Here is a 71,119-nt window from a genome sequence, read left to right as displayed (position 1 = left end):
CTGTCAGATGTGAATCCTTTAGCCAGGTATATTTTGAAGATATAATCTCCACGAGCCAGCAGTGCTGCCTGCAGTCTGACAGTGGTGACAGCAGCTCCTTGGGACTCCGTTGTGCTGTCACCCTGTACCTGCTCCCCCTCCTCAGAGCTCCCTGCAGCCACAGCCCCCCCAGCCTGGTGCTGTGCCTAGTGATGGGGTTTGATTTCTCCATGTTCTCCTCCAGCCCAGAGAAATTGTATCTTCTTAGCCACATCTCTTGGCAGTGTTAATCTGCATTATTAAAAATTTGATTTACTACTGCTTGAAGTTTCCATTCAGAAGCTTTTTCTCAGGCTGTAGATCTGTTTCCTTGCTGTGTTTCAGCATTTCAACTCTACAGCATGGTGTGTCTGGCTTAGGTCTGCTGGCAGGAGACTGCAGGGCCATGCACTCACATCTGAGGCAGATTTGGTCCTAATCCAACTCTCCTTGCTTGGCTCTTGCTTCCCCAAAGAGCAGCAGTGTGGTGCCCGTGCTGGCTCAGCTGGTGCAGTCAGGGGCTGATGGCTGGGCGCTGGGAGCTCAGATTAGGACATCTGCACATGTTTGAAGATGCCCTGGTAGAGAGTCCAGGAAAGGAGCTCTGGGCCTGCAGGACGTGCTGCTGTGGGCTCTGGGGCAGATGTGCAGGGCTAGTACAAAACCTGTGGAGGATGTGCAGTCTTCTGAGGAGCACCTGCAGCCCCTGGCCTGGGCAACATAGAGCAGCTCTGACAGCAAGGGTCTGACTTGACAATCATCAAGGTGTTTACCTAATGCAGCAGTTCCACAGCTTCAGTGGAATTCACAAAATCTGCCTCAGCATATTCACTGAATCATTGTAGCAGGAAGCTGAACCCCCTTGGAGACCAGGAGCACAGCCCTTCCCTTCACAATAATAATTGTGTTTCCAGAGCATCTCTCCTGCCACACTGCAGGGGCCCGGCTGAGGTGGTGGCAAAGGTAAAAGTGTTGGGTAAAAAAAAAGGTAAAACTGCTCTCCTACCACATCCCAGCACTGCTGAGACCAGCAGGTCATGGCAGGACAAGTCCAGGGCTTTTTGCTGGGGGTCAGCATGTGACAGTGCTCCCTTCCCAGGGATGTTCTGTCACTGGCTCTGCTGTCACTGCACTCAGCAGAAGCACCGTGCAGCTCCCAGACAACGATTTGACTTGTGCTGAAACACAAAAAAAGCCCAAAGGAGGAAAGCTTAGTGGGCAAAGAGGGATGTGGGTGATTTTGCATTTTTGATTTTGCATTTTAAAACACAAACTGTTTGAAACTGAATTCTGGTACCTGTCTATGCAAATGGCTGCAGGAGCTGTTTCCTTAGACTGAATTTTGCCTTGAATAATATCAAACAAATAATGCAAGAAGTTTGAAGAAAACATTTTCCAAAAAGCAGCATTTGTCAAGCATGCTGTCCCCTCCAGTGCTGCCTCCTGTGCAGGGTGGCCATGACCCACGAGTGGCAGCAGCTCTGCTCCTGTGCAGGCAGCGGGTGACTGGCTTCAGGTCCCAATCTCTGTGCTCCAACACTCCTGTCCCTGGGGTGGCACTGTGGGTGACACAGCTGTGTCTCACTGGGGTGGCTTCTCCTCTGGGCTGACCCCCGAGTGCCTGGGCTGGGCAGTGGGGGCTCCCCAAGCTCTCCAGCCCCTGGCCTGGCAGTGAGCCGCTGCCTCCTGCACCTCATCCATGGCAGTCCCCGCCCGGCATCTTCTCCCTAGGGGTTTCACACCTCCCTTGCACGTGTTAAAGAGGTTTCACTATCAAACAGGTGTAGATACTCTGAAAAACTAGATACTGATGCAAGGGTTGAGCCACTTTATTGGCTTGTTCATGTATTAGCAGCTGTGGCTCCCTTCCTGGTGCTTGTACTCTGAATAGATTTTTATTGCTTAATTCTCTGTAAGTGAAGTGCTAGCAAATTGTAAAATCCTATTGCTTAACATGTAGCATTAAGTATTGAACTAGCAAAGAATCAATTACAGGTTTGGTCACTGATTAGCTTGACTTTTTATGGAATTTAACGTCAAGTCTCATTATAATTCTGCTCTTTAATTCAGGAAATAAAGCACATGTGGGGAGCTAATAGCTGAGAGCAGCTCTGCTCCAGCTCTCCTGCAGGGGGGATGCTCAGTGCTGTGCCGCAGGGAGGTTTCATCTGCTCCCCACCTCTCCATCAGGGTCCCCAAATCCCGCAGGAGGTACAACTGAGACCCAGTCTGTTTCTCTGCCCTCCTTTCCTCACCCCTGGAAGTTCCAGGGGCTAGCTGGTGGGCAGGGGCAGGTGCATCTTCGTGTGTCTCCTTTCCACTCGCTCCCCTTGCCATTCCCGGCAGGCTGGGGCTACAGAGCTCCTGAGCCGCTCCCCACTCGGGCAGCACCCCAGCACAGCAGGAGCAGCTGCCTGCTGGCCTTTGCACCCAGGCTTGGCCTGTGTCCTTCCTGCCGAGCCCTGTGCACAGAGTCGGGGACATTTGGCACCTGAAGCACTGACAAGCTCTCTGAGCCTCCTGTCTGGAGAAGAGGCAGGATAGGAAGCCGGGAGCTGCAGGTGGTTTGCAGGCAAGGGCCACATGGCAAAGGACTCTGGCCTCATTTGGGTCACTGGGTCCATCCAGGAGCTTTAAAAACTTCTGGCTTCTGGTAAAATATCAGTGTAATGACCCTGGGCAAGTGAACTATGAGGAGGATTCTGAGCCCAAGTTAAACTCCAGCAAAAAATGTTAAATCAATTGTAATCGGTGTGTGGTCTCTCCTGAAACACCTCCAAGGGAGGGAGGTGCAGGGGAAGCCGTGCTGTGCTCTGGGGGTGAGATGTCAGTATTGGATGAGCCAGGCTGGCTGTGGGGTCATCTCCATCTTCTGGGGCAGAGGGTGAAGGTGGGGAGAGCTCGGAACATCCCTCCTGCTTCTCCTTCCCGGCTGGCAGCAGCGTGTCCTGCCCGTGGCTCCGTGGCAGTGCCAGGCTCTGGACAGGCCCTGGCAAGGGCTGTGGGCTGTGGCAGGTGACGGAGGCTTTGCACTAACCTGGGGCTCCCCAGGGGCTCCTGGGGGTCCTGTGGAGTTAAGCCCTCCCTGCTCTGGGGGCTCTGGTCCTCCACAGCCTCCTGCCTCCCCTCACCAGTGGCTGCCTTTGCTGATGGACAGCTGCAATTGGATTTCCAAATTACACCGTCTCAGATTAGATTCAATATCCCTTTTCTCAGATCAGACAACCCCTTAATTCCTTTTCTTTCGATTGCGTGGGGACCCTCCGTGCAGCTCAGACCCTTCAGCAGAAAATCTTTGCTGCACTGAGGCTGTCGTGTGCTATTGCAATAAACTGGAGACACAGAGCTCCAGCACAAACAGCAAGAGAGCAGCAAGTTTTCCTTTCCAGCACTGAGATTTCTGGAGGCTCCTTCTTGTCTGGCTGAGCTTATCCTCCTTCCAGGAGCAGCTCTGCTGGCATACTAATTTATAGTGTGCTTGAGCAGTCTCCCTGCATCCTGAGCAAGGAGGGTTTGGGAAATTAAAGTTTGTAGAAAATGCATCAAAAATCTGATGTCCTCAAGCAAGACAGCTGTTTTTCCAGCCACCAAAAGGGAGGCTGTGCCTTACTGCAGCAGCTGGGGGCCAGTGGGGGTCAGAGGACAGGCTGGGGCAAGGGACATGGTGCTGGTGTCCTGGTGAGGAACAGGAGGCTGGGTGGGTGCCCGGTGTCTGTGGGCACTGGGGGCACAGTGCTGCCCAGCAGCTGTGCTCCATCTGGCCTGTGCTGGGCTGGGCACGTTCCTGGTGCTGGCAAATGATAAATAACAATAATGATTATGGAAGCGCTATGCATGTGCCCCATGGGCTCTGCAAAAAAACCTTCTGCATCAAAATCCAACTGCAACGTTTTCCCCCTTGTCTAATTCGCAATATATGCCCATAAAAACAATAATTTACTTGTACACGGGCAATTCCCGAGGTATTTAGTGAAGATTGGTAGCTGCTGACTGTATCCTATGCTAGCAGAGTAGACCCAGTGGGATTTCTGGGACTTTGTGCAAGTGCCGAAGTGTCTTGGGGGTATATATTAAAAAAATCATTAAATTACATTATATTGTCTACTTGGGATTAAGCTCTGGGCTGGGTCTGACCCCCAGTCATGTCTCCTAACTTGCTCTCCATGTCCCTGGGCTCTGAGCCTGGCTCATCTCCTGTTGTTCAGGACGGGCACTGAAAACAAATGCTGCTCCCCATTTCCAGTTTTGACTTTCATATCATGGCTCTTCAACGTACTGAAATCTGTGTGGTGTTTAAAATTCAGCTATGTTTGTCAGAATTCAATTACCCCTGAAGATTACACAAAGATTATCAAAGTTGTAAACAGCAGAATATGCTCAGAGATCAATGAAGCGCAACAAAGACCATATTTAACAGGAGAAATAAAAGTAGGAGCATGCTGGCAAACCCTGGCAGTAGAGCATAATGTCGCATCATCACACTGAAGGTTGGGAAGTAATTGAAATCTACGTTAAAGCACAATATATTCCTGTGCAGATTTGCAGGCACAGAACCCAGTTCCAGTTCTAATATCTGACAATTCATTTGGTTTAATCAGACCCGGGCTCCCAATAGCTGCCAGTGCCGAGCAGGGCAGCAGACCCCTCTGCAGGGTCTGCCCACAGCATCCCTGCTCCCCCTGCTCTGCCCCTCTCCTGGCAGCCTGCAGGCAGCAGAGGCCCTTCACTGAGGGAACAGGAGGATTAGGGGTCAGGATGATTGTCCTCAGTACAAATGAACCACCTTGTGGATTGGTAGGAAGCTGTTTTCTGTGGCTGTGTCCACGGGCAGCACTGGGGCAGGCACTGTGGTCAGGGATCGCCTCTGCGTGCGGGCACGGCTGATCCTGGTGCCAGCTGAGTGCCCTGCCCTGGGGTCATGCCCTGCCCTGGGGTCATGCCCTGCCCTGGGGTCATGCCCTGCCCTGGGGTCATGCCCTGCCCTGGGGTCATGCCCTGCCCTGGGGTCATGCCCTGCCCTGGGATGGTGCCCTGCCCTGGCAGAGGAGCTGCTGCCTGAAGAGCTTGAGATGGCTGAGAAACAGCAGGAGTGCCCAGGGGTGCTGGGTCCCTGCCTGCCCTGTCCCGGAGCGTGGCCATCCCTGCTGTACAGGAGGTGTCTGTCTGTCCCGTGGGATGCTGTGTCCATCGACTGGGTGGGTCCTCTTCCCCATCAGCACCCTTCCTTGTGCCCCAGTGCCCACAGAGCCCTGGCAGATCCCCCTGGGCAGCCGCAGCTCCAGCATATTTGTGCTTTCCATTGTCATTCTGGAGGCAGCAGCCAGCTGATTTTTCTTCTCTGTAATATATTGCCACTATAATACCAAGTGTAGCAGAACAATGAACTCTAGAGGATGGAGGTACCTTCCTCCTGTTTTGCAAACTAAACATAATTTTTATTTGTGCTCATGTTTCTGGATGGTGCAGGGAGAGTGGGGAGGAGGAACCATCTGGGGCCCTGCCCTGCTCCCACACTCCCCGTGGCCCCCGCAGCACTGGGATGCAAGGAAGGAGATTGCCTTTTGTCAAGTACTGTGAGGTTTCAGAAGAAATCCTAAACCCCAGATTAATTACTGCTATCTGGTCCCACTGGGGCTGGTCCACCTGCTGCAGCCAAAATGGGCTGAAATTCTCATTCTTCTTCTGCCTTCCTTTCTCACTATCTCTCTTTTTTCTTTTCTTTTCTTTTTTTTTTTTTCTATTTACTTCTGGTTTAATCTGCATATTATCATCAGTGCAAAGACCTCTGAAATAACATCTGACAAATGACGCCTATTAAAAAAACCCTCTGCACTGTCCTCTTTCACCGCCTTCCAATTTGGACTAGCACTATAACTATGCATCAATAGACAAGCAATATTATGTTAAGAACATGATAAAATACCAGCAGCTTCATAATGGCAGCAGCCAAATGGTAATTTCTGCTTCAGAAATTGGTCATTTATTTTGCTGGTCTGTTCTTACGTTCAAATTAGATGAAGTTTAATATACTGTAAAATTGAATGTATTCTATCCTTTTCAACAAATATGGCATGTATGAAATGATTTATGGGTCTTGCAAACCTTAAAATGTTAAATAATCTCCTTTTTCCTGTGCCTTAACTCAGTGATGCCAAATAGTTTAAGTACAGAGAAGCAAAACTTTATTAGCTCCTATCCTGATCATCACTTTATTTCGCTGCATTTACAGAGATAGGAACAGTATTTAACATATTAGACCAAGTTTAGAAGCAGCCATATTAATTGGTACATTAATTTTACCCTATTAACTGTAGTTGGTAGGAAAGCGATTCTTCCCAATAAATGCTGTAATTTGTGTTTTAAATGTTTATTAAAGTCACAATGCCCAAATGAGGGTGCTCGTCCCGGGAGCGGGGGGGTCTGCAGTGCCTCCCTCGCTCCAGATGAGCCCCAGGAGAACACAGCTGGAGGGGCTGGGGGTCTGCAGTGCCCCTCTCGCTCCAGATGAGCCCCAGGAGAACACAGCTGGAGGGGCTGGGGGTCTGCAGTGCCCCTCTCGCTCCAGATGAGCCCCAGGAGAGCACAGCTGGAGGGGCTGGGGGTCTGCAGTGCCCCTCTCGCTCCAGATGAGCTCCAGGAGAGCACAGCTGGAGGGGCTGGGGGTCTGCAGTGCCCCTCTCGCTCCAGATGAGCTCCAGGAGAGCACAGCTGGAGGGGCTGGGGGTCTGCAGTGCCCCTCTCGCTCCAGATGAGCTCCAGGAGAGCACAGCTGGAGGGGCTGGGGGTCTGCAGTGCCCCTCTCGCTCCAGATGAGCTCCAGGAGAGCACAGCTGGAGGGGCTGGGGGTCTGCAGTGCCCCCGCTCCGTGCCGGAGCTGGCAGCAGGGTCCGCCCGTCCCCGCGGGCCAGAGCGGGCTGTGACCCCTGGGGACACGCAGAGCCCAGATCAGCACTCTGGATGCTTTTGATGAAGATTACTGACAACGTGCAAGCCCCACCTTGATTTGAAAGTAGGTATTTCAATCCGTTCAATTCAGGTTTTTTGGTCTGGTATAGCAGTAGCCTGGGGTATATTCAGGTCCCACAAGGCCGGGGGGAGCAGCTCCTCTGAGCAGGAGGAGGTCGGTTCGGTGGGGGCTGCCCTGCCCCACGGTGTCTCCCTTCCCCAGGCGGATCACACATTATCCCCTCTCCGAAGGTCTGGCCCCAGATCCTGGGAAATCCCTGGGGGGACTGCCTTGGCTGTGGGGCGAGCTGATGGGTGACAGAGAATCAGCCGAGAAGCAGAACGGGGGTGACTTCCTCCCGGCTTGCAGTTATTTCAAACAAATTGACTCCTTGCCCTTCGGCTTTCCTCTGTCTCCCGATCAGCAGCTTGTCCCTGAGGATAAGCCTCAGAGCAGCACAATCTCCTGCAGTCCCCTGGAGCTGCAGCCCTCCGCACAGGATAAGTGAGAAGCCTTTTATTCTGTTTATTTGCTCTATATAATTTTTTCTGCTCTTCCTGACCCTTCTGGGAAGCGTTCCACCCTTCAGGCTCTCTGCTGGGTGCAAGAATTACCGAGCTTAGGCTATATTTGCATTTCATATCCTAGTTAAACCAACATCATCAAGGTCAGGACGCTGCTGAGCTGGAGTAGGCTACCAGAGAGCAGCCCCTGCTCAGCCCCTGCTCCGCGCTCCTCTGGCTCCCTCCTGGCCAAGGGAAGGGGCTCCTGCTGCAGGCCCTGCCCGCCAGCCCCGCAGGGAGCAGGGGCTGCTTCCCTGGGGAGATGATTCTCATCTGTGTCCTCATTGTGAAAAATCTTCCTCTCGTGTCCAGACAGACTCACCCTGGGAGGAGCCGGTACCTATTTCCCCTTGGCTTTTCCATGTGACTCCCTGTACAAAGGTGTCTTTTGGGTTATGTCCCATTTGAGGGGCACAGCCTTGCTACCCCCAGCACAGGGATGCTGATGTGCATCTCCATGTATGCCTGTGTTCTACAAACAGCCTGTAACAGGCAGCAGCTGCAGAGAGCACATAGCTGTGCTATAATGATTTTTACATCCGTGAACACTCTCTGGTTTTCCTTTCATTAAGGAACATTTCTTACAAAAACGTAGCTGGATTTCTGATGTGAAAAAACAATTCTGCTCAAGACTGAGAGCTGTTTAGAATAAACGCCAGACACTGTGTGATGGAGACATTGCATGGAGACTTAATGCTGGTCACATCCCTTCTCTGCCAGTAAGTCAAGGATGTGTCTTTGCTATTGTATTTGGTGACTCATCTTTCAAATAATCATCTCTGGAAGAATTCTGTGCCAAGATGAAAAAATGCCTGGGTCCCGGTAGCATGTGTGTGTTTCTGTGAGCACAGCCCAGGAGGGAGCTCTGCTCATCCTCCTCTCGGGGACCAGGGCGGTGGGACACGGGCTGGCACGGTCCCCTCGCCGGGGCAGCACGTGCCCTGGGCAGAGGACAGGAGGTGAGGGTGAGAGTTTTGGCAGGAGTGGCACTGCCTCACACAGGTCCCGTTTATTGTGCTTTGGCTGAAGAACACAGTCAGTCAAGCCTCCCTCGGCCACCGTCACACCCACGGCATGGGGCACTCTGCCCCACACCTGCCCATGTCCACCTGCCCTGGGGCCGGAGCCCCAGGCACCTGAGCTTCTTACCAGCACCTGGAGGTTTTCCTCACCCTCAGAAAAATATGTAGATTAGGTGAGTAAGTGAAGTGCTGTATGCTAATGCATTCAACAGAGCCACTGTTCCGTAACATCCAACCTACACACAGAGGATGTGCTGGAAGTGGCTTCCCTGGAAAACATTTCCTTGCTGCTTAACAAAAAGTTACATGAACTCATTAAACATAAAACAAGATGGTGAATAGCAGAGAAACTGTAGGTGCTGTGTGGACTGAGTCCCAGCAGCTGTGCCCACGGAGAGAGCCAGATTCCTTGGTGGCATGGGGAAGGCTGCAGCAGCCGGTGTGTGCCTGGTGATGGTGAAATGTGGCAACAGCATTTCATTTGTAGCCCATGATGTGAATGGTCCCCAGCCTGGCCTGACCGGGCTGCCAGGCCATGAGCACCGTCTGCAATCAGGCTGCACTGCACTGGGCCAGCAGCCACGCAGAGGTGCCCACCTTCCGTCTCCACAGCTAACCTGCCATGAGAAGGGACAGCTCAGCCTGTTCACCCCCTGGTGCAGGAGGAAGAGTCTGCTCTGCCTCAGGGTTTGGGGCACCATGGTCACCTGTGTGTGCAGCCCCCTCAGGAATGCCTGACTGTGCACGGCCTGGGCTGCAGCTCACATTGCTGTGAGCTCTTCTTTTCTGTGCTTAAAATAATAACTGGATGCTGCGGTTTTGGTAGGACCAAGAGCCGGTTGGCTGGTCTGAGAGTTCTGCTGCTGCAAAGAGAGCAAAACAGATGGACAAGCCAGTGGCACATGCCATTCCCTCTGAGTTACATGGAAAGACATTTTCTGTATTAGAATGGAGTTAAAACTCACAGTTCTCAGGGCATTAGAAGATTTCTAGCATATGTTCTGGGAGCACTGCCTTGGGTTTGTTTGGGTTTTTTCCTTTCTGAGAGTAATTCATACCATTAATCTTACAAATCAACTTTTCCACATAAGTTGTTGTATCTGGAAGGAAAACACCAGACTTATGATTTTATTATTAAATATTCCTAGAAAAAATATTAGTTAAACTGGTTTTCTGTATTACAGAAATGGCCCTGGACCAAACGGATGAGCCCAGTGCTTGCTGCCGTGCCTGCTCTCCCACTTGGGAGCTGCAGTTCTGCAGGAGCTGTGAAGCCCCTCTCAGCAGGACTTTCCTCTGCTGTGAACTCTGGCAGATTGTGTGAACTGGAAAATGGTCCAATTGCAGCCTCTTTGCACAGTCACTAATGGAGTGTCTGGGAAGCCTGGTTCATGTCAGGCAGGGCTGTGCTGGTACCAGTGCTTAGGACTAGCACGATTGTGTCAGGGGGTGCTGTGGTCTTTTAAGACAAAACAAACTTCTGAGCAGTGAACCTTTGCTAGGCAGTAAAAATCTTGGGACAAACAGGTCAGCCCACAGGGCAGTCAAAACCATCAGCACTTGGGCAAAGCACTGTAAATCACTTGCCCTGCTCCATGGAGATCATCTGCTGTGAGCAGCTCATGTCATTGGCCAGGTCTGGAGTCTTGTTAGTCCAGCAGCATCCACCGTGCCTCCGAAACATGGGGCAGGGGGAACAGACAGCCAGTGTTGAAAAATTAGATGAAATTAGCTTGAATTAACTGTGATGAGACATTTCTTCACATGTAAATTTGGGACACTGAGGAAATTAAGAACTTCTCCATCCTCTACCACAGCCCCAGGCAGGGAGAGGTTTCTGATGCAGGCACAGCATCCAGCCCTCCAGCTTCACATAACGTGTGAATGTAAAGATTAACTGGAAAAACCTGAATTTGACAAAGAACTTGCTCTCAGCTGCTTATTCTCTGAGAAAAAATCCTTCAAGAGGTGTGTGAGGTCACCCCCATGACCTGCCTATTCCTCGCTCTTTTCATTAACTGCAATTTATCCTGCAGTAGCTTGCTTAGATCAAGGCAAAACCCTGCTATTAGCTTTCCCTTGTTGAACTAGGGCTGAAACCCAGCCAGGTCTACCTGCTCATCACTGCTGGGTGCTGCAGAGGGTTCCTTGGGAGAGGGATGGATGTCAGTCCCTGGGGTAGGACACTTGAGCACCTGCTGACCTGCCAGAGCTGAGCTGGCAGTGACCACAGAGGTTGGGAGAGCATGGCTCAGCTGTGCTCCCAGGTGCACTTACGGCTTCCCAGGTTCTCCTGTTCCCTGGAAGTGTCTCTGCCTTTGCCACTGCCAACCTTTGTTTTGTCTCTGCTACCGAGGGGCTTTGGGCCTGGTGGCTCTGCAGTACCTGGTGCTCAGGTCCCTAGCTGCAGCACCAGCCCCTGCCACATGCTGGCCCCACAGCCTCTCCACAAAAGCTTTGAAGGATGCTTACACTATTAATGAGGTATATTTATACCTGTTTATCTCTGTCAGTTGGGTGGAAAATTGCCAGATGTACCGTTTGCCTTCCTTACACAGCCACGTCCTGCATCATCTGGATGAGTGCGCTAAGCGGTGTTGGTGCCAGGGAAAACCTCATTGCTCCTTCGTGGGCTGGGTGTTTGTGGGATCTGCCTTGGCGACTACAGAGAGCAACACCCTGGAGGCAGGTCTCCATATGAGACACATCTCTTTCCCACACTGCTCTGGATTTAGCCTGGGAGGAAAAGGAGCGCTGGAGACGGGAGCTCCTCGCTGAGGTCCGAGCAGCCAGGGCTGCCGTGGTCAGGCACTGCAGTCGGGGAGAGCAGTGCCCTGCCCCTTGGCCAGCAGGTCCTGCAGGTCCTGCAGGTCCTGCAGCTGGACTCCTGCAGCTGGACTCCTGCAGCTGGACTCCTGCAGCTGGACTCGCCACGTGCCACCCACCCTGCTTTGGAGGCATGTTTACCTCCTGTGAGGGGTGCCCTGCTGGGGATGCCCTGCAAACAGGAGAGGCTGCTCAGAGCCAGCAAATATCCTTTCCAACAGAGAACAAGGCAGAAAGATAAGAATGGCTTAAAAAGAAAGAAATTGACTCCAAATAAAATGTTTTTCCTCATTTCCCACGATACAGTGAAATTTCTTCATGGGCGGATAGTCAGAGTAGAGTCCATTACACTCCACACTTTTTGCCTTGAAACATAAATAGCTGCATCTCATATAAGTGTTTGTTATGAGGAAAAGCATGTGCCTAGAAAAGTTAGACATTAAACCATTATTTCATGCAGAAAGATATGCTAAAGGGAGAGGATTACTTACTATATTAATTCTGTCTTTCAGCTACCCGTACGTCTCTCTGCACATAATGACTTCAGTCACAAATGAGGTGCTGCAACAAATCCAGTTCCCTCCATTCCCATTTCCTTGAAGACTGTGCACACAGGGACCCTCCCTCTGGGCCCTGCTCCTTCTGGGCAGTGGGACAGCAGAGGTGAAATCAGGAATCTGTTAATCTGTAGATACATCTGCCAGCCTCTGTCCTTGCACAGGGTACGTACGGGCAAGTGCCGATATCTGGTGTTAGTTCTTATATTTTAGCTAAAAACTTCAAAATATCCCTATTGGTGGTATAAAGTAATTGTGATGTGACCCTCAAATATTTCTTCCTGTACTGGAAGTTAGAAGAGCTTCTTAAAGGGCACCAAAAATTTTCTAATCATATCTTTTTCCCAGCAAGTGACTCATAGAGGGAGAGTTTCTGAGGTCAGCAAAACAAAAACACCCCAAGCACAGGGCCCCAGGAAATCTGGGATGTGAAAGATTGTTTAGCTGTTTCTGCCTAGGATGTCACAGGCTGTTGGCACAGGGTTCCCATGCCATGGCACTGTGCCTCGGAGGCAGTGCCCCAGGTCAGGGGATTCCTGCTGGCCAAGCTGTAACAGGTCACTGCAGGGTGGCAGCTAAATAACCCCCACCCTGCCATCCCCCTGGGCTCGGGTGTAAAGACAAACCCCATGTCCCACAGGAAAGCTGCTGGAGGATCTCTCTCCTGACATTCTGGGCCCTGTGTTTGCTGGCACTGGTGCAGAGACTGCTCTGAGCTGCAAGCAGGAATGGGAACAGCAGTGAGCAGCAGGGCCTGATATCACCATCTGTCAGAGCCCATCTTGGGCACAGAGAACCCAAAATGGTCACATCTGGGAGTAAGGAGGGGGTCACAGAACTGCCTCCTTGGATGGCTGGAGAGCGGGCTGAGCTGTTGAGGAGCCTGGCTGACAGATTTCCCTGGGAGTCCTGAAGGGCACAGAATTCCTCCAGGGAACTACAGGCCTGTCAGTCTGACCTTGGTGTTGAGGATGCTGAAGGACCAGATCATCGTGAGTACCATCACACAGCACATACAAGACAACCAACCAACCCGGGATCAGGCCCAGTTTAGATTGGATAATAGGAAAAAAATTCTACATGGAAAGGCTGCCCAGCACAGTGATAAAATCACTCTCCCTGGAGGGATTTAAAAGCCATGTAGATGTGGCACTTGGGGACATTGCTTAGTGGTGGCCTCGGCAGTGCTGAGGAATGGTGGGACTTAATGGTCTTGGAGACCTTTTCCAACCTAAACAATTTCATTATTCCATGATGCTGTGTAGTAAGTTATCCTTATTCAAAAGGCTCTGTTTGAAATCTGGCATCAGCAATACAGAACATGTTGCATCTTTGCTGGTACCTCTTCAATCTGGTTTGCAAGACATCCTGGAGGACGTGACCTTGGAGGCAGGCAGCATATCGAACCTGCATAATCCGAGCATCTCTGCACCAGTGGCAGCCTGTTGGGTACCGGGCAGTTAATAAATAATGAGGATGTCAAAGATGACAGCAGGAAGGTGGGAGCAGGCAGCAGCTTTGCAGCAGCTCTCGGACAGCTGCTTGGCAACCTCCAGTGACGAGGCGTGTGCCGGAGCTCATCCCGGCTGATGGGGCACGGGCAGCCCCGGCTCCCCGGGCACGGCCGTGGGGCTCAGCCCCGCTCGGGGCAGGGATGGAGGGGCTGCAAGAGGCTGCTGGGTCTGCACAACAGCGAGTGGAGTCCCGGCGTTCGCAGGACAGGAGGGCGGGTGCCGGCCCCGGTGCTGCTCCTGTTCACAGGGGTTTTCTTCAAGGGCTGAATTACATCACACCACAAATCACATATTACGAACCTGAGGTTCCTAATTGATCTTCTGATGGCTTTTTAAATATCTGGTGAGAAGGGGCTGCTTTCCAAACAGCAGAATCTACACCAAAATGATCTTGATTTGAATAAGTATTCCATCCTTGTTTGGTAAATACACCCAGTGTTAATGGTGCTTAATGGTGCCTGTAATTGGTGTCTAAAGTTATTTAAAAGTAAATTTACTAGAAAATAATTAGCAATTTTATAGTTCACTACTTCCTAATTTTGTCGATAAAAGTTTTTCCGTGTTTTTTATCAGATGACACAATAGGACCGTGCTGTGAAATAACCTCTTTTCAAACAAGCAGGAAATTGTGCACACAAAATAAGATAAAAAAAATTTTCCTCCTAATTTCTTTGCCTGGCAGCCAGCCCTCTCTCAGCCCTCTCTTTTTATTAGCCATTGACTTATCCTTAGTCAGCAGCAAGTGAAATCTCTGAGGCATTACTCAGGGATTTGTTCTTTGTGACCTTGTGAGGTGCACCCCAAACTGAGAGGTCAGTGAGGAAAGCTCTCCCCCACACCAGGACCTGCAGGCTGGCCCAGGTGGTCCTGCTCCTGCTCCCGGTCCTGGCTGCAGCGAGTGCCTTCTGCAGCCCCTTGGGCTGTGGGACAAGTCACAGCAGCCAGCTGGGCTGGCAGGTCACGGCCAGCATTGTCCTCTCGTGGCTCCCGCTCGTGGGGTCTTGGTGCTGCTGGGGGGCCAAGAGAAACGGAGCCGAGAAATGCAGCTGCTACAATGATTTATTGTTTAGTGCTGGGGGTTCCAGGGTTCAGTTCAGGACAGTCACATCGTTCAGGTACAGAGACACTGACAGACAGAGACGCGCTGGGGAGGCAGTGACAGCACAGCAAGTAAGGTTCAGAACAGACCCACTCTCCATTTCCAGTCTCTGAACCAGAAAGTACCAGCTTTTCCAGAACAATGAATCACTCAGTCTGTGTATAAAATTAAATATAATTTATGCTTTGCTAATTGAAACCAAATACAAAATTCAATTTCCTGTGTATTCTAATGCTGACATTTGAATAGTTTTTTTTAAAAAAAGTGTTATTAACCTGACTCTCATTTGGCAGGCCTTTCTCTGGCCAGATAGAAAACAATCCCCCCATCCAGCCCCAGCCGCAGTGGGGCATACATGGGGTGCATTTCCAAAGAACAAAACAAAATAACACCACCCCCACCCCAGTCCCCATGCCCCCAGCCCACGGCAGGGTGACTGGCACGTCCCTGCTCCCTCCCAGCAGTGCTGGTAGCACCACAGTTGTACCTGGAGAGAGGGCTGGGGGGCTGGAGGGTCCTGTTGCACCATGCTGAGTGGTGGTTGTCCATGGAGCAGGCACTCAGGGCAGGGGAGCAGGGGCCCCTCTCTCTGTGGGCACCCATCAGCTCCTGCCGAGCTGCAGATGGCGTCTGGTATAAAAAATAAACCTCTGAGTATATGGCAGAAATAAGGGGAGTGAATGTGGGGGGCACAGCGCGTCCCCAGCCCACGCAGGAGCCCCTGTCCCCCGGAGCTGAGCCCGTCCATCAGGCAGCCCCAGCGCTCAGCCCCACACCATGCTGGGGTGCAGCACTCTGCAGACAGGCTGACATCCCCAGACATCCCTCTGCTGAGGGGGAGCTGGGCCGAGAGCCCCTTGTCCTCCATTGAGCAATTTGCACCAAATTATGCAACAACAGGTTTCATGTAGGACCTGTTCTGATATTTTAATAACGTGTGAAACACCATGAGATTATTCTTGTTATACACTTCCAACTTTCCTGTAGTAATTTGGAAGTTTGTGGGTTTGTGAAAACTGTGCTATATCAGGAGCTGTTTTTAAATCTGACCAGGCTGATGGGAAGTGACCTGATGCCAGCAGGGTCTTCGCAGTGCCCCTCCAGCATGGGCCACGTAGTAAATGGTCCAAATGGCTTCAGCTCTTCTCATCCAATCCAAGGCACCGGCACCATTTCATGGCATAATGAGCCACATGACAGGCCCTGGAACCCTGAGCAGGGTCAGCTTGTCACCCAAGGAATGCAACAGTGATTTCATCTGCTTAGTGCAGCTGTAGGGAGTTCATTCACCTCAATCAGAACCGAGTCCTGGTCCTCCCGCAGCAACCCCATCCTGCACCTCTGCTGGGGACCTGCCCAATGGGAGGGGGCTCTCATGTGGCTACACCCCAAGCTGGAGGTGGTCTCAGCCCTCATCAGAGCAAAGAGAGCTGCCAGCAGTATCCAAGTGCCCTCAGAAATCACCATGCGAGGGATTGTTTCAGCAGCTCTGCATTTCACCTTTGCTTCCCCTCTGCCTAGTTTCCTGCAGCAGTGGAGGTGGAACTGTGCAGGTGTGTGCAAGAGCTGCTCTTGTTGTCTTCTGGGCCCAGCAAACAGCTCTCATGACACTGGGGGATCAAGTAGGGGTGTAAGTTTATTCTATAGTTTCTGCCAGGATTTGCAGATTTGGGTGACTTGGTCATTTCCACTAGAAATGCACAGGTTTTGTGCGCTGAGCAGCGCTTGCCCTGGGAATTAATTGCTTTTTTTTTTTAATTCTGAAGCAAGATGAAGGCTGCTTCCCTGTTCTGCGACCCCAGCTGTCCACAGCAAGCAGCAGGGATTGCGTTTTCAAGATGCAAATGAATGGCAGTGCCAGGGGTCCTGAGTGTCCCCAGGTGTCCCCCCTGCAGCCACCCCGTCAGTCCCCACTGGCAACACCTGGCTGCAAACCATGGAGCAGGGCATGGCACAGCCTGGCCAGGAGGTGCTGCGTGGACATGTGTGGCACCACACCGTGCCTTGGCATCCTGGCTGGGCAGTGGGAGCCTGGCTCACTCCTGGGGATGTTCTTTCAGCTTCCAGGAGGGTGGAGGCCTGGGGGCACCCCAGTGCCCAATCTCACTGAGCATCTCAGCAAAGAAGGAACTACTCTCTTCCAACAGCGGAGGGGCACCCGTCAGCCAGAGGAGAACTGAGGCCAGGTGTCTGTGGCACTTGGTAAATTCTAGTTTTAGTGCAAGAAGTAATTTAAACATTTGGTGCAAATGAAGTTCCTGTACATAGCTCCTTTGCAGCATAACTGGCTTTATTCCTTCCACACACGAAGACCAGTGTGCATATGAGTGCACGAGGCCTGAATTTACCAGATCAGATGCTGCTGTTTGGACAAAACTAAAGTGCAGGGCAGGAGAAATCAAATCTATGGGCTTGTCCCAGTGCTGGGTTTTGGGAGCCACCCTCTTGCCCAGCTCACCATGGCACGAGGTCTGGTCCTGCCTGCCTGGCTGCAAGGGGGACACCAGCAGTGAAACGGCGACACAAAGTGCCCCATCACCCTGAGGATCCCTGCTTCCCCTCCTCCTCCTCCTCCCACCTGCCCCTGACCCCCAGTGGCACCGTGGGGAGAGCAGCCCGAGGTGACAGGCCACTAGAGTTCCTGAATTGGACATGTGGGGTGACTTCTGCTGCAGCCCTGACAACACAAGAGCCTGTTACACTCAGGGCTGAGCCTCCAGCCCCAAGAGAGTTTTGGGTCTGAAATGATGATTCACATCCCAAAAACAAAAAAGATTTTTTCCTGATTTTGTGGTTCTACTTATCATTTTCTTCCTGCTCCCACTGGAAATCTTGGCCTGTCATTTGGTAAAACATGACATTGAAGGGTTTGTAAAACTTCCGCAGTCTGTGGATGACGTCTGGGTCTATTTTGGGGTGAGTTCGACCCTTGGACTTGCCCAAGCACCGGGGAGCACTGCTGTCCTCTGGCTTCTTTAGACAGGGAAACCCCTTCGTTTTATTAAAATAAAAATGCTTCTCTGTCACAATCCTCTTGAGGCCTAAGAAGTCCTGAACCTTGGCCATTTCCCCAGCTGGGTCAGTGATGAGCCTCTCACCACTGACAAACAGGATCTGGGAGAGGGGGAAGTACTGAAGCCAGTTTTCCAAGTGCAGGGCATAAATCCCAATGCGGATAGCACTCCAGGAGGCATCAATCAGCCCCAGAGTCCTGTTCTTGAAGGCCAGCACCTCAAAGGTGGGGATCTCTGGCTTTTTGGAGAGAGTCTGTGTGTAGTCAGAGATAGCCCGGGTGACCGGGTTCCGCACCACCACGATCAGCTTCGTGTCCTTGGCCATGGAGTGAATGCGCCTGGGGGCCTCATTGGTCACAAAGTAGCTGGGGGTCTTCTCCATGGTGATCTGCCCATCCAGCGTCTTGGGCATCACGTTCCTGTGCAGAAGCAGAGCAGGGGGTTAGCGAGGGCCAGGCAGGGATGGGCACCTTGTGCAGGTGTCGGTGGGACATGCAGGAGGAGGGATGCTGTCACTCCTGTGTGACCCTCAGACAAGTCTTTCTGGCTTTGTTTCTTCTCAGCCCCTGGCCATGGAGGGCACCCAAAATGTAAAGTCAGCCTTGGTGACACATTATGCAGACAATTTGCCATAGGCAGATGTAGCCCAAAGCTAATTGACACTAAACCTGCACAATACCTGCCTGTTCAGAAGCCATCTGCTCCCATTTGCTCAATTAAGCCTTTTCACTCCAGAGCCGTGTACAGAGCGGCGCAGCTCGGATTACACAGGACCTTTTTGTTATGATGACATGCTTTTAAATGTCTCAGCTAATAAAACTTAATACAGAATAAGATCCCTTGCTTCTAGTACAATAATTAAATTTATTTACTATCTTGTGTGTGAGAAAGAATGACTTTTCTTTTATCTCTAATTCACATGCTCTGTCAATAATTAATTGCTGCTGAGTTTTGAGCTTCCTGTGCAAGCACTTTTATTAGCCAAAAGGAATTTGCCTACTGGATAAATTAGGATGTAGCAAGATTTTCCTGGATAGCGTATTACCATACTGTAAAATGAAAGTGCAGTGAGATAGCAGTTATGTCTAAGAAAATGAAGAGGTAAATTCTTGTTCCAGTGCCACCAGTTAAAGATTATCGCAGCCAGCCAGAGGGTTTTAAGTGATCACAAAATCACAGAATAAGCTGAATAAGAAGGGACCCACGAGATGTCCCCTGCAAAAGCGTCACAGCCTCGTCACACGTGTTGTGCTGGGGCTGGAGGCTGTGCCACACCTGCCTGCTGCCCACACACAGCCACAGTGCCAAGGAGGAGGAACAGGGTCGCTGTCCTGGGGAAGCGCTCACGGCACTGCAGAGATCTCCTCTGTCAGACAGGAGGATGGCAATGCCCATGGCCTTGCAGGATTATCCCTTCGTATTGCAACTATTATTAGTGCAAACATATGGTGAGGAAATAACGTGAATAGGCTTGAAATGGCTCTGTGAGAGCACCTTGGGCAGCGACAGGCACAGCAATACTGACGTCAAACTGCTGGGCCCCAGGAAGACCCACTGCAGGAATAACGTAGCTGAAGCCTGGAGCAGAAGCAGATGACAGGCACAGCCCGCTGGATGTGCCTGTCAGTGTCACCTCGGATTTGACTGCTAAAGGCACCAACTGGCTTTAACACCCCTGTAATTTGTGTATTCACTGCTGGTGCCACACAGCCCCCCAGGCTTGTTCTGCTGAGGTGCTTCTGGGGGTGATGAGGGGTCTCCTGCCAAGGCCAGAGTGAGGGTGGATTTGGTGCTGCCACAGGGCTGCCAGTGTCCTCAGCATTTTGGGTGAAGAGGATGGTGTTCCTGTGGCTGTCCCAGTCCTGTTGCAGAACCTTTCCTGTTGAAGAGTGTCTGTCTAAGTAGCAGCAATGCGGCCTGCAGGGCTGCAGGACTCCCTGTCTCAGGGCCAGCATGCTCTATAGGGAAGGCCATTCCTCTGGCATCAGGTCCTGCTGGAGCTGCCTTCCCAAAGGCAAGATGCCTGCAAGCCTGTCTTCTTCCCAGAGCACTCCGGTGCTTCACGCTTGCCTTGCATCAGCCGCTTGAGCAGCAGCGACACAAAGGGAGCAAGGATTAGTCAGAACGATGCATCCTGAGTTATTTATTCCTTTAAGAAAACCCTGAACAAATTAAGAGGGATAGGAGCACTTGGGGACTGCAGATGCTGCAGAATTACAGACCAGCTTCCCTGGGGAATCCAGTACCTGAATTTAACAGCCCTGTGGGAAGGAAGCAGATTTTCCGGCTGTGCACATCACAGCAAGACCCACAGTATGATCAGAGGTGAGCCCTTGGGTGCCCACTGCTGTACTGCAGGAGTGGAGGATTGGGAGGGGCTGCCAGCAGCAGTGCTGCTCCGTGCCCACTCTCACAGCTATCAGCTGCTAGGGGAGGATGGGATGGACCCACCTGCAGCAAGAGCCACGATGGTGTCTGTTCCCCATGCCCCAGGGGGCATCCCCATTTGGTTTGGTTTGTATAGAACAAACACATTGGGGATTTATAAAAGAAGCATGAACAAACATGTTAATTACAACTTCCCCTTCAGATGATGTTACCACAATAAACAGGAGCCAAGAAATTGCAGAGCTAATAATCTGGAAATGTTGCCACATTTAAGGACTGTGTTCAACTCCATGCACAATAAAGACAAATGGATGGATGGACTGGCCCTGAGGAGAGAAAATGGGGAAGCACTGATCAAGGAAAAGAGGAGGAGAAGCAGACTCAGCTTTTGCTGTACAGTTTTAAGCAATGTGGTAGTTTGGCATTTAGGAAAAGCTGGAAGCCACAGTGTGTCCTCAAGACACCCTGGCCCTGCAGAGCCTGGAACGACTGTGGCTCTGGGACAAACATACAGAAAGGCTTTACCCCAAACTCTGCTGTGTTTCAGAGTCCCTCCCCACGTGCTGCCCTGCTGGGGCAGGCACTGAGCTACACTGCTCAGGTGAAGAAAGCTTGAGCCTGCAGCCCTAGGGTCAGGTGCCCTGTGTGCAGCCGGTGGCGTGTGATAACTGCTGCCAAACAGCGTGGCACGCAGCACAGCCGGCTCCTGCTGCTGGGAATAACAAGGGTGTTAAAGCTGGAGCAACCGAGCCTCTGGCACGGCAGGAATGCTCCTCAGAGCAGTTAACCTTCACAGAGCTGCTGCCATGTGCTCTGCCCTAATTGCGTGTGTGCCGACGGAATTCTAACCAGCTCTGTGTGTGCAGGCAGAGCAACGCTCCGCTTCGCCCTCCTGCAGTGGCAGATGCAGAGTGGTTTGCAGCGTGGGGCTAAGGCTTTGCTCCCTCTGGAGCACACCTTGGCCTTCCCTGCAGTGTTTGTGTCCCTTTGAGGCCAGTCTGGTTGCTGAAGATGCACGGCCACGTGGTGACTGCACCTCTCGTGCCTCCACAGGGCACTGCAGGGGGTGAAGGGTTGCAATGGGACATGTCTACTCGTGGCTCTGCCACCGCTGTCTCCCCACCTGCACCTTTTCCCTCTCCATCACTGCTCACCTGAAAAAGGGGAGCAATGACAACAATCCCCTGGCAGGAGCTCCGCTGACACGGGCATGAACAAACCCCCTGCTCCCTGACGGGAAGGGCATCATCCCCTTGTGCTTGTTGGTGCAGCATCACTACACAGTACAACGTGAAAACTGAACTGTCATTGCTGGCCTTGGGCACAGGAATTACCTTGTCCTCCAAGCAGATGATACAATATATATTACTGAGTACTTGCTGGGGCTTTTGATGTTTCTCTCCTTTCCTGTTCATTCCCCAGTGCTGTGCCCAGAGGCTGAGGAGGGCCAGATTGCTCTGTGCACCCCCAGCACCCCTGAGCTGCACAGGGGCTGGCTGCTGTCACTCCTTCAGGTTTCTGCTCTGTGCATGGCAGGCCCCAGCCACTGTGTGTGGCAGGCAGGACAGCTGGCTCCCGCCTGCCCTGGCTGGGAGCAGAGGCCAGCTCTAAGCTGTCATTGGGAAAATGTGCTGTAGTAATTGTTCTTAACTGCTGGCTTCAAACAAGCTCTTTATTTTCAAAGGATACGTTTTATAAATTTGTGAATTTGCATGTTGCCAAAATCCCCTTGTGGTTTATTTAAATCCAGATTATCTTGTTTATTCCTTCAGTCACAGCTGTCATTTATCTCTGTGTAGGCAGCTTGTTCACGATGTTGCAGGTTTCCTGCAATCCCACTCAAAAGGCGTCTTTGTTAACTGTATTTTCATGTTCTCAACAACAGAAAAAAGTTCATAGCAACTCCCAGGGTTTGGGGAATCACAGAGGAGGACAAGGATTTGCACGGCTGCCATGGAAAGAGGAAATGGCCAGGTGCTGCAAGTGTCACCTGCCCACAGAGCTCCTCTCTACTGCTCCTTGGGGTGGAGCAAACAGCTGCTTTTGTCTTCTGAAAAGACAAACATGAATCCTTTTCCTTTTTATTATTAACACATTCCAGTATAATTGCTTGAGCTGTCAGCTGTGACCTGCCAGTAATTCAGCAGGCGTGGGACTTTCAAGGGGAGAGCAGCATTGCAACTGAGCCCACAGTACGCATTAAAAGCAGAACCCATTTGCTATAAGCCCCTGAGTCAAATCTCTTGTTGAATTTGTTCAAACATAAATTTACAGCTGAATTTACATAGGTTTAATGTTTTATAATCTTTTTGGTCTGTGAATCTATATTCAAGAGTGAGTGCATTAGCTCAGAAATATTGTGCTTAACGCTGAAAATAATTTTAATCTCTCCAAAGTCCAATCCTTTGCACATCACTAAACCTCAGAAGCCAATCCCTTCTAATAAGAGACACAAAACTTGCATCTGTCGCTGCCTAATAGATTCACATTGCTCTAATTCAAACAGCTCACATATGTCTGTTAAAAAACACTAAACGCGAATTATAAAACCCTTTCAGAAAAGGGGGTGCCAGTTCAGACTGGGGGCCGAAGGAAAACAAACCGTCCCTAGGAAACTCACTGGAAGAGTTTAATGATTAGGAATCTGGAATGATGGCTAGGAGATGAGGGTGAAGCACCCCTCTCTGTGTGTGACTTGTGTTCTGCTTTATGCAGGGCTTATAAGCCCAAATTAATGGCTGCCTGTACCATTGGTTTCCCTCTCCAAGACAAGGAGCTTTGCCTCTTCCCAGAGTTTCCAAAGCCGTTCACTGTCCACGCGGAACACTCTTGAGGGGCAGTTTGGGATTGCAAGGACACGTCCCTGCTGAGTTTCTTGCCAGCATCACCCAGGCCGTGCAGGATGCGGGAGCCCAGGACGCTACAGCTGGAGTGGGGGCAGCCCCGGATCCCAGCGCCGCCAGGGAACAGGAGGCAGCTGGGGCTTGGGGGTGTCTCGGTGCCCCTCAGCAGGGCCAGCCCTCCTCCCAGCGCTGCTTGGAGCCGTCCCTCCGTCTGTCCGCAGCACCGCAACAGCGGCCGGATGAGCGCGGCGCCGGGTTGCCATACCAACGCAGGTGTACCGCGTGGTGACTAACCGAGAGCTGATCCCATCAGAGAATGGCAGCCTGGAGTTGCCACGGCAACCGAGATGCCGAATTGGGAAGCGTGTCAATGGCACAGGTACCCGAGAGGCGGCAGGGGCAGTGCCCGGCTGAGCCCCCATCTCCTGGGGCACATCTCCCCTGCTCCCTCCCTGTGCTCCTCATCTGTGTCCCGGCTGATCCCTCCATCTCCTGGGGCACATCTCCCCTGCTCCCTCCCTGTGCTCCTCAGCTCTGTCCGGCTGATCCCTCCATCTCCTGGGGCACATCTCCCCTGCTCCCTCCCTGTGCTCCTCAGCTCTGTCCGGCTGATCCCTCCATCTCCTGGGGCACATCTCCCCTGCTCCCTCCCTGTGCTCCTCAGCTCTGTCCGGCTGATCCCTCCATCTCCTGGGGCACATCTCCCCTGCTCCCTCCCTGTGCTCCTCAGCTCTGTCCCGGCTGATCCCTCCATCTCCTGGGGCACATCTCCCCTGCTCCCTCCCTGTGCTCCTCAGCTCTGTCCGGCTGATCCCCACATCTCCTGGGGCACATCTCCCCTGCTCCCTCCCTGTGCTCCTCAGCTCTGTCCCGGCAGCCGAGTGCAGGGCTCGCTGCTGCTCCTGGCAGCGATCCGCAAAGCAGCGGGCTCCCCGCCCGGGCGGGAGGATGCGGCTCGGGAGCAGCGATCCAGCCACACCTCCAGACACTGAGGAAAATGCCTTTGGAGCACAGTCTGTTTCTAGTATGATTTTTCACAATATCGCTTAGTCTAGAGTCCAGCAATCACAATGAAAGGGCTTCTGTGTCTCCACAAAATGCAAAATCTTTAACGGCTCATTGGCATGTGCTTAAGTTGGCCTGGATAAGAAGTTACTCCTGAGAACCTGCTATTGATTCTGTCAAGGATTCAAAGGTTTTATAGGCATCACTCAAGATCTCTTTAGTACTTGTACCTTCTTAATGACTCTCATCACCGATAGAACTGGAAACATCCCCCAGCAGCCTGGGAAGCAGCTGTCTCTGTGCCAGGAGTCAGAGCCACGCTGCTGTCCAGCTTTCCTGTGGCTCCTGTGGGATCTTCCAGGAGATGGGGCAGATACCAGGGCTAGGGAAAGGGGTGGGGGGCAAATTGCATCCAGAAAGTTTCCTCTCCTCCTACCACTATGCAACAAAATCAGTGGGCAGGTGGCTGAGTAGCAGACAAAAATATAAATATGCTCTGATTTCACTGGGACCATCTGGCTCAGGCATGATAGGTGGGTAGGACTGCTATAATCATGGAGCAGAGTACTAAGCTGATCCATTAAAGTCTTTTAGCAGAAGCAACTATGGAACCTATATTAATCTGGCAATGCTTTGTGAACAGACATCACAAGGTTAGATCCATTCAGCTGCAATTAAAACCAACCCTCGCTGATCAGGCTAGCTGGGAGAGCTGCTGCAGCATTGTGTTCCCCAAGGCTCTCTTGAGTATAGACTGTTGATACTCGCACAATGTAATCTGAAATTATGATCCTAATGCTAAATCTTGCTTTCTTCTGTTCTTTCCTCAAGTGGATCTCCTCTGGGACACGGCTGCTGCCTTGTGCCGAAATCCCTTGCCTGTCAGTGCACAGCTCTCACATAAATTGAGTAGGCTCAGGTTAGTGCTGAGGGGTTCCTGATGAGGAAGTGCTTGATGTGCTTCCTGATGGGGACTGCCCTTCCCCACCGCCCTCCTCACCAGCAGCTGTGGGATGTACAGGGGCATGCTGGCTCCTTCACCTGGGGAGACTTGGCACATCACACACCTCCTCAGGTGTCACAAACAGTCTTTAGCACCACTCGGCTTTGGCTGTGTGAAGGTACCTCAGCTCTGTGGATGGAGATGTGTATTTAGTGTGACACTGTTGGACCAGGGATAAACCTGGCCCAATCTCTCCAATTTTAGTGCAAAATTTATTGTTGGTCAGCAGTCAGCCATGGAACCGGTTGTGAAAAAGGCTGGAAATGTGTCTTTCTAACCCCTCTGCTGTCAAAATTATTTTGACAAAGTCTCATTAGCATTCTTTACAGAAGAGCCATGATCCCATTCACTGGGAATCTCTTAGTGTCGTCTACCAGATTTAATTACTATATTAGTCACAGTTACAGCAAAGCAGCCCTAGCCTGAGCTTCTCACACAGCACTGGAATGAGGACTCACAGGCAAGGCAGGCAGGGGTGAGTCCTGCCTCCTCCTACTGAGGATGTTCAAGTCAAGCTAGTTTGCTCCCAGTCCAGATTTCCCTTCAGCACAGGAGTTCAAGCCCCCTCAGTGCCAGTTCACTCTTCCCGCTGTTTTTTGCCTGCCCCATGCCAGTGCTCAGCTGTGGGGCAGAGCTACATGAAATGCCAATGCACATGCAATCCCTGCAGGACAGAAACCTCTCTGAAGAGAGCACTGCAATCCAGAGCACCTTGTTGGCAGCAGTCATCGCACACCTCGGGATTCCCAATCTGGGAGTTCAATACCGACATGCAGCTGCGCTCCTCCTGCCCCAGCAGAGCAACAGGAGCCCGCACACACACCACCCAGGAGTGCTCCCACCCAGGAGCGCTCCCACCCAGGAGCGCTCCCACCCAGGAGTGCTCCCACCCAGGAGTGCTCCCACCCAGGAGTGCTCCCACCCAGGAGCGCTCCCACCCAGCTCAGCCTTGACGGTTGCTAAGTGATGCCTGTGGAAGTTTCAAGACTGTCAATAATAGATGCTGTTGGTATCGCAGGCTGCTGTTCCTGGAACAGCCAGTAGGATGTGGAAAGCTCTGTGCGCAGTGTGCACCTAACACTGATCGGACTCAATCGGGTGGTTCAAACCATGCCAGTTTCCCAAAGATGGGATGGGCCCTTCCCAAAGAAGGCCAGGGAAATAAAATATTAAAATATAGTGGTTTGGAGCTGCATATCCTGAGGAGTCCTTTTTCATCCTCTGGAAAATTTAATTCTATCAGGAAAAACACCCTGGCAATAATGGCTGCCTAAGTGAAAGCACCACGGCTGTATCATGCTAAAAGCTTTTCAGGGAAAAGAGTAAATAAATTCCATTCTTCAGATGTATCTGGATGTTATCCTAACGCAATGCCAGAGTAATAGGTAAGCCATCAACAGCTAAAAGGCTGGGAATTGTTATGGAGCAGCGATACTGCCAAATAGGCAGAGAAGAGCAGTAATTCCTCACATCCTGTGCTGAGCTCCAGCACCACTGGCAGCCTGGGATGGGAGAGGGACTCCTGCCCTCCTGCCAGAGGGACCAGCACAAAAAGGCTGGACCCAAAACCACCTTCAGGGCTGCCAGAGGAGCCCCAGGCTGGTCAGAGGTGGTGGCCAGGAGCGTGACCCTCCTCAGTTGACCTTCACACCTGCAGTTACCTGTTCCTTTTCTAGTTGTCAGTGAGATGGATCCATGCAGACCATCAGTGCTGCAGGCAGAGCAGCTGAAGAGGCAAGTGAGGAGGTGATTGACTCCCAGCAGTTGCTGGAAGTAGCAAAGCCAGCTCAAAATTCCCCACAGAGACACTGAGTGGTGAGATCTCCCCAACTGCATCAGCCTCTCGACTCTCCAAAGCACAATATCCCACTGGATTAATCTACAGTGGACCAGTGCTTGCATCCAGCCTCTGGAGCCCAGCAGATGCCCTGGGCAGAATCCCAGTGCTCCCCTCGCTATTGCAGCAGCAGGGCACAGCAGTGTCCCAGCCCCTTCTCTTCCTCTCCATCCAGGTGGGACCCACATCAGTCCCCGCATCAGACAAGTCCTGCAGCGGCCAAGGCATCTCCCAAAACAACTGCCAAGGAGTACACAGATCCAAGATTCACCCATTCCCACCCCATAGCTGCTCCTCTGCCCCTGGAGGGAGTGATGCCAGTCAGGCTGCTGCTGAGGGCACAGCTATTTATTATTTGTTTCTGTTGATTATTTTGGGGTTTAAGTTCATTTATTATGTATGCAAGAATGGTAATACATCGGCATCTGAAAGTCTTTTAGGCATACAATATCCTTATTATTCAAAGTGGTTTTTCCTCCATAATTGAATGGTTTACCTTATTACTACACTATGTTAATGACCCAGCATTTCCATTTTTCTATAGGATGCTTAATTGTAAGCAAAGTGCAATCAGAATCAGAGATGCCATCTGTAATTGACGGCATCATAATAACAGCCAGAATTGCAGGAACGAAGCACCAAAATAAATAACAGTGGGGAGAAAGCCACCCTGAAACACCTCAGGAAGCTGCTCTGGGCTGGGACAGAGCCTGCCCACACAGAATCCTCTCCCCAAACTCTGACAGTTTGGGCATTAACAGAGATAGAGTGCTATTGATATCAGTTTGTACATTTAATCAGTTTTTTTGCAGTTTTCAGCGAGATGTGAACTACATCCCTGTCCAAGGCATTTGGTTCAAATCAGCTGAGACAGAGAATAATCAAGATTTATGATTCTCATTCTGACTCGGATCACACAGTCAGTGCAAACGGTACTGCAGAGCTTCCTCCCTGAGCCCCAGTGATACCCCTCTGCTTGCCCTCACACTGTGATTTAACATCCATCCCAGGGATGTCAGGATGCTGCTGCAGCTCCAGATAATGACTGCAGGTTCTCTCCACTATCCCCAGGGGTGGCACTGGAGAGGCACTGCAGCCCAGTTTGGGGTTGGTTGGCAGAAACCAGTAAAATGGCACTTTGCAACATTAAAGGGAATTCATCTTGCTGTGCCTCCCAGCACAGCAGAGAGCAGCCTGTGGCATGTCTGACCTCTCTCACCCAGATCACCCCTGTTGGGGAAGCACACCACGGGTTCTCACAGGTGAATCATACCTACCCCTGCAAGAGTCAGGGGCCCAGGAGCAAAGGGAGCACTGGGACTGCACAGGGAAGGACCAGGGATGGCTCAGGAGGCAGCTCCCAGCAGCAGCAGGGCCCATCAGCACATCCTACAGGCAGTTCCACTTCCAGGGGCTCAGCAGCAGCCCAGGGAGCCAGAGCTCTCCAACAGCTCAGCTGGGAAGTGAATGTTTAGATCAAAATTAAATGATCCAAAAGCAACTCTAATAGAACCAGCCAGGTGATGGGAACAGAGCAATGGTGAGGCAATTTTCAAGCCATTTTGAAGGCAGCCATGCTGCGTGTTGCTGGCTGGCCACTGTGCTGTCGTTGGCTCCTGGGATGCTCTGGTGGGCTCTTGCCCAGGCACCTGCTCCCATCAGTACAAGATGGATGTGAGCCCAGGCCAGGCAGCCCTGCCACAACCACGGAGGAGGTCCTGGCACATCCACACTGCCCTGCAGACCTGCGAGTTCCCCTCTGGGCAGCACAGCCCCAGCACCTCAGCCCAGAAACCCCATATCACACCCCTTCAGTGTGTGCCTCACGGGAGGAGTGTTGTGTTCCTGCTGCCAAGAGCTCAGCAGTGGCTCCATGCAGGAATGGGGTGATGGCAGCTCCATCTGACAGATGCCTGGGACAGGGAGCACAGGCTCTTCTTGCCTCCTGCACTGCTCGCAATGAGGGCAGGAGCACGGCAGCCACAGAGGGCTGTGCTGCTGGCCCTGCTGCTGCTGCTGGCCCTGCTGCTGGCCCTGCTGGCCCTGCTGGCCCTGCTGGCCCTGCTGCTGCTGCTGGCCCTGCTGCTGCTGGCCCTGCTGCTGGCCCTGCTGCTGGCCCTGCTGGCCCTGCTGCTGGCCCTGCTGCTGGCCCTGCTGTGTTCTGTCTCAGCACGTTTGCTCAGCCACCTTTCCCCACACAGTGTGTGTGGCACTGCTCAGTGTTAGTCAGGGATCTCTGTTAATTCACACATGTAGTGTAACATCCAAGAGACTGAAAAAACAGCCTGATGCCACTTTAGTCAATAGAGTAAACAATTCCTGGTTTGGATAAACAGAATTACTAGTGTTGAAGAGCTCTGGGCAGCACTGCACAGTCTGATTAGTGTAAATGCTAAACACAAACCAATTAACACTAAGTCTGCTTATCTCATGTCACTTAGTGCTAAAATAAAGGCTAACACTAAATACACACATCGATTTAGCCATTAAATCTAACATCACTCAAAACAGCTCGTTATATCACCGAGAAACAAATAAAGTCACCTGAATTTTCAGAAGCTGCTGTATTATGAGCAATGACTCAATTGCTCCATCCAGCACTAGGGAGTCACTGCTCATACTGAGAACAGACTGACACAGCTTCACCCAAAAATCAAACCTGGGCCACAGGCAGAGGTGACAGGTGACATCCCTGCAACACCTCAGGCAGTGCTGCTGTGGAAGCACTCAGGGCTGGCCTGGGGCTGTGCCACCAGCTGCAGTGCCCGGGTACAAACATCACCATCACTAAAAACATGATGGCTTGGCCAGTGCCAGCCACAAATCCCAGGCATCCATCAGCTCCGCTAAGGAAGAGGAAAGACTCACCACAGTCCCAGCAAACCCTGCCAGTGCACTTTTCGAGAGCAAAACCAGCACTGACAGAACACCCACCTTAGTCCCTGAAGAACCAAAGCTACTTTGGGTTTGATTTGGGCTTTATATACCTCTTCAACTAGAAATTATTGAAAGCTGGTATGTGGGAAGCTGATGATAGGAATAGCCTGTCTGGGGGTATCCTGCCCTAACAAGCACCAGGAGCAGGCAGGGAAGGATGTGTGGATGTTAGCAGGCAGTGAGATGTTTACATTCCTAATTACAAGGGCTAATTCTTGCTTTGGCCAGGTATCCCTTCTGCAGACAAGGTTAATGGGATGTGAGAGACCACAGCTGCCACAGCATCAAGTGAGGAGGACAGGCAAGAGACAGCAGCATTAATCAGCAAGGAGCCATGCAAAAATGGTTATCTCAAGCTGTTTGGAGGCACGGAGTAAAAATAAATCTCCCTGAGTTTAATATTCTGCCAGTCAGCTCCTTTTTGTAGGTGGAATCTATTAAAAATTATCTTTCTGCTAAAATGCTAAAGTGTTTCTGACATTTAACAGCTTGCTCTGAGCAAAAAGGTGCAATAAATACACAGGAGAGCTAATTGGCACCAGAAACCCAACATCCACCCAGCACGAGCAAGCACTGCTGTGTCAGCTCCTGACACCTCCGGCAGACCCCAGCATCTCCCCTCAGTGTGGTGCCCCTGCTCCCATGTGCCCTGCTCACCTGGGGGAACTGGGTGGCTCCCACCACCATCATCATCATCACTGCAGCTGGAGGCGAGGGTCTGGGGGACACGTGCTGCAATCTGGTCCTACCCAACTCTCCACTTCGAGGTACTTGGTTGCTGCAAGATGCAGAAGGAGCTGCTTGGCAATGTGGTCTCAATAAAAATTAATGCTTTAACAAGAAGCCAAACAGCTACAGCTAATGTTCTTCTGAATGAGATCTAAATTTTATTCATAAGCATCAGTGTCAGAACTAAAATAACAGTTTTATGGACACTATGAGCATAAACAGCTCTGCTGATTCAAAAACAGAAACTGCACTTCTGAATGAATCAACGTGTTCATTTGGAACAAAAGCACTGTTCCAAATACATGCCTCAAATAAAAGAGAAAGCCAGAGAGTATTCCCCTGGTGAGCTGCTTCCAAGGAATGCAGAGGGGAAGGGAGACGAGGGGACAGTGACTGGGAATGTGCTAGGAAAAAGGAGCAGGGCACACTCAGGGACTGCCTGGGATATGTCTGGAGGCAGGGTGGGAAGGTGTTTCCACCTCATCTGCATGTGGAAAAGAATCAGAGGTGAGAAAGAAGAGTGCTACACTCCTGCAGAAATCCCTGCTGAGCTCCAGCATTCAGAATGCAATCCAGCATTGAGGACTGGATGGATCTGACAATTGTTTGAAATGGCCTTTGTTTATCTGGGGTCAATGCCTTGGAAAAAGCTGAGAGCTGTATGGCTAACAAGTAATTGGTAAGAGATTTTTAGAAAAATACCGCTTGGAGAGTGGGCTTAGACAGATAGAAGTCAGGTAGCCCACAGTGTGGGTGCATGTGTGGGCAGCGGCACAACCACGCTGGCCAGAGAGAGATTCCAGAGCACGGCTGAAATGGGGCTGGAAAACACATATACTCAGTAAGGAGTTTGTTGTCAGGCCGCTGGTGGAGCCTTTGGACAATCTGTTTACTTTACAAGGCAAATCAAGGCTCACACAAAAGGGAAGCACCAGCTCCAGCATCCCCATTCCCACACCCCTTCTGCAGACTGGAACAGGACCAACAGGACTGAGCACTCCGGTCAGCACTGAAACTCCCCAGATATCATGATCCCTGTCCAGCCCTGAGAGCCCAGGCTCCTGGGACGAGGCAAAGCCCAGTCCCCTGCACTGGGCAGTCCCCAGTGTCCCAAGAGTCCTGTGAGCTCGGGTTCTGCGGGGAGCGCCTCTCTGCGAGAGCCTGGTTCTGCTGCTGCAGTGCTTCCCATAACTGGGGCAATATATCTGTGGCCACAAATGAAAGATCAATATTTATTTAACAGACACACTACCCTTTAGAGGCCCTTAATTGTAAATTAATCATCATTAACTGGCAGTAATTGAACATGCTGAAAACTGTGATTGCAGCTATCCCCCACAGCAGGGTTTGGTGCGGCTGCCAGCAGAGGGGAGTGGGACGGAGGTAAGAGGTGGGACAGAGACCCACAGAGGGCCCTGCAGGGATGCACAGGGACAGCTGCAGCCAGAGGTTTGCCCAGCCCATAGCAACCAAGCGGGACAGAGCCCTGTGGGCCCGGGAGCCTCACAGAACGAGGGATAAACCCTGGGGCAGGCAAGTGCCCCTGTCCCTGCAGCAGCCCCGCAGCAGGACACACGCTGGTGCTTTGGCAGTGTGCTCCAGGCCAGACGAGCCCCCCTTGCCTGTGTGTCCAGCACAGGGGGGTGAGAAGAGAAATCAGAGGGGTGACAGGCCCATCAAAGAGAAAGAAGACATGCTTCTTCTCTGCCTGCCTGGGGAAGCACCTGTCCAGCACCCATCAGCACCTGCACAGAATTCTGATGCTGCTCATCTGCTCACTGCGTGCTGCCTGCTGGAGGCACAGCTGGTGGAAGAACCTAAGCCCAGGGGATCCCTTCCCCTTGGGAGGGAGAAACTGCAGTTTGTTTCTCTCCACATTTGACAAGAATACAGACCAGCAGTGCAAGCAGCAGCTCTTCCTCCCCAGCTCTCAGACCCACGGGGTATGAACCTGCCCACAGGCTGCTGCCAGAGGAATCCACGGGGACACAAGGAGATGCACAGCCACCAGCACAAGAGTTTTGGAGAGCGCTGCTGAAAAGCACCCTTGCACATTGGAGGGCTCTGCAGATATTGATGTGCTCTTTAGTCTGGGGCTTTGGGCAGCTCTACCCTGTTTCTAGTGTCACAGTGATTAAGAAACAATATCTAACGTTGTCCTTGGTGGGAACACAGGCGAGTGCACAGGCCTCAGTGCCAGCGGGCTGCGTGGGGCGAGCTGGCAGAAGGAAATGCAAATTCTCTTTCTGTAAGGACAACAGTGGCACGAATGCTGACTTTATTAAAATGCAGAATTATTTCAGGGCCCTTTGTTTAGCTCAGAGCCCGGAGGTAATTTATGCACAAGGATGGAGCAGCAAGGGCTGTGCTTGGCCTGGCACTACCAGCAGTTCTTGGCTGGTGCTCCTGGTGTGAAGGCTTTCCAACTCTGGAGGGAAAGTCTGGGAACCCAGAGTCTCGCTGCTTGTTCTTGCTGAAGAATGTTTCCTGTCCTCACAGCTCCTTGTACAGCTGCTGTGGATGGAGGCTTTAACACAGAGACTAATTAAGTGCTCGCTAATCAAGTCAGCTGCTCTTCTGTCCAGAGACATTCCCTCTCTGCCTGCCCCCATCCTGCTGCCCAGAAACAGCCGGACTGCACTGGGGTCTGGGGCCTGCTGCACGCAGGTGCCATCCCTGAGAGCTCCCCATGGCTCCCCTGAAACAGGGCAGGACCATGCCCCACTGAAGCCAGCCCAAGGAACCTTCTGAGCCAGGGGTGGAGAGGAGCGGCCCCGCTCTCTGCCCCACCATGGCCGTGAGCCGCTCCTGTGAACTGTGGCCACCAAACACGTTGTCACTCTGCTCTGCCCCAAGCACCCTCAGGCTGGGCAGTTCATCGGCTTTGCAGCCCGTGAATTCTCTTTGGATTTGGAGACTCACAAGGTAATCTGAGCTTCTGCAAATCTGATCAAAACTTGGGGCTTAGCTAGCACTTCCAGAGCTTTGGCCTCTGTATCAAAGGGATGCGTGCAGGATTTGGCAGAAGAAATTCCCAAACCTGGCACAGAGATGACATTTATTTATTCATAGTTTCTTATGAATAAATACTGCAACTTGAAGGAGTGAGGTTTGGAACTCCAGAACAGCTGGAACTGTCCCTGTCCCATGGACAGCTATGGAGGCCTGCAAAGGTGCAGGGAGAGCATGAAACAAGTCTTTCCCACAAGCAATAGAAGGTGGACAGAAGAGAGCTCTCAAGATCTCTGAACAGCAGCAGTAAGCTCACTTGCTCATCACCTGGGAGAGGGTCCAGCCACCACCAGTGGCTCGGCTGGAGCTGGCTGAAGGCTCAGACCACTGCATTTCAGAGGAACAGGCTCGGCCAGGTGCTGGAGTAAAGCAGCACAGCCCAGGGGCATGGAGGGATGCCAGGATCTGTCCTAGCAGCAGCTGGGGGCTGCTGGAGCAGCACGGGGTGCAGGGACCAACACCAGGTACTTCACCTCTGCTGAGCATCGCTGCAAAGGCAAACAGAGGCTGCTGGAGCTTGCTGACAGGAAGGTTTATTGAAATGAAACTTTTGCAGCAGGTTATGTGCTCTTGTTTTGAGAAATTTAAACCATGTCCAAGATCAGGCTAGATTAAGTCCTCGACTTCCACTACTGCCCAGGAAGCCTCATCTAGGCCGATTCATGTTTTCATCTGCATATTAATCCCGGGCTTTAATCAGCAAGGAAACCTTCCAGCATGTTGCTTCAAAGGTAAATGTCTTCAGTGGAAGGCAAGCAGGGAGGAAGCCACTGCCAGCTTCCCTTCTCCCATGCCACATACACCACATTTTCTGTATCTCACCTGGCAGGACACGGGGCCTCTGCTGCCTAACCCCGTGAGCTGGCATTGGGCTGCACACTGCTGGGGCTGTGCCTGGGGAATGTTACCGTGTTTGACACAAAGTCTGCCTTCACTGAGCCAGGTTTATCACCTGGTAAAGCTGCTGTGCTTAGACATCACAGGCAGAGCAGAGGGCCTGCTATTAACAGGGGAAGGAGCTGGGGAAAAAAATCCAGGACTTCTGCTTTTGTGCAGGTGGAGTGCAGATTTACGTTGCAGAAGATCCGTGCTGTCTGTGTGACTCCTAAATCCCACCCTGCCCTTCACACATCGATCCTGGCAGCTGGTCACAGCCTGCACATTGACAGGAGGAGGGATGGAGTGCTGGGAGTGCGGGGAGACGAGAGCCTGGAGCCAGCCACCCTTCTGGAGGGAGATGCTATTCTTAGGCGGGCATTTGGAGGCAGTTCAGAGGAACCTGCCTTGTCACACTTTTAAATTCCTCTCTGCAGTGGCACAGTGACAGAAGCCTTCCCGTATGGTATCGTGGGAGGGAAAGCTTCCGCCTGCCACTGCCTGTGGCGGATGCCAGCCGGCACGCTGGGCACCTGCCATCAGCAGGCTGGCACCCCCAAACTGCACTGGCTGCTCAGGACAGTCACATTCCCCCATCCAGGGCAGCACTGGAAGCAAGTTCCCCACACTGGGTGGGTTCCTGGCCACAGAGCACTGATTCATGGCACTCAAAACACCCTGTCTCAACCCCCAAGTATCCCACTTCCCTAAACCTTTTCACTTCTCATTCCTCACATGGTGATCTCGCTACACATGTCATCAACCAAAATAATCATGTTAGTGCCCATCTCCATTAGCAAACAGACAATGAAATCTCTGGCACTCACCAGCAGCAGGGTCCTGGCACTGGGACCACGAGCACGACCTGCAGAGACACCGGGCCAGCGGCACTGCGAGAGCATGGCTGGGAAGGAGCTGAAGAAGCCCCAGGTTACATGGAAAGAAAATGGGCACAGCCTCAGCAGAAAACAGTTCTGTAACACGAGTGGCTCGGTTCCAGCTGACAGTGGTGCCCTGTGCCACCAGGCTGTGCCCTGTCCTGCCCCAGGCAGCCGCTGTGGCACACCACGTCCCAGTGCCACTGTCTCACTGTCACTGCAGGGCAGCACCCCGTCCTGCCTGCCCTGCTTCCTGGCTGCCAGGGAAAACATCAACAGGTCTGGTTCCAACAGCAAGCACTGCATCTCCACAGCCCTTCCTAGAGGAGATGTTTCTCCTTTGTACTTGAAAGTTTCCTGAAAGTTTCCAGCAAGCAGGTGTTGGAGGTAAGCAGGGCTGGGGCTAGCCCATCATGCACAGAGACATCCGTGCAGCCCAGCTGCGGCACACAGAGGTGTGAGGACATTAATCACCGCTGCCGAGCTCCTTTCCTGCCATTGTGTGACAGCCCTAATTGCGCTTGTTAACCGGAATGTCTTCCTGGCACTTGCTCGGGGCCGCGGCTCGCTCAGGTAAGCCAGACCAGGATCAATGCTGCTTGACAGGCGATGCACTCCCGTGCACTCGCAGCGAATGCTGCAGGACCTGTGCCCTCCGGAGCGCTCCCACCCTGCGAGGAGGATGTCTGTGGCACGGCTGTGTGCTGCTGTCCCTGCACAGCTTCTGCCGGGAGGGCACCAACCTCCCGGGGAAACCTCTTCACATTGCCAGGAACAATAACCCAGCCTAGTCTCAGCTGCTGCTCCTGTGTGGCCCCCTGGCCCTTGAGGGGCTCTGTCACACAGGACACTTGGCAGCTCTGCCTTTCAAGGTTGTGCTGAGCACAGGACAAAGCCGAAGCACACCCGACACTCTCCAATCACAAGTAATCCCATTAGATGTTTCTGTGTTATCTGACCGGTCACAAACGCCTCGCTTAAGGCAGACCCAGCTCCTCTGGCTCCAGAGCAGGGACAGGGCTGCAGCCAGTCTGGGCACACGTGCTGGCCAGGGCAAGGTCACTTTTCCACTGTCACCTGGGGCTTTTCCAGACTCTCCATATTTGTCGTGCCTTTTGCAGCTTGAAGGGATGGGCCATGCTTCTTTGGAGGCAGCAGGACAACCTTCCTGCCCGGGACAGAGCTCTGGGCAGCACGGTCTCCATCAGCACTGATCACCTCAAAAGCCTCAGCCCACGTGAATGCATTTCAGACCAAATGCATCTCTGGCTGAGGAGTGCTTGGGGAGCAGCAGTGACGGATGAAGGTGGCAGCTGCCCTGAGCAACCTCAGGCTTGTATGGAGAGACATCTCCATCCTGTCAGGGGAGAAAAAAGCTATAATCCGCTCTAACTGACGCTGTGATTTTCTTATCCATCACAGTGGCAGCTTGTTTATACCTACCAAGGGCCCAGTGCTGCACAGGCAGCAGAGGAGAAGTGGGGCAGCTGCAGCAAAGCAGTGCGAGTGCCTGACGGGCTGGAGCCACAGCACCAGTGGGACGAGTCTTGCTGTCCAAAGCCAAAGGCAGGTGCCCAGAGAGAGGGTGTGTAGCACTAGCCCTGTGCACTCCCAGGGCAGCTGGAGACCCAGGTGTGTTTTGAGAGTGGAAGAGATTTGGTGAGTTGTCACGGCAACAGCATCACTTACTGTCAGGGTATGCCGGAGCGGAATTGTCTCTGAATCCAAAACCGTCCTTCAAATTAGCTCCAGAACATACCATACTGCCTTTGGAAACATGTAATGTGCTCCTGTAAATCTATAAAGCCTTGTTTGTCAAATGGTTGGTGGCTCTTCCCTGCCTGAACAGCATCCTTCAGTGCAGCCCCTGCATGCCAGCCCCCGGGTGCCACAGAGCCTGCTGCTCACTGAGACCCTCAGCCGGGCAGCAGCGCCCAGCCCCGCAGGGAAGCTGTGAGGAACAAACCTTCTGCCCTGCATGGCCGGCACTCGTCACGCCTCCTACACATCCCCTCAATATTTACAGACATAAATCCCCAGCATATCACAAGGAAAGGTTCAGCTTTGCCAGTCAGACTTGAAAACAACCTTGCAGTAGCCCACAACTCTGACACAGACATTTTAATGTGGCACTGCTACACGCCCAGCTATGTCTGAATCAGCAGCTGCCACGTGAACCTGCTGCTCAAGGGCTGTGGCAGAGCAGCAGCCCTGCAGGGGCTGGGGGAGCTCCTCATCCCACTGAACAGAGCCCTGAAGAGCTGCGAGCTTTCAACTGCCCAGGCTTGGGACTCCCAGACAAGCCTCAGCTCAAGCAAAGTCAGCAGAAGGAAGTGAGAGCAGTTCATGGGGCTCTTACAGTCAATTAGCTCGCTGCCAATCAGCTTATGCTGAAGTAAGGTAATTACCTTGTCACTTACACAACTCCCACTCTCCTGGAGAAGGCAAACCTTCCTCCTGCCTGCTTGGCACCAGCAATCCCCAGACTGATCACCCGGTGTCTGTGAGGACGGTGGCCAGTGCTGCCAGTTCCACTGCCCTGGCCACCGGCAGCCCGGGCACTGCACCTGCACTGGGACAGGCTGAGCACAGCCTGTGCCGAGCCCCTGGCTTCCACACCCAGCTCCACACTGGCTCTGGGCTCCCTTTTGTCCTGCTTCTCTCCAGATGCTTCTCCAGGCCCTCCCAAAGGCTGCTGGGTCAGGAGAAGGAGGGGTGTCCTGGGAGCTGTCAGATGCCAGCAGGATGCAGCCCCTCATCCCAGTCAGCTGTACCTGGTGAGCTCTCCTGTAGCTTTTGGTGAATGCTGCTGTTTCCAGGCTGCTCCCTGCAGTCACGGCTTGGCAGAGCCACACGTAGCAGTCCCAGGTTCAGGAGCTGCATCTCCAGAGACAGACATCCTCCTCACGGTACGCTGCCTTGCCTTGCCTTTGACTCGTCATGTCCGTGGCCAAGCAGCATCTCGCAGGTGTGTCAGGATAGGAAATCTCCATTAAAAACAAAGCAAAATAAAAAGGTTCCATTGTAATCCTATTAATGCATCTCCACACAGGTTGGTATCTCCTGAAGAACACTTCCCGTTAAAGAAATCAATTTAGTATTCGGCTTTCTTCCTGTGGTGCATATTGAAGTGGGATTTGACAATGATGGAAAACAGATTTGTGTTAAATACTGCCAATAATGTCTCATAGCTCAAGGTTACAGCTTCTGGTGAGCGACAGACGCTCGTAACCCAACGCATGGAAAATACTGCACTCCACTATCAATTATCTGGAGTTATTAGGTTTTAAAATAAACTGCATCCGGACTTCAGGCCACATGTTTATTTTACATTTCCCTTGCAGCTGCTTCAGTCTGTTTGGGGTTTTCTGGTCTGTCTGAGGGCTCTGTGCACAGCTGGTTCTGGCTCCAGCTCCAGCCTCAGCCCAGCCTGGAGTCCCAAATCCCCACAGGGTGCAGTGCCAGCATCTTTGTTGCCCAGGACTTCAGACCTGGATGGAGCTCCAGGCTCCAGAGATGCTTACAGCAGACAGGGAATTTCTTGATCCTCTTCTTTTAACAAACTAGGGTTTTCAGATTCACCAGTTTAGTGGGGAATTTTGAACAAGTGTTTTTCTTCCTCAGGTTCCTCAGAAGCCCACAGCAAAGCAGTTGCTTTGTGTCCTGAATCCCCATGCTTTGATGCTTGACAAAAGCTTTTTTCTCTTTGATAAACAGAAATGAAGCTAAACATTAATGTATCCTTTCCCTCCACTCAATAAGGCTGGGGAACCTTGCAGGAGGTCAGAAGACCTTTTGGAGACTCTTTTTACTTTGAGGCTGCTGAAGTGTCAGCCAAGCAGGGGAACGGAGCTCCTGCAAGCTGCTCCATGGAGGAGATGCCTGGGCAGCAGCAGGGAGCCACACTGATCTCCAGGCTCAGGTGCCAGCACTGCCCCGCTGGCACTCTGGGCTGCACAGGGCATTTGGTTTCAGCAGTGCCACGGGAAAACTGCACATTTCAGCTCCTGCTTGGGGATGTGCAGCATTACGTGTCTGTAGAGGAGGAACTGCCACATGCCAGGGAGCAAAAACAACAGCCAGAGCTGGGGAAACTGAGAGAGAACTGATGGATCCATGACAGGTAAGGAGTGCCAAATGCACGCACATCTGGACAGTGCGGCCATGGAACCTGGACCCCCCAGATACTCGCTGTCCCTGAGTGTTTTTACTGTAATTTGCAAGTCAGTAAAGAACCATACAGAAACCCTGTCCCATTTTTGGATTGCATTGTGGAAGCAGCATTCCCTGGGACAAGGAGCCTGCAGAAGGAGACACCAGAGTGACCAGAAAGCCGAAGCCAGCCCAGGGGATCATCAACTGCGACACAGTCAGACCACAGAAACATTTGCTGGTCATACAGAACCCAGGGGAACAGAGAATGTTCTTCACCCCTTCATTAAGCAATTAGATCTACAGACATGTCTCTTCTATTAAGTGTCCCTGCATCAGTGGCAATGGCCTGCAAATATTCTAGTGGCATAAGCAGAGTTATTAATCAGGTGCTGTAAAGGCAAGAAATTAACATAAGGAAAACACAGACTGAATATTGGAGAAAGTTTTCTGGAAGCAAACCATGTTAATCAGGGAATTGCCATCCTAGGGAAAGGAGGAAAATCCCATGGCATGAGATAGATCAGAGATCCCTGGCAAATATCCCAGAGGGAATGCACAAATGCTGGCTAGTGAGATGAGAAGGATGACCCAATATGTGACTTGCTCTTCCTGACATAAATCATTGAATGATTTCTAATGATGATTCACTGCCCTGGGTAAAGGTGCCTTCATTCACACAGTCTGCTGCCCTGCCACAGGCTGGGATTTGCACCAGGAGAGTTATTTCTTTGCAGCAGTTTATCCTCTTGCAGCAGAAAAACTGTGGAGACTGCTGTCCCGCACCATGGTGCCTGTACCCCTGGGGAGCCAGTGTCCCCTGCTCCCAGGTGTGCTCTGCCATCATGGCCACAAGAAAAGCTCTCTCTAGCTGTGGAAAAGAAATTAATCCAAAGGACTGGGATATATTCAGCTGCTGCCAGCTGCTCCCTCCAAGCTTCTGGAAGGCCATGCCCTACCTGGCTTTACACTGGAGGTTGAACACAGTGAAAACACTGGCTGGTTTCACAGCACATGCCAGGAACTCGGTGTAGTAACAAGTGTGAGGAGTGCAGCTTGTGCAGCTGCACGGATGGCAAGGTTAGCTGTACCTGCCATCAAGGGGAGCAGCTGCTCACAGGACGCGCCCCTGAACGCTGACAGATCATTTGCTCTGCGCGTCCTGGTGCAAACAGATGTCTCCGTGCAGCAAAGCAGCCACTCGAATGCTAAAGCAGCTTGTTCTGGCTCTCCATAAAGATGTCATATTTGTTCCCAGAAGTCAATCTTTAAAGATTTTTAGAGCGATCAATAAGCAGTGAATGTGTGCAGAGCAGGCTGGAGCAGCGGCTGGGGACAGCACCAGTGCTACAAGCACCCCTGCTGAGCCCGTGCCCAACGCTGGTGGCTGTCCCCACAGCTCGGGACTGGCGGGCACCGTGGCGCTGAAGGGCTCCAGGGACTGGGGTGCTGAGCCCCGTGGCACTGAGGGCTCTTGACACTGAGCCCTGAGGCCATCAGAGGACCTGGGCAGAACTAAACCAGGCCAGCACTGGTGGGGGTTCCCAGGGCACACCAAGTTATGCTGCCACCGCCTGTGGCTGGGGGCACACGGAGCCCCAGGAGCAACAGGGCTCTTGCATGTCCGTTCTGAGCCGTGGGCTCTGGCTGCATGCAGATGGCTGCAAGGAGCAAGGGGAAGTTTAGCTTCGAACTGGCAGGCAGATTAGCAGAGAAAGGAGTGCTCAAAGCCAAGAAACCGGAAAACCATTTGCGCTGGGCAAACAGCACAATGCTGGGCTGTGCTGCCGGTGGGGACAGCGTGTGCCGCAGTGAATGAACCTGTTTCTGCAGAGCACGGGCTGCATCCCAGTCCCACAGTGGCTGCTGGAAAACTGGGTGTCTGTACACAGGCACAGGTAATGTCTTGTTATCCTCACAGAGCTCCCACATGCCCTTCCCTGGGCCCCTGGTCCAGTGCTGTGCTGGCTCCAGGAGATAGGGTGGGTGTGAGCACCAGGGGCTGCTTCAGACATCACTTCTTGGAGCACATGGTAGTCAAAGAAAGGCAGGATAGAAGCACTTCAGGAAAGCACCCCAGGGCCCAGCAAACCCCCTTCCCCCATCTGAGAAAAATTTCATATTCATGAGCCTTATCACTCCCCTCAAGCTGCTGTGTGAATGTAGCAATTCAAAAAGCAGCACCACACAAAGACAGATTTTGAGGCTGCTGGGGAATCAGCAATAGTTTCTCAGACTCCCTTGCTCTGTGTCTGTCCTGTTGGATTTGGGCTGAGTCCAGCCCCGCTGGTGCCCAGGCAGTGGCTCAGTCCCTGCAAGGCTGGCACAGGTCAGAAGTCCCTCCCAGCACTGTCCATTACATGGCAGCAGCAGGGTCAGTCCTGGCACTGCCCGTGGAGTGGGCTGCTGCTCCCAGCTACTGGAAGGTAGGAGTGGGTTCTGGTGAGGTGTTGGAGGCAGTGTGTGCTGCTGGCTGAGGTGGAGCTGGGCAAGCCTCCAGGCTGCCAGATCAATGTTATGGCCAGCTACAAGCCCCTGCCACCAGCCAGCCTGTGGCTGGCTCCCAGGCTGGGGTGGCCATGCTCAGGATGGCCATGAAGCCTCTGCTGCTGCTGCTTTCAGCCCTGCCCACTGTTGTGTTTGGCATTTTATTAAGGAGAGCCATTATCATTTGAAGAAACATTCCAGACTTTGTCAGTGCTTATCCTTGTCTGACTCCACAAAGCTCATTGAGCTTTTATCTTGTGCAGACTAGATTACAGTAATGCCTCAATGCTTGCCAGGAGGGCTGATTACCAGCCCTCAGCCCCACAGGCAGCACACAGCGTGCCCACTGTGCCCACCATCACCCCAGCACCTTGCTTGGGCTGCTCCTGGCGGGTGTCCCCCCTGGACAGCTCTGGAAAGCAGAGTGCTCGGGGCTGCCAGCACGACTGAGCGCTCAGCCCCGTCTGTGCTCCCCGTGCCCCCACTGCCCCAGCTGCGAGGGGCTCAGCAGCCAGCACCGCTGTCACCCAGGCTTTGCCCCTGGCAGAGGAGCCCCGGGTGTTCCGCTGCTGCCTTCCCAACAGCCCCAGCAGGGCGACTTCAGCAGTGTCCTGTCCCTGCCTGCCGCTCTCTGCAGGCTGCCATCACCCCCGGCTGCTTCGGCATTCGTGGGGCCCAACGTGTTCCCTGCGTGGGGTAAAGCTGCCAGAAGCCTCCTTCTCCCAGGAAAGGTCCAAAATGCCACTTGTATGGTCAGGCAGTGACCACAGCCTGGAGCAACACTCCCAGACCACCCTGTGGCACTGAGCCATGGGTGACAGCAGCGGGTGAGAGGAGAGCTGGGCTCCAATGAGACTGGCACTCCTGGCTCCTCAGCACAGGTGCCACCATCTCCCCTTCCCACCACGTGCCAGCTCCTGCTGCTCTCCCTGCGTCATTCTGCTGCAGGCTAAATTAATTACTCCTAATAAACCCATGTTTAAATTACCAACGCAGGCAAGGGCCAGCTGATTTGAGGGCCTCTCACTCTGTCAGCCTTACTGCAGTCAGCACTGGGCCAGGCAAAGGCCTCACCCACATCCCCCCAGTCAGCTGGGGTGGGCCCCTGCAGCCCCCCTTCCTCTCTTGGGTGAGACCTAAGCTGTGTCCCCAGTGGCTGAGGACAGCCAGAGAGACTCACCACATGCCCAGCCACATGCCTCAGCGCTGGGAGAGAAGGAACAAGTATCTGTGCCAATGATGGAGAAGGTGTCACAGGCAACAGGGACATGGGGACAAGCCAGCACAGGGCTTGCAGCGTCTGTTTTGGGGAAAAGAGCAGTGAGAATACACACCAAGGACAGCAAGTGAATTTATAGCCAGAGCTGTTTCATGAGCAGGTGTCTGCAACAGGCAGGTGCAGCCTGCAGGATCTGCAGAGGCAGCTGCGGGGAAGAGGCTGAAGCACCCAGGTAGGATTCACCCTGCCCCCCTGGCTGCTCCAGCTTTATGGTCCTGAGCCCAGGGAAGCGAAGCACAAAGCCTCGCAGGGAGGGGGCTCATTCCAGCACGCTGCAGTCAGTGTCTGAGCTCTGAGCTCAGCTGGCTCCCCCCGCAACTTATCTCAACTCTTCCCAGATGGCTTTTATCTTTAAACTACTGTACAGCAATACAAAAAGACAACAATAATTTAAGATCCTCTTTGACTGCAGGCTAATACCAATTCACTCTGCTTGCGGAGGGATGGCACTTTCCCGTTTTTATATAGCCTCTGTGATTTTTCTAGCGTATGCAGATAATCTCAAGCTCCTCATAAATGCAGCCATAAACTTTCCTCCCTCTGCCCCCTCGGAAGTGCATAAAACCAGCGGGATAACCAGCATCATCCTGGGAGGCCTCTGAGGAGACAGCAGCTAAAACAGATCTCATGGGGAGCTCCCAGAGCTGGCACCATCCCTCACCCCGTGCCAGCCTGGGCAGCGAGGACAGGGCAAGCACAGAGCGAGGGATCTCTGCACATTAAGAGTCTCTCCACATCCACGGTGGCTGCCTGGGAAGGTGTCCCTGGGCAAGGCTCATGGCCAGGGTGTGCTGGGGAGTGGGACCTCTGGGCACCAAAGGCTGCCAGCCTCAAATCAGCTCCTGGTCCCTCTCAGAGCCTGCCCGGCTCATGTGAACACCTCTTGGGGCCTGTCTGGAAGGAACCCCTGATTACAGAGAAGTCAGGAATGGTTCTCTTCCCCTGAAGAGATTTTAAAATATAAAATGCTCTTCCTATGTGGATGAAAGACCAACATCTTATGATCTCTCAGTAAATTATTTGGCATCTTTGGAAATGTAGCCTTCCCAGAATTCAGGCCTATTAGTTTTAGGGTTTTTTACATGCTAGGCCTGAAGTGATTAAGCCTTCACATTCTGACTCATTTTCCAGCCTGTTCACCAGCACAGCTAAGAGAAGGTGTTCTGTCAACAATGGAACTTCTCCCCCAAACACTTGAAAATCCAAAGGTTCATCAAAACCAACTTTAGTTTGCAAACTGTTTAGGTTTTGACTTAGCAGCTTTTTTTTTTTTCGCTTTTTTTTTAATTTTTTTTTTTTTTTTGTGGCAAAAAGAACGGTTAAGAAACACTCCCAGGCATCTCTGCTGCAGATTCTGGGAGAGCAAAGGGGGCTGGCACAGAGCTCTGATTCTCAGCCAATTTCTCCAGCACCAGATTATAAGCATCCTTCTTCCTCTTGCTGGAGTGCAGACAAAAACTGCATGTTCTCATGAAAGCCTCCAGCCATAAAGACAACAAAATGGTGTGTTGTTTAACGGAGCACGGCTGTGGCTCTGTGTCCCTGGGGTTTTGCATCAGTAACTCGGACCCTTGCTGGCCCCCACTGCACTCAGATACCCCTGGTGTGGGGAACACGCCTGGCCGAGCAGTGGGAAGGTGCAACCAGGGACACCAGGGTGCATCACCCCCAGACAGGAGTAAACCTTTCCAAGGCTCACTTGGAAAGGGGGCAAACTACTGCAAGCCCCTTTCCTGGCAGCAGAAACCTCCTGCCACTCTGCTGGCTGCTCTTTCTCAGTTCCCCACCGAGAGTGAGAATGAGAATGAGCATTTTCCCTTGGCCTCTGACAGTGAAACCACCTGGAGGAACATCTCACACTGCAGGAAAGGTGCTGACACACCTGGCTCCAAGGTGCCCAGTCAGGTTTGACAAGGGCATTTCAGGCTTTGTAGATTCTCTGCTAAGAGAACTGCCCATCCCTGCCCTGGGGCTGCTGGTGCAATGCTGCATGTGCAGCTCCATCAAGAAACCTTTCCCAGTCTGCTCCCCACCAAGAAGCAGCATCGAGTTTTTCCAGGAGTCATCTCATTCCAGGTGCCTCCATCCTGCAGATGACAAATCACTGCCTGAATGGACAGGCTGCACAGCATGTCTCTAGTTGAGTTGAGGTTTCACCCAGAACCACATCCCCAAGAGTTATTACCAGTTTCATTAGATTAATGATTGCAGAACCACCAGCAGCATCACAGATGAAGCGTTAACGTTTGCATTCCCATACAGTAACACCAGTTGCATGGTTTTGCTTAAATCAGGACAAGAGACCAACTGGAGACTGACACAGTGAGATGTGATTTCTTGCTGGCTCCAGTGGCAAGAAGACAGATTTATGATGCTTAAGAAGCACCAACTGGACTGGGAGACAGAAATCTTGGTCTGTGCATAATGACACACAGGACTTTAACCCCCTGCATGCTATAAACTTCCTCATCTACTCTCACATTAGGCTGGTGGTAGAAACCCCACTAACGCACTGGGGTAAGGAAAAGAAACTAGAAAACATCCATTCACTGCCTAAACTGTCATCTGTGCTGCTAATAGTCATGGGCAAAGCACATGGCAGGCCTGCTGAGATAAAAGGAAGCTAATAGATTGTTTGTACCATTAATACATCTCGTGATAAATGACGTGTGAAGTTTTACTGCAAGGTCCTGAGGAGGCTCTGAGCCTGGAACACCAGCTGAGGGAATGCCAGCTTGGGGGAAGGATTGAGAGGCAAATCTGGGGAGGCTGGGGAAGGGTCAGGAGCAGCCTGAGCCATTCCTTCCAGCTCCTTGTGATATCCCAAAGGGCACTGAGATTCCAGGTCTGATGGAGGCTGGATGAGGGAGACTGGGGCATCACATCCACACTGAGAAGCTGGAATTGAAGATGCCTGTGACAGCTGAGACATTGAGGCAGCCATGTCCAACCCTGGTGGCCAAATATGCTCCCAGGGGGATTTTTTGGTTTACCTCTTTTAATATTCTTCCTATGCTGTGATCCAGTGCTACCCTCAATGAAACAATTTTTCAATCTGAAAATGATGCTTTGTCCTCAGCTCAAGGCTGCTGAGGACTGTGCCCTGGTGCCCAGTGAGCTGGAGTGAGCAGGGCTCTGTGCCTCTGGCCACACTCCATGTTTGAGCCTCTCAACACCACTCACAGAACAAATCCCCAGGTCCCTGGGGAAGCTGTCACCCACCCACCCACCCACATCTGCTCTCCCTGCTCCATCCATCATCCATCCATCCATCCATCCATCATCCATCCATCCATCCATCATCCATCCATCATCCATCCATCCATCCATCATCCATCCATCCATCCATCCATCCATCCATCCATCCATCCATCATCCATCCATCCATCCATCATCCATCATCCATCCATCCATCCATCCATCCATCATCCATCCATCAATCCATCCATCCATCATCCATCCATCCCTCCATCCATCATCCATCATCCATCCCTGTCCATCCATCCATCATCCATCCATCCATCATCCATCCATCCATCCATCCATCATCCATCATCCATCCATCATCCATCCATCCATCCATCATCCATCCATCCATCATCCATCCATCCATCCATCCATCCATCCATCATCCATCCATCCATCCATCCATCCATCATCCATCCATCCATCCATCATCCATCCATCATCCATCCATCCATCCATCATCCATCCATCCATCCATCATCCATCCATCATCCATCCATCCATCATCCATCCATCATCCATCCATCCATCCATCCATCATCCATCCATCATCCATCCATCATCCATCATCCATCCATCATCCATCATCCATCCATCCATCCATCATCCATCATCCATCCATCATCCATCCATCCATCCATCCATCCATCCATCCATCATCCATCCATCCATCCATCCATCCATCCATCCATCATCCATCATCCATCCATCCATCCATCCATCATCCATCCATCCATCCATCATCCATCATCCATCCATCATCCATCCATCCATCCATCCATCCATCCATCATCCATCCATCCATCCATCCATCCATCATCCATCCATCATCCATCCATCCATCATCCATCATCCATCCATCATCCATCCATCATCCATCCATCCATCCATCCATCCATCCATCCATCCATCCATCCATCCATCCATCCATCATCCATCATCCATCCATCCATCCATCATCCATCCATCCATCCATCCATCCATCCATCATCCATCCATCCATCCATCATCCATCATCCATCCATCCATCATCCATCCATCCATCATCCATCCATCATCCATCCATCCATCCATCATCCATCCATCATCCATCCATCCATCATCCATCCATCCATCCATCATCCATCCATCATCCATCATCCATCCATCCATCATCCATCCATCCATTATCCATCCATCCATCCATCCATCCATCCATCCATCCATCCATCCATCCATCCATCCCAAACCCTGCTATGTGGATCCTGATGCCAGGGGCAGATCTGTGACTGGGGGCACTCCAAGGCCCTCTTCCCCACCAGGGCTTTGAGATTCCGGAAGCAGAGGATTGATGCCATGACTATCTCAGAAATGCCAAACAAATGTGAAAATTGAGCAAATGATAAAATGTAGATGAATTTTCAGGACCAGAGAGACTGAATAAAAAAAACCCCAAGGCATCAAACTATGCAGTTTATGCACAGAAAAGATATATCTTGACAAGAGCTAATATTTTATGTGGAGCAAATAATTTAGGAGTAACAGACTGCACAGTTAAAAATGTGGTATTAGGAAGAAAGTACCGATTCCCCTTACTTCTCATCTGAGTCCCTGCCCTCAGTGCTGCTGCTTATTCCAACACCCTCCTCTTCTCTGACCTTCTCGTCCCTCCCCACAGGAGCTGCCACGTTGGAATGGGCCTGGGGCTCCAGCTCTCCAATGTGGAGAGGGAGCACCTTCTCTCAAAGTGTGATGGACAATGCTGTGGGTGGACTTTGGATGCAGCAAAGCCCACCCACACAACCCAATCCCCCCATCACACCAGGGGCTGGCCCTGGCCCTGCTCCCTGTGCCAGGGGCTGCTCTCTCAGCAAAGGATCCTCCTCAGCCTGAATGATTTACACTTCTGTGGCTACTGTTCACAGAGACAGCTTGAGACCACCCCAGGGGAAGATGACATGCTGAGGGAGTGTGAAAACAGTGGACACGACGGTGGGACCAGCCAGAGAGGGATGGGGAATTGGGACCCCCAGGTGGTCCCAGGCTCTGCCACGAGTCCACCAGGATATCTTTTACCAGGGTGCCTTAGCAGCTCCCTGTGCTGCCTGTGCCAGACCATCTGTCAGAGCTCCCCATCTCTCCTGGCCACAGCCAGAGATTTGCACAAGCGAGCCCATTTAACTGATGCTGGAATCTTCCTACCTGGTGTGAGGCTGTAAGCCTTATCTGCATTTAGGAATTGTCCTAAGCCAGCAGATCTCCTGCATATCTGCTCTTTGAAAGCCCACTCTGAGGAGCTCTGGCAGGAGGGCCACATAAAGGGAAAGCCCCACAGCTCCAGCCCACAGATAAAGCTCTGCACCATACAAGACATTTTGATATTTTATGCCAGCATTTGGCATTGCTCCAGAAGAGCTCTGAGTTATCTTAAGCTTCATAAATGTGGAGCTAAAGCATTAGCAAGGGAATTGCTCCTAAGTCAAGGGTTAGAGGCGCACAGCAAAATGGGTGCTTAGGGGGTGCTCTCCCCCTGGCTTTGGGGGATAAATCCGTATTTACATCCCCCCCTGCCCACCCTGGGCAAACTGTGATGCTTCCCAATGCTAAGCTGAAGGGCTTTACTAAAACACTGCAGCAAAATGATTCCTCCTGGCTACTAAGTACATAAAAGCATCAAAAAGTAAAAATGTATTCTACACTACGGTGATTAATTAGGATGATGGATGAGGACAAAAATCTGCCTCCTTTGCACAGATGCAGGAACTGGTCTGAGTGGAGGAACCCAGGGAGGTCAGAACATGGGGGTCACGCTCGTGCACTGCAAAGAACGGCAGGACACCACCGTGGCCACCAAAACCGTGCCAGAGGCTCTTTGCCCACGCTGCCATGGGCAAGGCAATCGTTTCCACATCCCTGCCCACCCTGGGCTGCCCATTTTGCAGGAGCGGATGGGAGCTGAGGAGCTAAAATAGATGGTCTTGAAATAATCTTGAAGGAGAGAATCAAGGCAGCTGCTCAAAGGCTTGTGCCAGCCTGGAGCTGAATCTCGCTCCAGGAAAGGTGCTGCAGCAAAGGGGACCCTGCGTCTGATCAGGGAGCTCAGTCAAGAGCTGGAGCATTGAAACAGCGACAGCAAAGGAACTGGGAAACAGAAAACAGGAAACAGAAAATGGCTTCTAAACAGTGGAAATGTTCCGCTATGGAGGAGGATGGGGCCTGGAAAGGGAGGATTAGCCAGCTATAAATACAAGCAGTGCTGAGTTAAAAGGCTAATTAGAATAGCAAAAAGAAATACAGCAGTACATTTCAGAGATGATTCTGACTAACAAAGAATTTTTCAAATCTGTTTGCAGAAGTGAATATGAAAGAGAAAATTGGATTCCTATGAAATGATTTCAAAAATTGGAGAAGGCAAAAGGTAATGGCAGATCTCTTCAACAGCCACTCAGGCTCCTGACATCTTCATCTGCTGCAAAGGCAAAGAGAAAGGCAACAGGTCTCAGTTTTCATGTCTCAGGAAGAAAAAAAAGCTGGTGACAAAGAATGGTTTGTGCAGAGATGGGGCACAAAATTTGATGCCAGATATTCTCCCTAAGGCAGCCTGGAAAGAAGTGATGACCAGTCTAACTGCTTCAGGCTGAACCCCAGAGGCTGCAGCTCTCCCCTCCCCAAGGGCTGGGAACTGTGTGGCCCTGTGACAAAACACATGGAGGGGACATCGCCACCCACCACAGCCCTTACTGGCCACGGCCAGGGAGGGTCATGAGGCCTGAGGGCACCCTGGCTTCAGATCATGGGAGCCAGGCTCTGGGGTTTGCAGAGCAAACCCCACTCTGTGGCAGCAAACCACTGAGCCCTCGGTGATTAATCACCTACAGCCTCAGCATATGCCAGAAATGGCTTTAGCTTCCCCCAAAAGCTGGAACAGATGGTCCTCAAGTTCTTAACCCAATAAATGTATACAGACACACAGAGAAACATGTACATACATATAGATAGATATAAATACACCCGCTGCTTTGACACCCTCTGTCCCATCTCATCCTGCAGACACGCACGGCTGGGCCGAGCCGCGCGTTCCCCAGCCGCGCTCAGCCTGCTCTCCTCCCGTGACAGACGGATTTAATGCTCCACTTTTCCCGAGTTCTGGGACACAGGAACATTCCAACACTAAAAGAGCTTGGGCCCAGCCTGAGAGAGAGCTTGTCCCACACATCTGCTGGCCAGAAGCAGCATGAAAAAAGGGGACTGTCACCAGAACAAAGGCTAGTTTGGATTCACATCCTTCCTCTGGGCTCTCAGTGTTTGGGTTCAGTGAGGGGGTTTCATCGGAGACCTTCGTAGCTGGAGGAGAGGGACTGACATCACCAGAGCTCAGGGCAAGGTAAACAGCTGAGGATAAATGGGATGACTTTTATTCTTCATCTGTTCATGACAGCACTGGTGGCTGCTGTGACCAGAGCCACAGGTCACAATGACATCAGGCCATTAATAGGACAAAGAGTGACAACTGGGATGATTCAAGAAGCAGGGATGGGGCAGGGGGGAAGAGGTGCTCAGGAAGAGTAGACAAAGAGTGCTGCTGTCTCCTCCCTGGCAGACAGCACGAGCTGGCTCTCTGTGAACCTGTCTGGGGCAGTGGGCAAACAGGGACAGCACAGGTTGTGGAAATGGCTGCTGGCTGATAACTCTGAAATTAAACTATTTGCATTGCCTAGTATATCCTAACAGCAGCTACAATACCTTTGCTCTTCTCCAAAGATGCTGAGTGGCTTTATGAGCATTAATTAACTCAGACTCACACAACAAGCCTGTGGGACAGGCACAATTAGATCTGTGGAGAAGCAAGTCCATAGCTGCAGGTCCCACAGCCTGGCAGTGTGCAGGGGGGGCCCTACAGGACTGGCTCCCTCCCCCGGGTGTGATTATAGCCCAGGAGATCCCACTCCCAGGACTCCACACTAATTAACCATCCCATCCCCCTGTGCACTCACACCCGTATTTAACATGACTTCCTAGAACAGACAAAAGCCAAAACTATGACTAGTTTTGCTAATAAACAGCCACCAGCAGAAGCCCTTCATCCTGGCCAGAGCCAGAAGAGTCCATCTGTCCTCATCCCATGACCCTCCATTTCTCTGTTCCCACCAACACACCCACCCTGTGTGGCCCACATCAATCTGCTCTCACACCTGGAGTGCTGGGCACGAGGCAGCCCTGGAGGTACGGGACACAGCATGCAGCTCCCAGACACTCCATGGGCTTGGTTCTGTGTGGCTCTGTGTCCCTGTCCTCTCCCCATTCAGTACAGTGCCTGCACCCCAGAGAGCGCTCCCTGGGATGTGAAGCAAGGGAAGGAAAAACAGAAAAATCCACAGACACACACCTAAATAAAATATTTTAAAGTGAATTTCCCATGAGGTGTCAGCAGCTCTTTAATATTGTGCTGCTTTTCCTGGCCAATCATGTTGTCACTCCAGCTGGTGGGAGAGTGATTGCCAGCTGCCTATGGGGAAAGGATGACAGGAGTGTCTCCTCTTGCCTGGGAGAACTGCGCTGGCTCATCCTCCTGCACCACTCTTGACACCACAAACAAATGGCTTCTTGCAGCAGGAGCAGAGAGGCAGCAAGAGGGTCAGCAGACACATGGGCCACCATGGACCCCTGCCCTATCCCAAACAGGGAATGGAGTGGCAGGTCCCCAGCACGAGGTACACGGGGTTTTGCTCAGGAATGAGGAGCTTTGCTGGTCTCACAGGAGTGGAACAGAATGGAGCCTTTTGCATTCACTCAGCCCTGATCCACTGGCCAACTGGGCCACTGCCCTAGGCCTGGAGATCTTGCTCTCCGCTCTCCCTCCAGCAGCCACTGGGATGCAAAGCCATACAGCTTTATCCTTTGCCAGCCCTCACTGTGTGCTTGGCTGTCCTGGTCCTCAGGCTGAGGGCATTTAAGACTGGAGAAATACTGGAGGAGTTAGGGAGCAATACTGTCCTGTGTCCCTGACCCACGGTCCCCGTGGGATGGCATGACCCTGGGCTAGCTGCCCTGCCCTCTCCACTGCTCCAGTCACTGCTGCCACCCCAGAGGCAGAGGCTGTGGTATGGAGTGGGGACAGCTGCTGTGAATGTCCCTGCAACAGCGAGTGTCACCTCCACCGCACACAAGAGCTCTGTGTGCCCCGTGGCAAAGCCAATGCAGCTGAGCTGCACAAACTCACCAGGTCAAAGCTGGCCAGCTGCAACTTGCAGCTTCTGTGAACGGAGAAGAAATAGTTATCTCCCCGAATTACAAGTTAAATGCCAAATAAATGCCTGTCCACTACGGTAATTGCAATATCACTGGGTGATTAATGTCTGCTCTGCGCTCCGAGAACCTGCAGCACATCTGCAAACCACAGTAACCTGCACCCCAGTGCCCCAGCTGCAGGCAGCCCTTCTGTCCCTGGCTCGTGCTGGGCCAGAGCACGGCTGCAGTGGGCCCTGGCTGACAGAGCTGCTCTGCACCCTTGCCAGGAGCCCTGGCTATGCCCAGCTCACAGCCCAGCCCCAGGGGCAGCTCTGTGTCCCCAGGGTGCACAGGGCCTGGGCTCGTCCTGTCCCACAGGCTCCTGGAAACTGCTCTTGCCCAGCCAAGTGACCCATCACAGCGCTGATCAGTGCCAGGCTGAACATGGACATCGGTCCTCCAGCTGATCTCGGGTCCCAGTGGCAACTCTGCACTCCTCCCAGGGGTTCCTGTGAACTTGCCATTGTCACTTGTACCCCCCAGTACAGCGTGGGAAGGGGGTCTGGCACCACCCCAGGCAGCCACAGGGCCAGCTGCAGGCAGCCAGGGCTGCACATCCTTGGCTGCTGCCACTCCTGAGGGGCACTCACTGGGGACAGGCTTTTAGGTTTAGCCTTATATGTATAGGAGGGTCTCAAAGAGTGACATTTGTTAACCACAGTTTAGAAAACAACAAAAGGAAATTCTAGAGAAAAGCTCAGCATTTAGTCTCACCCCCACCCCCATTTTTTTTCCTTATTCAAAAGAAATAATCTTTTAAGCATTAAAAAACTCCCCAGTGCTGCTGATACAAAATGCAGTGTAACCTTGAATTATATGTAGCAGGGCTGGCTTTCATTATTTATTAGCAAGATCAATTAGAATATTCTGTTTGCAGAAGAATATAATCCAATATGTACTTCAAGCACTAACAGCTAAATATATGCTTATTTAAAAATCAATCTAAAAGTCAAGGTTTCCTTTGTAAATCCTTACTACAGATTGAAAAAAAAAGCTTTGAGTGTTACCACCTGCTGAATGCTGTAGTCTCAAGGAGACAGTTATACATTTTAAAACATCTCAAATGGGAATTGATTGTAACAGGCAAACAATTGCTGAGCCCCCAGCACGGAGGGCTCACGGCCTGGTGACAGAAGAGGAGCTGAGCACCGCGGGACCACAGCCCAGACACCTGCACAGGGGAGTGGGAAGGAGCCCCCGAGCCGGGCAGTGACAGCCAGCACGGCCAGGAGGGGCACCAGGACGGGCACCAGGAGCGTGCCAGCCGTGCTGAGTGACTCACACCGACTCACAGCATCCCAGCACAGACTTGTTTTCCACTGCCTTCCCCGGGCTGACGTGGAGCCAAGGCATCCGCCTGCCAGCCCAGCTCAGGATCCGCAGTGTCCTCGTCTTTCTCCCCCGAATCACAGGTTTCTAAGATTAATTGTCATGTATAATTTATTGACCTCAGCCACGACCTTGGCCCAGCGTGGTTTCCTTTCTCTGCACTGTGGAGATGGCAGCAGCAGGCTCTGGCAGGGCACGGGAGCAGCAGCAGCACAGGGTGGGCAGTTCTCCTGGCACAGATGCACCGAGGGGCTGCCCCACAGCCCTGGGGATGCCCCAGCCCCTCTGTTTCTACTCCATCCCCACCCTGCAGAGCCCTTTTCCTGCTTTAATCTCCCCCCTGCTGCCAGCGGGCGCAGGCTGCTCAGCCAGCTTCCCTCTTCTCCTTCTTCCTTAAGCTCTTTCTCTTTCGTCTTCCATTTTTAAATCTTATCTCCAGGTAAAGAGGGTATTTGATGGGATCAAAAAGTGACCTTTAACAAGGGTAGCAGAGCTTCAAACAATATCCCTGCAAGTTCATGCACACTCAAGTGTTAAAGGGAACAGCTCTCTGATCTCCTGTTCCTCAGTGGAAAAGTAGTTTCACAAAGATTTCTGCCAAAAGCTGGTGCAGCAGACTGAGGAAACTTCTTAAAACCCGGCACCTAGAACTTGGCACAGGCTGTCTTTAGCTTCTGATAAACCAACCCTTCAAAATTTTTCAGTCTCAGCCTTTGCCAGCAAGCGCTCCAGCCACACCACCCTGCACCTGGGTGGAAGGAGGGTTGGAACCGGATGATCTTCAATGTTCTTTCCAACCCAAATCATTCTGTGAATCTCTGGAGTGTCTGTTTCTCTGTTCAACTTCCCTATCTCTTGCCAGTTTCCTGGGTCTGACAGATTCCTGACTATCCCCCATCTTTCACTCAGCTGAATAAAATCCCTGAAATGCCTCTTAGGTAAAGCATCCGAGCTGTGGAGGGAGGTCAGACAGAAGCAATCAGAGGGATCAGACTGTGATTAGTGGCCTGAAAATAAGCCCAACAAAGCAGAGTGGACTGACACCCCGAGGCTTCCCAAGGCCTCCTCAGTAGCACCAGGTCCTGCTCCAGCCTGAGGTCCTCCCGGCCATGCTGGGAGAGATGCAGGGAGGGACCAGCAGCATGAGCTGGTGGGTGGCATATCCCTTCCTGAGAAAACCAGGCTCTTTGATCTACGAGCCAGGGGTCACTCCAGCCTTGGTTGAGACTGAGACCTACAGACCTCCCCTAAGCACCTTGCGGGTAAATTCCAAGCGGGAAAACACCAGCCAGAGCAAAGGGATGATGTCGGTACATAACAGTTTGCTTCCTGAGCTTCCACTGTGCCATGAGGTCAATGTGCTGCTGTGCTGTGTCCCCCTGGGACCTTGGCAGAGCAGAAGGGAGTGGGGGGGACACAGGCCATGCAGTGCCTGGTCAGGACAGTCCCAGAGCCAGCACTGGCGGTGATGCCGCCAGGAGGGCAAGGGGACACAGGTGGGGTCCCCCATCTGTATTGGAGCTCGCTGGTGCCTCCGCAAGTTGCAGGGTGCCCGGAGCCAAGTGGACAGACGGGAAGGGTGGCAGGCAGTGACAGCAGCGTTCATCCTGTCCGTGGCACCGGGCAAAGCCTGCGCTGCCCAGCGCCGCTGACGGGAACCGGGCACGGCTCCTCTCCGGCCTGCTCGGCACAGCCAGCACCAGCGGCTCTGCTGGCCACCAGCGGGTCCCCTCCCTGTCCCCTGCTGCCCACCGTGCTCCCTGGGGAGGCTCTGGGTGCTCCCGGATGGGATGGAGCTGCCCACAGACACATCCCTACAGCACCCACCCCCGCAGGCCAGCGGCCAAGGGGTTAAAGTGCCTTGTTACTGCTCCTGCAGCCGGCTTCACTTTATTTGCAGCTGGAATTCCCCAGGAGCCTGGGCTTTTACTAGTGGCTCTGCTGTAGAACCATGTCATTATAGATTGCAAGTTCCTTAAAGGTCAGATAACACGACACAATTGAATCATATTAGTGAGCATAGCGAGCTGATATTTTCCTAGGAAAACCCATAAAGCAGATTGTTTGCTGCAGAGAAACACGCTGTTGTATAGCAAAGCCGGTGTAATCGTCTGCACAAACAAACAAGTGGTTTATGAGAAAACCCTCCCGTGCTGCAGATGCTCGGGGTGGGAGCCAGCAGGACCAAGAGCTGGGCACCTCAGGCAGGCTGGACTTCAGCTGGGGTTACAGACTGAAATGCATCGCAGAACACAAGCAGGGAAATAAACAATTTCCAAGTGTATTGTTGAGAGACAAATGCTCGATACTTCGTTTAATGTCTGGATGCACGCAGTGGTTAATCCAAGACAGTGCTATTAAAGAAACGCAGAATTGATTGTGAGGATGATTGAAGATTTCTGAAGAGCACAATTTCCAAGGCCATCATGACCCCGCCTTTTTTTTTTTTTTTTTCTCTAATTTGCCTGTAATCTATTTGGACAAATCCTTTTATCATATTTATTTCCTTTCCAAGTTCCAACAGCGTGATTAATTACAGAACTTTGCAGTCCTACTTACCCCACTGCATGCTCTAATTTTGCTTCCTTTTAAAATGGTTTTCCATCCCTAAGAGACACCTTTCCTTGTTCAGCTCCTTTACTTTGTCCCTCTGAAACCTGCCATCACTAACCCATCCTGCCTGAATCTGCAGTTCCATCTGGAGGCAGCCAACACCAGTGGCCACCCGTGTTCTGCTGCAGAGGGGCGTGGGCCTTTCTGTGGGGGGAGGAAAGGCACAAACCTCTTTTTCCAAAATTTGGGTGCTTGCCAGACCCTGGGGTCTGCAGCCCCTCTGCCAGCCTGGAAATTCTCATTTGGTTCTAGATTTTACTTCAGAATGAAAAAGCAACTGGTATCAGCACAACTGCTTTAACCTTCCCCAGTCACAGAAAGAGGAAGAAAAGTAATTTTAAAAAAAAATTTGAATACACAAAGCCACATCTCCTCTCATCGACCTTCAATAGCTGCATTAGCTGTCTAGGACAGCAGAGCAGGAACACCACCGGCTCCCACGCCCACCTGTGTCAGCTCTCCTCCGCCGTGTTTCATCACGTCCCAGCCCCAACTGTGGTGAAACACAGGCAAAAAAGCAATTAGATTTAAATCTCCTTTCCTCTTTCTATCTTGCTTTTTCTTTCCTCCACTTAGATGCTCCTCAGCGCACTAATAGGATTTGTGTTTAGCACAGTGCGAAACGAATGATTTATGGCTCTGTCCACACTACACGTTCCCAATGCCGCTGCAGCCCCCTGAAAGGGCACTCCAAGAGTGGCCAGACGAGAGTGTTCTGGCACTCTGTGTAATTCTTTGTACACACTGCCCACATGATCACTGCTTTCTGGCTCTCACGGTGCCTCTGTGCTTTCCTCACCCTGCACTTGACTCTGCTTAGGCAGGAAATGGGACAAAGACCCTTGACCAGCTTCAGGCCCTGCTGCCACACACCAGCCATGCTGCTTCCACAAACTGATCTGCTGGTTTAATTAATGTTTCAGCTCAGATTGACTTGTGCTTCATCTGAGCCAAACAGGGGCTCTGTCCCTGCATTTCACTGCCAACAGGTAACGCAAAGGCCATGTGAGAACTGGCCCAAAGCTCAGGAATGGTCAGGAGCACGGCACATTGAAGGCTGCAGTGACTCAGGTGCCAAAGTCCTACTGAAAGTCTCTGGGACCGGTCAGATTTTCTGGTGGCTCTGAATGTGGCTCTGTCAGCGCAGCTCCTGCAGCTCTGCACCAGCAATGCCCTTCATTAATTCCTAATGCTGCCCCAAGTACATCTCATGTCCTCCAGGGTTTGGCAGGCCCTGCGAGCTGGGGCACAGAGCACAGCTCCCTACCTTCCTTCCACATATAACAAGAAGCCAAATGAAATAATGAAAGAAACTCATTTTAATGCCACAGAGGGAATTGTTTTATTGCTAAAGCAGCAAATAGAACTAATTGAATCCACTGGAAAAAAAAGAAAAAAAAAAAAAGAAGCAAAGGAATGGAAAAGATAGGTGTGGAGCACAGACAAAAAGGGTGAGCTGGAGCCTGAATATTCATGGACCTAGAAACCGCAAATCCTTGAATGCAAAATGTCTTCATAACTGATCATACTGCCAATGGCAATGCTTGCACAGCTCGGAGACAGGCTTGGAATGTTTGCATTTACAAGATTTTTTTTAAGTAATATTACGGAACTAATTCTCTGGTTCATTAAGCTGCTCTGCACCTCCCTGGTAAAAGAGAACATCCTGGGAATGAGCAGCAGGACTGGCACAGGTTCCCAGCGGTGCTGAGCGCAGGACAGCCGGCAGCACACAGCCTTGGGACAGCTGTGGTGTCCCCAGCTGCCTGCCTGCTGTGGGGGCCAGCAGGACAGCTCTGACCCTGCCACAGGCTGAGCATGGGACTGCGTGGCTGGGCTGCCAAGCTGGGGCTCTTCACCCCAAATCACCTCCCCTTTCACCTGCTGGCTACACCTGCCACAAGCTTTTCAGCTCAGTTTTCATTGATTCAATTTTCAGTGGCAACATATATATTAATACGGGGGTTACATTTTAATTAAGGCAGCACTCATGTTCTACATTACAATACTAAGTCATCCAGCAAGGAGCACCAAGGATATAAATCCCATTAATGAAGAAGGAGATATGTAACCTGCACTGTAGGCTCCAGCACAGAGGCACCAGTGCAAGATGACTCTCATATGAAGTGCAGGGTGAGAAAGCTGGATTAGAAATGCAGTTTATACTCCAAGGGATACAATGCTCATCTGGCAGCACAAGCCCTGAATCTGCACCTCAAAGGCACCCAAAACACCAGTCCTACCTCAATCTATTTTCCCCACCCCAAGAGAGAGCCCAAGGCACAGCACAGCTGCTGGGTGTGCTGGGGGGCACACAGTGCCTGGGTCCCTCCTGGACACTGCCAGCCACGTGTGGGAGGGGAAGGGCTGCAGCTGAGACCCTCCCCAACAACAGCAGCAGTGCTGCAGGATGAGGGTGTCTCCCCAGCCTTAGGGTAACTGGGGGCTCAGCTCTCCACAGGCTAACTGGAAGACAGAGGCACAGGTGAAATCCACCTCTCTGCAGAGCCCTCCCTTCCTCCCAGCATCCCAAATCCTTACCCTCTGGGCACAGCAAAGAGCTTCAGGCTCACCTCTGCCTGCAACACACTCCAAGCATTAGAAAAAGTTAATAGGGGTCATGGGGGGAGCCACACTGGGCAGTGCCATGCCAGAGCAGCCCGGGGAGGCACCCTGAACTGGGCAGCAGGAGACAGACCCACCACGGTGCCGTGGGGCCAGAGCCCTGCTCGTGCAGCCATCACCTGCTGACAGCCAGCAGCTCTGAACTTACACGCTAATAAACAAGCTCCTTCCACAGCCTGCCCATGGGAAAGCACTTCTTCACCACTGCCTAATGCAAAAAAATGGCTGAGGAGTTCCTGATAAGGTTTTCCAAAGGAACCCATCCGCAGCAGAGACATGGATCGCCTCCCACTGAGACAGCCATATCCCAGGATGAGAGTGCTTCAGAGTATTATGTGGGAACACAGTAATAATAAAACACCTTGTTGTAACTTTAGCAGCAGTGGCTCTAGCAGAAAAGCCTGTAATGATCTAATAACACATTTCCCTTGCTGCCACACCAGCCTTGTGAAATCCGGGGTAGTTTAAGCCATAAATCCATCCCAGCTCTTCCTTTGTGATTAATTGTTAGGCTATTTGTGTCACACGTTTCACATACCAAATAGACTCAAATTTCATGGTGGACTAGACTGCAGAAATGCTTCTTTTAATCTTTTTTAATTTTAAAGTGGTACCAAACTTTAATATTTTCTAATAGAGTGTGTATTTTACTCACATCTAATAGTATCACTACAATTTAGGAGCAATAAAAGTCAAGCTCCCGTCTGTACAATAAGCTTGCAGCTCTATTTCCAAAGTTCAATCAGTTAACCTAGGAGAGCAATAACTTCCCTACGATGAGTAACGGTGCGGAATAATATTTAGATAGAGATAAACCCTTTTTGCATAGGAAATTGCATTATGATTTGCTGGGTCTATGAAATTCTCAGCAAGATGCTTTAGTTTACCAATGAAGTTGTTGCCTCAGGCATTTTTCCACACTGTTTCAATTTTTAGAGGGGTTCTAGATGATTTTGAGCTGAGTAAGGAGCCGTTATCATTCCAGATCCCAGCACGTGCAACAGAACCAGCAACAGAGCTGCTGGAGCTTCTTCCCCACACTGGCAGTGCAGGATGAGCAGCCCAAACAGCAGCTGCCCCATCTCAGGGGCTGTGCAGCCCTGGGGTCTGTGCCCAGCCCCAGCTCCTGGGGTCACGCACAGGTTTAGCACCGTGGCTGCAGCGGGCGCCTGGCTGCCCTGGATCGTGCTCATTTGGCCAGACACCCATTTCTCTGGGGGAGCCATTAACAAAGACCCAGAGCAGGAACACTGCTGTGTGCCATCCCTTTGCAGCCAGGCCCTGGCAGATGTTACATCCTCCTTTCGGTGGCACAGCTCAGCACCAGCACCACCTGTGGCCCCAACATCCTCCCTCATGCTGCAAAATCACCACCCTCACCACATGGCCCGGTGCTCCAGAGCCCCTCTAGTTGGATTTGCCTTTCTGTGCAAGGCGAACAGCTCACGTAAAGGAGGCAAAGCCCTTTCCCAGGGTACCCAGAGCCCTTTCCTGATGTACCAGTGTCCCCCAGTGCACCCTCTGGCTCTGCAGGCCCCAGTGCCACAGAGCACAAAGCAGAGGTGGTGACTGGTAATTCAGGAATTAGAAGGGTACAAATAAAGAGTCCTAAAATGAGCTTGAAAACGGTGAATGCTGACAGGGCAGGGCAGTGGCGCTGTGGGATCGATGCTGGCGCTCCCCAAGGAACAGACAAGGAGGGATGAACCAAGAGCCAGCTAAAGACCTCCAGCAGCAATGACTTTAGGATCCATGGTCTGCCACCAGCATTTCTCGAGTCAGCACTTTGGATGGAAAACAGTTGCTTTGCTGTTGAACGGGCAGGACCAGAGCTGAGTAACTGATGGTCTGTCACCTGCACAGGTGACACAGCACCTTCCACCCAGGGCTGAGCTGGGAAGAGACCCCTTCCCACATGTCTGGGGCTCAGGGGTGGGCAGCAGCTGAGCTTCCTGGGGCACAGAAGCACCTGGAGGAGCCTCAAAGCCCCTGGGGCTGGTGCACCCCCCATGCTGGCTCCACACAGGCTGAGGGGGTTTGTGTTCCCCAGAGCTGCGGCTGTGGGATGCAGGCAGGGTTTAACACCCAGCCCTGATGCTGGCTTCCCACGAGTGTGCTCATGGCTCTGCTTAATCACATCAGTGTCCACCAAGAGCAAACACAGAAAGGGCAGAGCTGGGCTGAAATAAAGTTATTTGCAGATGTGGATGAACACTAATACTAAATATATCACTGCACCCATCTCAATGCAAGATGAAAGGAAATACACTCTAAAACAAAGGAGAACCGCAGATCTGGGCTATCACAGCATCGCTCTGCTCGGATCCAAAATGATTACCGCTAATAAAGGAGAGGGCCAAGTCCAGCCCAGCCTGACTCTGAAGAGAAGGAAAATCAGATTCTGGCTTGAAATGTGTTACAGCAATCTCTGTAATACAAAATAAAGTCTGGCAGATGGAGTTATTTTTATCCAAAGCTAGTTCTGTTTAGTAGGTCGGTGGCTATAACTGATGTCCCTTTGCTATTTCCTCTTCCCCCAGGACCCCCTGCCTCAGTTTCTCCAGTCACTGACAAGATTGGAGCAGACAACTCCAGTATATTTTGGGAGGATCCTACTTAGCTGTAAAAATCAATTGTGAATTTTGCATCCACCCCCAGCATTTGGCCTGTTTATATTGCCAAATATATTCTGTAAAGAAGTACTGTACTTCACAGGAGAGCTTGTCAAGGTAAATACCTTCATTTACATAAAATGTGACTAGCAATTGAAATGTTAAAGCCATAAAGAGCAAGTTTATGATCCATCCTTGATGCCTGGATGTATAATATGACAAGGAGGGAAATACTGTGCCTTGCAACATTTACTAAATTGGTGTGTTGACACTGGGGAGGGAAACGGGAGACTGAAAAAAAAAAAAGGTTGGAGGGTTTTTTTGAGGGCTGTTTTTTGGCTTTTTTCCTCTTCCTTTTCATAAGTATGAATCTTTTTCCCAGCCTTCTACACTCAGCTTTCAACACTCTCCTTCAGCTTGGAAACTGCAGCTACCTAAACAACAAACGGAGGGAGCAGCTCCCATGTGCCATCATGGAGCAGTGTCGGGGCAGCAGCTTGGCCATGGCCAGGGAGAGGAGCTGCTCTTGGCAGGGTCAGGGCCAATCCTGCCCAGCCACTCCCCCCACGCCCTCGACAGGTACTTTTGATCTAAACAGGAATTTCTCACTGTGATTGAGCAGACTCTTGTAATTCTGGGGTTTCCTTTAAGCTTTTTCAAATATAGGGGAAACCAATTTAAACCTCACACACCCCTAAATAATACTTATTTAAAAGTGGATTAAAAGGCTAAAATGAACTGCTGCTCACATGCACACGACAGTGAAATTACAATATCCACACTGGATGCTCTGGAAAGTTTGATCATGCAGGTTCCTCACCTGGACTCCACACAAATGTTTCAGCCATTCATTCATGCTCATACCCTCACACCCTTTGCAATTCATTGAAAGCACTTCAAGCAGAAATCATTTGAAAGAAATTACCTCTGTGTATCACACTCCGGCAGTGAAAAATGTCCCACATGAACCAGCCCAGCCCCCAAAGCAATAAAATTTTTGCTGAAGTGCATGAAATAATGACTCAGAGAAAAGGAGTCCCCATGACAAGAAGAGGTAAAAGAAACCCATGAAAAGAATAAGACTCTGACCTTTGTCGATACAAGGTGTCACAAATTTTTGTTGGAATTTTGACTCTGAAAATCTAAAGCCTTTGCTCATAGCTTTCTTTGAGAAGCTGTTGTTCCTTCTCTGCCAGTCTGGGCTCAGAGCAGAGTGAGCCTTGCTAAGCCAGGGAGCAAGAAGGGGTCAGGTGCATCATTTAAAGCAGAGAACGCGACCACCCAACACTTCCCCTTTTGCTTCTCCAAGGGGCTGTGTTTCCCCAGGCCTATTTCTGAGTTTTCTGTAACTCTACATGCACGAGTAGTACTGCACTCACAAAGAGTGCAAAGCTCACAAACTTTGACATCACAGATAACACTTAAACCGTTAGTAGCAAAGCACCAGAGTGTTTACAAAGTGGGTTATTGAGCAAAATCCTAGAGAAAGGATGTTCTTGAGACTACAGTGCAACAGTTCCATGATTTCAGGGCGGGTGAAGTTTCCTACATGCTCCAAGGCATGTTCCAACAGTCATTGGAAGAGGTGTCCCCAACCTGTGTGACTGGTGTGCACAGCCCTGTGCCCACAGCCCTCCCAAGGGAGCTGCTCCTGTTCACAGGCTCCCCACACACGCTAGGATCAGAGTGGGAACAGGGCAGAACCCCAGCTGGCCGTGGTGGTGGGATGTCACCCTGGTCACTCCACCCGTCTGAGGGAATGGGGCCGGACACCTCCCGGCCAAGGCAGAGGGGAGCCGGTGCCTGGCAGCTGCCAAGGGGCACAGAGAGCACCCTGCTGCCTCCCTGTCTTGCTCCCACCTTTCTCTCAGCGCTTTGTGCCCTCAGTCAACTACAAATACGTTTCACATGGAGCCAGAAGCAGTGACAAGCCCTGCGGGAGCAGGTGCTCCGGAGCCCTCCTGCCAGCGTTGGCCCCGGCTCTTCTCTCACTCTCTTTGCAGGAAGAGCCAGAGCAGCACATCGGGGCTGCAGGTGCTGAGAGCAGCTGCCATTCCCATGGCTACAACTGAGCAGCATGTGGATAACCATCATCAGGTGATAAAACACTGCAAATAGACACAATTCATTCCTTCATCCCATTCCTGGAGCTAAAACCGAGCAGAAAGGAGGGAGACAACTGCTGCCCAGTAAGGGTGCAGGGTCAGTACCCCTGGCCCAGCACACAAGGCAGCAGAACCCCAGCTCTGGCACACAACAGATTCACTGCAGTAGCTGCAGATGCAGAAGAAAATCCACACCTGCTGCTGGAATGGCCTCTCATCAGTCCCCAGATGGGTGAACCACTGGGTCCAACCAGCACAAAACCTGACCCCTGCTCACAGTCCCCAGCCCAGAGCCGACCCAGGTGTCAGCAAAGTCCAATACACTGGATCCACAGAGGAAAGAGGCAGCTGAGTCACTACATTTCAGCAAAAGCCAACTCACAGCAGGGCCCAGAAACAAAATCAATATACTTTCCCTAAGTTACCAGAAGTGCAGTGGGTACAATACTCTGGGAAGGCTTTTTGCAGAGAAACACAGCAGTTCCCAGGATCTGCAGCAGTGCCTGTGGGCAACAGCAGACCCCAATCCATCCACCCATTGTAGGTGTTCCCACAGTGCCGTCAGCACAGGCTCACAGCTCTGATGGAAAGGGTTTGATTTCCTGAATGCCCTGAGCCGATGAGAACTGCACAGGCATTACCCAGCAACACAATTACAGCTCACAGCGAGGTACAGCCCACAGCAAGGTGACACAATGTGGGATGAGGCTGAAATGGCCCCAGGCTATTGTTCCCCAACAGCTGTTAGGGGATGCTGAAAAAGGTCCCCCTCCACATCCCTGGACACAATTCCTGCCAGCAGCCAAAGCATCTTGCTGACAGCAAAAGCCAGGTGCTCCAAGGCTGGATCATCCCTGGGCACGCAGGGGTGGCCCCACTGCCCCAGTCACCAGGTAGCACAGGCAGGAAGGTGAGATGGCCCCACGGCAGAAATAACAGCACACAACAGCCAGCTCCCCACACAGACCAAGTCAGTGGCACAGGGATGTGACTGCGAGGACCAGCTCCAGAGCCACAGCCACGGCTCCACGGAACCGCTGACTCGTGAGCACGTGTTTATTACCGAGAGAAGAGCTCCCTGTCATGGCATTATTCATTATCTGTACGAGGGCAGCAGCTCACCAAATAACACACAGGCCTGACTGCTCGGGAGAACACTCCAAAAAACCCAGACAGGCGGTGCAAATAGCATTAGACATGCAAGCCATTCCACTGCCTGCCATGGTGACTGCTCCTGCAGTGGGGCCACTCCACGCACACAGCTACACCCTGTCCAAGTGCTCAGCACTGGAGGCCCAGGGCAGAGAGGGGAATGTGATCTAATCACAGATATTGCTGCAGCCTCTCCATGAGGGTTCCACTGAGGAGGAAGCAAGGAGTAAAGCAATGTGCACGTACACACAGAATTTAACTCTTCAAATCAGCGAACCTTAAAACTCAATTTCAACTCACCACCATCAGGTATTCTCTTTGTGTTATGTAAATCATATTTGTGTTAAAACTGCAAGTTTGTTTACAAAATACTGCTACAGAAGCCCAGTTTTTCTGCTAAAGGCAGGATGTCAAGATAGCCTTGAAAGCGTAACATGATAGAACTGAACCCCCTCACTGTGCTGAGTCTGCAGGCAGCTGGGAGCACTGGGCTACTCCCCTCGGCTCAGAAAACCTCAGGAGTGCCCCAGTGATGAGGTCTCCTGTGCTGCTCATTTGTACCAGCAGAAAGACACAACTAAAACCCCCCCATGCCGGGGCTCGGAGCTCCCACTCCCTTCACACAGCCACCTGCAGCATTTCTCTTCCAAAATCCCCAGACCAGTTTCCAGCAGCATCTGAGCATCCCGAGGTATCGGCACCTGCACAGGTGACCCCGGTGCACCACCCACAGCGCTGGTGCAGGGCAGTGCCAAACAGGATCCCCCTCCTTCTCCAGTCACACAAAGCCACTGGGACCACACCGACTCCAGGGCTCCCCTGCAGACCCCTGCCCACCTCCCTGGGTCCTCTCCTCTCTGAGAACAAACCAAGGCCTCTAGCACCACAAGGGGACAAACCTGCCCAGGTGCTGGACACTGCAGGCAGTCTGTAGTTCCCATTATCCACAACATCCCTGCACAATTGTGTGCCCTTGATCCACGCCCAGGCAGGGAACTCAGGCGTGTCCCAAATGCTGAGCCTGTGCTTGTAATGAGCATTTGTGGATGTAATCTCCATTCCCCAGCCTCAGAGGCCTCTCTGTCATCCTGCCATCCTTTTTGTGCTCTGAGAAAGGCTCTTGGTGCTTTTCCAAATGCTGGGTAGCTCAGGGCAGAGCTCATGGCATGGGAGATGCCCACTGAGGCATGAGCATCACACTGGAGAGAGCAAATGCCTGCAGTCCAGCCTGGCTGCAGGGGACATGCGGAGATCACTCTGTGCCTGGGCATGAGAGCAGAGGGACACTTGGACACTGGCTAAAAATCAGCAGCAGCTCCTGCAGGAAAGATGGAATATCCTGGGGAAGGAAGGAGCAAGTTAAAGACAACAAAGGAACAGCACAGGAAGATTGGATGTCATTTAAGGAAAGCTGTACCATGGAACTTGTCCTTCAGACAGCCCAGCATGAGGACAGACAGAATCATAAACTACAACCGCAACCACACAAACAATTCTGGCAGTGTAACAGAAACTAACCAAAAGCAATGTTGGCCCAGTTTGCACCAATTTGTATGTGGGAAGACCTCTGTTTGCAACTGCCACATGAAATGAGCTAAAGGCATCAGAGACACCAAACAAACCTTCAGCTTTCCCTACAGGTTCCCAGGAAAAACCAGAGCAGGCAGTGTGGAACTGCCATCCTGGCCCAGCAGCACAGAGCTGGTGTCCCCTGGTCCAGTGTTTGCAGCAACTCCAGCCACTGAGAGAGATCCTGCACCTGACACCCAGAGTGTTTAGGGCTTTTCAGTCTCAAGGCAGCAAAGACACGGGTAATGTGGAGTACACACAAAAAACAGCAATGCCCGGTGCTGTCTCCATTTCACAGGTGGAGAAACCAAGGTGGAGGAGGCATTTCCCTTTCCTCCAGCTCCTCCAGGCTGGGAGATAATCTTGTGACTGAGCAACAAAGCAAGGAACCCTGAAGGTCTGCCATGCCCTTATTTCACTATGTAAGAAAAAGCCTGACCGTGTTAAAAGCTCACTCTGTAATGCAGAAGTCACCATAAGGAAATGCTGGTAAAAACTTCAATAGTTGCTTCTTTGCTCAAAAAAACATTGACAATTCTCTGGATAGGGAAAAAAAATCTCCAATTACTCTACCTGGGACACAACCATGAGCTGTCAGCCTCCCTGGTGCACTCAATCGGGTAATCTCAGAGAAGGTGAGGAAGAAAGAACTGCTGGGATGGACGGCGATCTTTCCCCATTGCGCTTTTGGTTTGTGTTTGTATGGCCAGACCGTGACGACAGCCTGGCACCAGTACAGCACCAGGGAAGTTGTGGCAGCTGCTGAGGCACAGAGCAGCAGCAGCAGTGCCCCTCCAAGGCTGAACACTCCTGGAAGGAGGGGAGGGGAAGCACATGTTTGGGTTGGGCAGGTGTGAAGGTAAGTGCAGGTCAGGCAGCCAGGGCTGCAATGGCACAGAGCACCAAAGCCATTTCTCTATCCTGTACCCAGAGCAGCCGTCCCACAGCCTGCTCTGCCCAGACCCTCACACACCAAGGGTGTCCCAACCTGTTCTCCCACCTCTCCCGCCCCAGCAGCAGAGCTCCCGGGCTTGAAATGAGCTGCACACACCAGAGAGCTGCTGCAGGGATAGAAGATACCAAACTGCAGTCTGCAAATGAAAACCTGTGTGTGCACCTCTTACTCCACGAGAGGAGCTACACCCACTCACTAGCCCTTTTCTAGTAGCATAACTTTAAAGGTGAGCTAGTCAATATATTCAGTGCTTCATCTTCTGCTGCCTGTTTTGAATAAAACCAAACTTTTTTTAAATGCCACTTTCTATCCTCTACTAACCAGTTTTCTAAACTTATTTTTCAAGGTAAGCCTTTCCTCCAGGAAAATTCAGTACAATAAAATACTGTGTCTGAAATTATGTCTATAAACACAATAACCACAGCCATTACTTTAGTTCTTCCCCCCACCCCCATCAGAGCAGCACACCAAAAACGTTCTCAGGGACAACCTCACTTTCTCAGTGCTGATGTCCACTTTCCTGAAATCCCTCCAAAAAGTCCCACAGCATTTCACCAGAGCCAAGTGTATGCCACACCAAGTGTTATGAAAACTTTGCTTCCACAATCCCCACAGTAGACTGCCTGGAGTTTCTCACCTTTAAATACCCCTGACATGCAGACCACGTACTTTATTTTAATAAAGAGTGACCAGATAATCCATGCAGTAACTAGCCTGCTGCCTCTCATTTTTAGCTTCATTTTCAGGGCAACTAGGCAGCTGCCATACTAACCACAACAAGAACTTCACCAGCTCTGCCACAGACCACTATTTATGAAGAACCAGTATGGTTTGCTTTGAACAGTGACCTACAGAGCTACTAAGAATTTTTAAGTTCCTCTGATGTGCTGCATTCTGCTCAGAAATGTTTAAAGAGGGAAAACACTGAGCCATCACAATCCACTGATTTACAAAACATGTTAAGACATTTAACACGTCCTTACTGCAGTCCAATGTTTTCTAATAACCTGGACTTTTAACATAAAATTCCCTTAAAATAGAAACAAATACCGTCAGACAATAGTATTTAGAGACTTTTTCACGAACAGAATTAGATCTTGTCAACAGAAAAAAACTTCCTGATAATGGAACTTGTTGAATAAAGAGTAAACCTTATTTGTGAAGCAAAGCATGTACTGGCATGAAGGCAGCATCCTTTAGCCCTTCAGCCCTAACAGCACCTGGAATAACTTGTGATCTTGTTTATTTCAGTAATTATTCATTACCGACCTATTTAGGTGTATTTTACACCAAGTACAGCTGAACTGCTACGGTCTGCTCACACACTGAGCAAGTAAGAGGGATGTTATTAGAGATTTCCTGCTTTTCCAGCAGAACAGCGCGTTTTCAATCAGCACCGCTGCCAGGCGCGGTCCCCGGCGACCTCCCCCGCCTGCCCCGGCCACGCGGGGGGTTCCGGTCCCACCGCCCCGGTCCCACCGGGGGTACCGGGGGATCCCCGGGAGCACACGGGGGTACCGGGGGATCCCCGGGAGCACACGGGAGCTTCCCCTGCCCCACACCGACACGCATTCCTCCCTCCCCCCGCCGCGGACCGCAGTCCCCCGCCTCACCTGTACCACTCCAGCCCCTTCTCGTAGTTCCTGTCGAAGAAGTGGGGCTCGGTGCCCACGGCCCGCACGTCGGGGTGCGCCCGGATGGCCTCCAGCAGCGCCCGCGTCCCCCCTTTCTTCACCCCGATGATGAGGGCTTGCGGCAGCCGCTTCTCCCCGTAGTCCGGCGTGGTGCTGCTGCCGCCGCCGCGGCTGCCCGGGCTGCCGGCCCGGCTCAGCTCCTCGTCCGTGGTGCTCGACTCCTGCGGGTCCCTCTCGAAGGCTCCGCTCTGTGCCGTGATCACCTCCCCGGGGGCCAGCCGCGTCCGCAGCCAGGTGCCCGCCGCCCCTTCTCGGCTGCCGTTGGAGGCCGGCGGCGGAGCGGCTGAGGCGGCCGGGGCGCCGGGGCTGCCCGGGGGGCTGGCGGAGGAGCGCGGGGCCACCGTGGCGGGGAAGGCGCTGGGGGAACGCGGGGCCCCGGGGGCCGCCGAGCCGGGGAGCGCGGCGGGGGAGCGCAGGGCGGCGGGACCGGTGCCCCCCATCAGGCTGTAGCACAGGTAGGTGAGGCACAGGGAGAGGCTGCACATGCAGAGGAGCTTCCGCGCCGGGGGCCCCTTAGAGCCGCGCCCGCCCGGCACCCCCGGCTGGGCGGGGGGGGACATGGCTGCTGCCCGCTCCTCGCCCCGGGCACCGGGCGCACATGGTGCCAGCCCCCGCCCGGCCGCCCCAGCCGCATGGGGCGCCGCTGCCCGCCCGCCCCGCCGCCGCCGGTGGGGGGGGGCCCCGCATGGCACGGTCGCCGCCGGCCCCCGCCGGGCACCGGGGCGCCCGGGCTCCGCGCCCCGGTGCCACCGGCTCCGCACTGTTGCCGCCCGAGTTCCTGCCGCGAAACTTTGTGCCGGGTGGGAGGCGGGAGCGCGTTCCCGGCGCGGGGAGGGCCCGGCCCGCCCCCGGCCCCGCCGCCGGGAGCGCGGGGGGCGCGCCGGGCCGGGCAGCACCGCGGACAGCGGCGGCGGCCCCGACACCCCGGGCCGGGCAGCCCCGCCTGCCCCAGCCCTGCCCCAGCCCTGCCCCAGCCCTGCCCCAGCCCTGCCCCAGCCCTGCCCCAGCCCTCGGCTGCCCCAGCCCTGCCCCAGCCCTGCCCCAGCCCTGCCCCAGCCCTCGGCTGCCCAGAGGCTCCCGCCGTGCCGCATCCACTCGTGGCAGCGCTCACGGCGCAGGGCCTCAGAAACAGGACCAGAGTCAGCTGTACCCTACGTACAAATCCTCCTTCTTTTCCCCTGCAAAAATCACCGCGCCACAGCTCCTTGGCCCCGTGTTCTGGCCCACTCCCCTCCACCTGCCCCGAAGCCTTTTCTGCCCGCAGCCCGTGGCTCTGTCCAGCTGCTGGGACAGCCCCGCACAGCAGGGCCCAGGCCCCTCGGTCCTGGCCCTATGGGGACAGTAACTTAGGGCAGCCTGCTTTCTCCTTGGATCCTGAGGAGAGGTGGCAGACTGTGGGCAGGGGCAGGCAGGAACTTAATTTGGAGCATGGAGGGTTCATAGTTTAGGTGCGAGGAGCTGCACTAGTAGATGAGGCCAATTACACCCACGCATGATGCTCTTCCAGGAACTCTGTCCCCAACCTTGGTGGAGCAGCCTAGGGCTGACAGCCTCCCTCCTCACAGTTTTCTGGAGCAGCCATCACCTCTTTCAAGCTCCACGTTTTGTCACTTCCCACCTCCAGTTCTCAGGTTTGGCTTTAGGATGTATTTTGTGAGGGGAAGGAATGTATTATTGTCTCTCAGCTTTCTCCTATACCTCGTCGGGGGTGTCCAGGAGTCTCTCCATCATGAGTGTTGCCCTGGGATATTGGGACGTGTCACAGCCCTTGGCATCCTGCCCCACAGCAGAACAGCACCGGCAGTACCATGTACAGACATGAATGGAAGAACACGACCATTTGCTAAAACCCTTAAAGGTGAACAAGCATCAACCTAACCTTGTGCACCTGCACTGCCAGCATTACCTGAGGGCAGCAGATCACAGAAAGAGCCAGCACCTCACCCCAGTAGCAAAAGGTGCAGAGC

General features: G+C 52.3%; 1 protein-coding gene across 1 annotated transcript; it reads right to left on the bottom strand.

Moving 5' to 3' along the window:
* Window positions 1-17,155: 17,155 nt before the first annotated feature.
* Window positions 17,156-69,712, bottom strand: HS3ST4 (heparan sulfate-glucosamine 3-sulfotransferase 4). Its single transcript, XM_005523232.2, has 2 exons — window positions 69,072-69,712; window positions 17,156-17,978 (listed from the first exon to the last, which is right to left on the bottom strand). The coding sequence occupies exons 1-2, from the start codon at window positions 69,710-69,712 to the stop codon at window positions 17,342-17,344; spliced, it is 1,278 nt and encodes a 425-aa protein (XP_005523289.2). The 3' UTR covers window positions 17,156-17,341.
* Window positions 69,713-71,119: the final 1,407 nt, after the last annotated feature.

This window comes from Pseudopodoces humilis, chromosome 18 (genome assembly GCF_049639895.1).
Source record: "Pseudopodoces humilis isolate 2021_Gansu_Grassland_sample_001 chromosome 18, ASM4963989v1, whole genome shotgun sequence".
Lineage (NCBI taxonomy): Eukaryota > Metazoa > Chordata > Aves > Passeriformes > Paridae > Pseudopodoces > Pseudopodoces humilis.
The sequence above is the reverse complement of the archived record's forward strand: the minus strand, read 5'-3'. Positions and strand labels throughout refer to the sequence as shown.

Coding starts and splice junctions, on each gene's coding strand:
- HS3ST4 (XM_005523232.2), bottom strand. CDS start 69,712: ATGTCCCCCCCCGCCCAGCCGGGGGTGCCGGGCGGGCGCGGCTCTAAG. Junction 17,979..69,071: donor AAGGGGCTGGAGTGGTACAG/GTGAGGCGGGGG, acceptor GCTTCTGCACAG/GAACGTGATGCCCAAGACGC.